Source organism: Pseudophryne corroboree, chromosome 6, assembly GCF_028390025.1.
Source record: "Pseudophryne corroboree isolate aPseCor3 chromosome 6, aPseCor3.hap2, whole genome shotgun sequence".
NCBI lineage: Eukaryota > Metazoa > Chordata > Amphibia > Anura > Myobatrachidae > Pseudophryne > Pseudophryne corroboree.
This window is the reverse complement of record NC_086449.1, coordinates 445178960-445251048: the sequence shown is the minus strand read 5'-3', so window position 1 is coordinate 445251048 and position 72089 is coordinate 445178960. Positions and strand designations below refer to the sequence as shown.

Genomic DNA, 72089 nt, shown 5'->3' with positions numbered 1-72089 from the left:
AATTTGAATGAAAATGCAAACTGAAATGAAAGGGCATGCTTTCAGCTTTAATTCAAGGCATTCAACACAAGCATTTAGGAATCATTAGGAATTGCAACCATTTTTATACACAGTTCCAGTTTTCAGGGGCTCAAGTGGCTGTGCCTTGTCCATCTAAGTGGCTGTGTGGAATCCATCTTGGTGGCTTTGCAGTGTCCATCTACTTGGCTCTGCCATGTTCATCCACGAGGCTGCACTGTGTCCACCTATGTGGCTATGCTGTGTCCATCTACAAGTGGCTGTGCTGTGTCCCTTCACAAGCTGTGCCTAGTCCCTTACTCAATCACACAGTGGTGCTGCACTGACTCTGTAGACCCAACAGACTGCGTTCACATAAGCAGTGTGACTCCATATTGTTTGTCTGTTGCAAAAAAAGTTAAAAATAATCATTTAAAAAGTTTAAAAAGTGAAAAAAAGTTTTTTAAATTGTATCATTTGTTTGTACTGTTCTGCACACAGCAAACAGTCCAGCATCAGATAACTCCCTTCTCTGAAGTTTATGCCATCACCTGCAATCCCCACTGCCAACATCTTCATCCTCAATATCTTCAGTAATGATCGGAGGTAGTCTTGCATTCATTTTCTTAAGGCTAGGTGACTCCTCCCCTATCCAGGATTCCTCAGAAGAATCCATCAGCACTAGGCCTCCTGCTGCTGCTGGGGATGGACCTTCATTCCAGAAGGGGACAAAGAAGGCTACTAATTTAAAATAACAATTGACTGTGAAACAATCCTTTCCAAAGGGAAGCAAGTATGACAGCTCAGGTATGCTAGTATTATATCTGCATCTAATATCAGCCTTAATGCAGTGGGTTTTACACAGTTAATTGAGGTCCTGTGTCCTTGATACTAAATTCCATCTTGTTCCATTTTACCTGAAAAACCATTCGTCAGCTGTTCCAGGACATTAAAAATACTTAATTGCTGGCCTACAAAATGCCACTGGACTCACTGTCCACTCTTCTACAGAAATGTGGACAAACAGTGGGCAAAATAAAGATTACATGACTGTGACAGCTCACTGGGTGGGCAAGTCGCATTTAACAGCAGCAGCATCTCACAAACAATGCCAGCTCATTAAGAGGCAAGCTACTATGTGTATCACTGGCTTCACTAAGAGGCATACCGCTGATGGGATACATATGATATTCCAGCAGATGGGATAACGGTAGTCATATGGTCGACACCGGCATCATCCCAAATCAGAGAATCCCAACAGGGGTCGGGTAAGTATGTTAACCCTCTTCCCTTACACCCTACCCTAACCCTAACCCTCCCTTCCCGCAGCCGAACCCTAACCCCCCCCCCCCCCCACAGCATGATCTTAACCCTCCCTGGTAGTGCCTAAACCTAAACCCCACTGTCTGCAGCCTAAACATAACCCTCCCACCCCTGCAGCCTAACCCTCCCTTGGAGTGCTTAACTCTTAATCCCCCTTTTTGCAGCTTAACCCTAATTCATCTAACCGGCAGCTTAAACCTTACACCCCTCCTAGGCTTTCCAAGCATGAGATGCGGCAGAGGTTATTTGAGATTCCGGCATTCAGGATCCCAGCACCAGCATTTACATCCATGTTGAGATGAAGGTGTCAGCATTCTGACTTGCGGGATGCCGAATGTCAGTATCCTGAACAGATCCCTCACTGCAAACTCTCAGAAAAATGAAGGGATGTCATAGCAAACTGCTTACCCGCTTGGACACTCCTCAGGATTTGTCATTTTTGAGAATGCCACAAATAATGTGAAAACATTACAGCTGGGTGAATTCCAACATGTACCATGTTTTACTCACAATCAACTTAATCAGTAAAAGGGTATTTTTTAAAATGACAGGAGATGTTGTCAGTGATTCCAAAACAAATTTGGGACATTTTTGGATTTCAGCCACAATATGCAGGAGATTGCAGCACCTGCAAAAACAGTTACATTTGCCTTGCAACCAACTGAAGCAAAATGAGGTAACCAAGTAAAATTCCACCCTTTACATGCTGCAGTAGATGGAGGAACAGCAAAGAACCATCCACAGCTATACAACAAGCCATGACATTGGGGGGAGTGTACCTTAGTCCAGCGCAGTGGAGACTACTTTCCATACAAGGTGCTCAAACCTTTTGAAGTTAAAATTTGGAGGCGCTTGTTCAATCTGGCTTGCATTACTTAAGCTGCCCACCATCCAATGTGTACTTAGAAAGACTATTCAGCATAGCCGGGAACCATATCAGTGATCAGCATAGGCAGCAACTTCCTTTAAATGTGGAAAGATTATGTTCATCAAAATGAGCTACAAATTCCAAAAGGAAGACCTTTATCAGCAATTACATCAAAGTAGAGAGACTTCTGTTATAGTGGATTCCAACAGGGATGAATTGATACTGTGTGAGGATGATGTACACAGTGATGAGGGTGAGGATGTTAGTAACAATGACATATTGCCACTGTAGAGCTCTTAGCTACCCTAAGCCCATTGGTAGCTTGTTTTGTGGGGTCCCAAACAAACAAAGCACTTCAGCCACAAAAGTGGCAGTCCCTGTCAATAAAGTGCTTGATTTGTTAAAGTGTGCATGTCCTTTTTAATATCCAACAGAAGAAACCAACATTCCAAAGACTCGACTTGCACCAATTTTCATTTCTGTCACTGCTGTGTGGCAATGTTTTATAGATTTGCTATAAATTACCATGTGTTTGTGCCGCTGCTCTGTCACTTAGCAACCAGCCAGCTTGCTGCAGTATATATACAGATACCAGCGCTGTTGCTCTCTCATGAATTAAACAGATATGTTTAAAAGAACATAAAATTTATTAGGACATTAATTATCACACATAGATAAAAAAAATTCCAACAGCAATATATACCACATGGACATTACAATACAAATTCATAAAGATAACATTTAATAAGCCACATGTGTAGGCTGTGTATCCATTTTATTGAAATTAATTATTTTCAGAAATATAGATTTGGATTTGAGGGTACGATTGGTTCTATTCATGCAATGATGCATTGTAAACACATTGACCAATCACACACACACACACACACACATACACATATATATATATATATATACTGGGCAAATTGTCTGGCACTCCCCCATGGGCTATCTGAGCGAAGCTCCTGCTCCGGTGCCCTCCCTCCCAAACTAGGCAGTCTGGGTATGTATGATTTGCAAAAAACGAGGCGGCACTCAGGAGACTATGGTGAACAGGTGAACTCTGTCAAATGGAACTTTATCGACGTTTCGGGGTGCAAGCCCCCGTCTTCAGGACACACAGACACTTTAGGGGTACGCACCCGGACAGAACTAACCGCAAGAGGACGAGGCCAACGCGGAGGGGGGGACAACCACAAAGAAAAGCAAAGAGGACGACCACGCAAGTACAAATAGATACCATTTTTAACTTGTCCAGCCAGGCTTTAACAGAAGCGGAACAAAGCCTTTTAGCCAAGGGATTATCCTTTATTCCCACGAATAGGGCAGACAAGTTTAAATGGAAAATGTAATCTTATAAATTAAACAGGACGCTCAAACTAAAGGAGCATTTCTCAAAACAACCAGTGAAACCCTCATCTATGCAATTGCCAGACAGGATCCAACATTTGGGCGCCTGGTCAAATTTTGACCCACAATCCTCTAACCCCACGTTAAAAACATTTCATCGTCTCTTGGAGGACAGTCTCATAACAGTGGACAAGCCTATTAGATATAATCTTTCCAGGGAAGAGAGAAGGGCGTTGAAAGGCCTACAGTCCAGGAAGGACATCATTATCCGCGCAGCGGACAAGGGGGTTGCCATTGTGGTCCAGGACACAACAGCTTATGTCCAGGAATGTGAACGGTTACTCTTGGACACCTCAACCTATGTTAAATTGGAGGGTGACCCGACTTTCACTTTCACATAGGAACTGGACAGTATTTTGAAACAGGCTTTAACACAAGGAATTTTATCACAGGTTTTAGTGGATAAATTAACCACAGCCTTTCCGGTAATTCCCATTTTTTATACTTTGCCAAAGGTCCACAAGGACGCACAGAGACCACCGGGCAGACATATTATCTCGGCCCGTGGGTCTCTGTGCGAACCAGTGTCGATTTTTCTTGATACTTTTCTTCAACCTTGTATACAAGACACGTTTTCCCACCTTAAGGACTCTAGTGCCTTACTTAGCAAATTTGCACAATTACAGTTGGTTCCGGATGGGGTGTCTCTGGTGACACTGGATGTCACCAGTTTATATACCTGCATCCCTCATGGGGCAGGTGTGGAATCTGTACGTAAGTTATTATATGGTAATGCACTTTATCAAGGGCCTGATATAGATCTGTTCTTAACACTTTTATTATTTACTTTGGAGCATAATTATTTTATGTTCAATGGTGTATTTTATAAACAGGTCACGGGCTGTGCAATGGGGTCCTCGGTGGCCCCTTCTTTTGCATATTGCTTTATGTGGGAAATTGAAAAAGGTATCTTGAGGACAAAGGTATTGCCGACTCATTGTTTATGTATTATCGCTATATTGATGATCTGCTGATTTTGTGGAAAGGGGACATTTGTGCACTAGAGGCCATTGTCGAAGCTCAAAACCTTTCCATTAGTCCCATTAAATTCACCATGGTGAGTAGTACTAGTGAAATTTGTTACCCAGATATTAATATACAGATCAGAAATAATCAGATACACACCTCGCTATACACAAAGCCCACGGATCGGAATACGATCTTACATGCGGATAGTTTCTATCCCAAAAACACCATCCGTGGGCTACCGTATTCACAATTTGTCCGTGTATGCAGGACTAACAGTGATCAAGAAATGATGTTCAAGCAACTTGATAACATGATTGAGAAATTTAGGGCAAGGGGATACTCCCTAAGTGAATTAAATAAAGCTAAGGACAAAGCGATAAGGATCACCCGACAGAATCCTAAGGGTGTTCTATCTGGTAAGAACAATAAAAAATTAACGGATACAATTGCATGGGTAAATGAATATAATGAACAAAGTCCAAGAACTTCACAGAAAGCCAAGGAATTATGGCAAATGGTGAGAACTGACCCAGAGCTAAAATGTTTTAATAAAACCAGACTCATGCCCAGCTATTCGCGAGGGAGGAATTTAAGAGATCTTCTAGTCAAAACCGATGTGACCGGTTTTCTTGAACCCACTACATCTCACAATTTCCTTAGTCGGAAAAATGGATGCTTTAAATGCCTGGGCTGTACGACATGTTCATATATGCTCACTGGGGACTCTATCCCACATCCTCATACGGGCAAACGACTTAGCATTAAATGGCCGCTCACATGCACCAGCCGTTTCGTAATCTATGTCATAGTGTGCCCTTGTGGCTTATACTATGTAGGTAAAACCGAATGTCAGCTAAAGGTGAGGCTCACCCAGCATAGATCTGCGATACGAAATGCACTTTTATCGGGTACAAGTGAGCAGCCAGTGGCACGGCACTTTGTACAAGCCCGACATAATTTATCCAGTTTAAAGTACAAAGCAATTGATTGCGTGCCAGCCTCACGGCGGGGCGGCAATCAGGGTAAAAAGCTTTTACAACTTGAATCTAGATGGATCTTTAGGCTGGATTGTCTAGCTCCTAAGGGTCTTAATGAAACTTTGGGTTTAGCTCATTTTCTGTAAGGTATATCCATTAGACTGCTCTCAAGTCAGCTGTGCGTGTATAAAATAGAGGACTGGTATCAGTATTTTAATTAAAGATGATAGATCTGGCTTTCAACCACTAGATGGCAGCAGGCCTTTGGAGCACGCTTGTCCTTAATTAATTTATAAAGCATTAACCATTTATTTATATTTATAGTTGTATGGTATTAGTGACTGTTTTAAAAAAAAAAATTGGTGATGAATTCATTATGTTTTAATGCAACTGTAACACTATAGCACTATATGTAGTTTGCACATATTCATGTTTTGATTTTACTACTTCACTATTTTTAAGGATACTTTTAAAGATTCATGTTAGGCTGCTTGTTTATACAGAGCCGTTTATGTTCAGAAGTGTTGGAATGCTGCTATAATGTTTTGTTTTTGCACTGTCACAACACGCTGTTGTTGTCTTAACAGTGTGTTCCCATGACGACTGGGCTGGGCGGGTTTCGCCACTTCCGGTGCAACGGGAGTCCCGCGACCGGAAGTGCCTCGGAGGGATGGCGGCCGGGAGCGTGGGGCGCACACTGGAGGGCACAGGAGAGTCACAGGTTTGATTGTTTGATTGTTTTGCCTATATAAGTCACTGTTTTTGATGTGTTAAATTGTCTGAGGAAGGGGAACAACACCCCGAAACGTTGGCCCTGTGGGGTCTTTTTTTGCACTTTAAACGCTGTTTGCAAGTCTCTGAGTGCCGCCCACACAAAGGATATATATATATATATATATATATATATATAAAGAGAGAGAGAGAGAGAGAGAGAGAGAGAGAGAGAGAAAGAGAAAGTGATGGTTTTCTTTCGGGGCGCCTATTCTTATATCATTCTGCAGGTTAATTCCTTTTACATTTTGCAAAACATATTCTTACAGTGAATCCTTGAGTACAACCAAAGACTTATGAATAAAAATGAATATATACTGTTTAACACATATATATTACTCAGACAGTGTGTAAGTTAAAAACCAGTAGTATCCTTTTTATTAATGGATCTGAATGATCAATCAAAAAAACACCCAATGCGTTTCGTTGTCACTGACTTCATCAGGGGTATATCAACATTTTCGATGTTCATAGATATTTGCGGTGTCAAGTGGTTCTTTTCATAGGGTTATCACTCTGTATGGTAATCAATAGTCACAACTACAAATTAGTCTACTGCACAGAATACAGTCACTGACTTATGTTCCCTCCTACTGTGGGTCCTTTGAACCTTTCTTTTTAGGTCATATAGTCATATATGAATAGGTGGACTAGAGGTCTCAGCTTTAACAGAATTAAGTTGCCAATTAGGTCCTTTTGATATCTATAAGGTCCTCAGTGGTGATCCTTCCTGTTCAACTGTCTGGCAGACAATGAGGGTTGAAAGTGGGTCCCTCGCAATCATCACGAGCTTCTAAAGAGATATACTTCAGGGTGGAAAAACTGGGTCCCTCGTGCTGATTGCAAGCCGCTGGGAGATTGAGAGCTCTGATTGGCGGCACAGATTGGCGGCACAGAAGGGGGACCAATGAGAGCCAGCCGATCAGCGTGAGGAACATAAAAGGAGGCTCTTCTGCACTGAGAGGCAGCCTGGTGATCCCTCAGAGAGAGCACGGTTCCTGGATGCATTCCCCACTACAAGAGCTGTAACATATAGTGGAGGAGGACCCCAGGGCTGTAGCCGGCACCAAGCAATGGTTGTGCAGTGGCACATAGGGCAGCGCTGTTGAAGCCACTCCCGCTACTGCCTCACCCCCCACTGTAAACATTGAGTGAGAAGGGAGAGGGCTGAGACCGCTGTCACCTTTATGCATGCCAAATGGAAGGAGTGGTACACGCTTCCCTTGCCGCCTCTCACAACAGCTGTAAACATTGAGAGGGCGGCAGGGAGGCCGACGGCGCTGCCCATATTGCACAGGTATATCATAAAGGTGTCTCCCCCTCCTGCAGTTATATGCTGTAAACATTAGCAAGGGATTAGGGAATACCTTAGCTGCTAATGCTAGAGCAGTGGAGGAAAGCAGGACTTGTGGAAGGTGTGGCTTAAAAAAAACGAGTTTTGAGCATCATTCTCACTGCATGAAGAGCCATGTTTGTTCAGCACAGAGTGTCATAGTGCCAGACAAAAATGAGAGGAAAGTTGCGGGAGAGGCAGAGGCGACTATACCAGTCCAGTGTAACAGGAGACTGACCTAGAGAGGGAGAGAGCAAAGAGCACAGCCAGCATAGTCATGGATTGGTGAGAACTGAAAATTGCACTCACTTACTACACAGTCAAACATTTGAGTTTTAATACTCAGTAAGTCTACTAAGGAGATAGACTTAGCTGCAGCTTAATAGCTGCTACAATAGAGACAGATATTCATAATTATTACAGGAACTGGATTAATTGATATAAAGTAAGACATCCAGACATTGGTTATAGTGTGCATGCAGGAAAAGCCATTATAAGTGCTGCCAGACAAACTTAACATGACTATGGCAACATTAATTGAAACAATTTCAGTCTGGCTAAACAAAGTAACTAATATACTCTGGAACCCTGCCAGACAGTCTAGTTGTTTGGATACAACAGAAAAAGGACACAACATTTTTAACAATTACAGTCTGGTCAAAAGTACTTTATTTGGTGGAAACCTCCCAGACTGCAGACAGCACACTTGTTTGTTTAAACTGACCTTAAAGCAAGTGTACAGGACACACGGATTCATGTGTTATTATACTGCATTCTAAGTGTAAATGAGCATTTAAAGTGGACATTAACTTGGCATCTGCAGCGCCTACATGAACTTGCATTTAAGTGCTAGGTAAAAGACCAGTTTTATACAAATGTTTAAGTTATGCATTAAGGGGTATATATACATATATGTATATTCTTGAGCCATAAGCTCGATTAACATATGCATATGAGAAGGTGTGTCATGCATGACATTCAATCTAACAACAAGGGGGTTCACCTTGGATTATATTTTTACAGTAAAAGGTGAACTCAAGTAGCTACCACAAAAGTAAAGGTAATTTTTATATTGCATGCTGATAAACTGCATAGGCCTTAAGGGTAGTATTAGAAGGGAATGTGTTACCTATAAACTGTATTTTCTTGTTATATAACAATTTTTGTGATATTATATTACTTTATTCTAATTAAATATTATCACAATCATTTAAAACACAAGAAAACAGAGTGTAGAGAGTTAATAATTTTATTTAACAGAGGGAATAGATCAGGTATAGTTTGCTGTCCCAAGCCAGCCCTGTAAAGTATAGTAATTTAAACTTTAAATAAAGTTTGGTGGAGGCACAGTGTACCAATAGTTTAGTAGTGCTTAACATACTATTACTATACGTAACCTAGAGTTACAATTTGCACAGGCTGAAGCAGTAACACCTGAAGTCATATTTAGAGATTTATTTAGACTTAAGAAGAAAGAGACCTATTACAATTATCACGCAATATCCCAATCCCAAGGGGATTTAGAGTGCGTAATAGTCCCACAATTGGGAGATTTGATTTGCAATTCTGCCGCAAATGGATAGCGGTCTTAAACAAATGTTCTTTGGACCTCATGTTATTAGTTATTGAACAGTCCATTAAAGCGGTATCTGTTATGCATGAAAAAATCCAGAATTTTGAGAAATTTCACTTAACCATGATGATGGCGTATGAGGAGACTGATTGGTTTGCTAAACTCAATAATCAAATATCCATTTATAAGAGAGACCTTATTAAATTTAAACGTGATAAATTACATAAAGTTGAGGCTGATTATGAACAGCACCAGGTCTATTGCTGGCTATAAGTGGGTAAAAGTGAAGATAAGCATCTGTTCTTTAGAAGACAAAGATATCAAAAGAGCAAATTTGATACCGAGACATCAGCTGAGAGCAACAGTATAGCTAGTGACAGAGAGGGGTCTTCAAGACGGGCGAGACTGAATGTCCCTTTAGGGGTGACTACGCGCAGAAAGGGGGTCCGAGGAGATGGTACACTCGCAGGAGGATAATGTAAGTGACAAGGGAAATGGAAAAAAAGCCTTGGGCGCAGCAAAGGAAGAAATAATCTTTAACCTTTCTTCACATTCACTAATGGACAGTGAAAACAGTATGTTGATGAAGGGTCTATCTTTCGTACCATCTAATGATTTTTGTGAATTGAGATGGCTGAGTGAGAGACAATTGCATCTGAAATTGAAATTACATGAATTTTTTCTTCACAAACCACCATCTGATATGGGCCATACATGTCTAATTCTGGAGAATTTAAGAAAATTGCAAAATAAATCTCATTTTGAGCCTCTATCTAATAATTTGACTATTAAGACTTTTATGCATTTTTTAGAGCAGGATACTGGCAGATTAGCCACAAATTCTACAGTGAGGTACCCTGATTTGACATCACAGGAAAGAATGGCTTTAAAATCACTATGACAGAAACAATTACTTGTGAACCGCCCTGCAGATAAGAGTGGAGCAATTGTGCTGCAGATTTGAGTGATTATAAAGTGGAAATATATAAACAACTTAATGAACCTGGTGTTTATTGTAAATTAAGAGGTGATCCTACAAAGGATTTCATGGTGGAGCTGCATGAAATTCTAACTTGGGCAGTGGATGCAAGTGTAATTAATGAGGATGTGTTTAAAATTCTATTACCTGAGTATCCTATAACACCTTTATTATATACTCTTCCTAAGATCCATAAGGGGTTAAATCCTCCCCCAAGCAGACCAATTGTATTTGCCAGGGAATCCCTCTTCCAGCCATCCTCTATTTATTTGGATTCTATTTTACAGCCGTTAATACAGGAGCATCCTCATTTCTTACTTGACACCACAACCCTATTAAAAAGTTGGGCCAGTTGGGCACTCTCCCTGACAATGCTTGGTTGGTCACGACTGATGTGACCAGCCTTTATACGATAATTCCTCATGAGGTTGGCATTCACTCTGTGAGAAAATTGTTGTTGAGTAAGAATGTTTTTGATGAAGTGCATATAGATGTTTGGGTAAAACTGTTGAAGGTGATCCTTACTAGGAATTTCTTCCTTTTTGATTCTAAATATTAGATGCAAATTAGGGGGGGTGCCATGGGATCCTTGGTGGCAACCACCTACATAAACATCTATATATTCGACATCGAGAACAATATTTTCTTTGTGAATTTGTTGATAAAGGAGAAAATATTATTTTATACCTGTTTCATTGACGATCTTTTATTTTTATGGTGTGGTAGCCAACAGGAATTGCAAAATATTTTTGAGGCATGTAATACTACTGATTGTCCAGTGAAACTTACTTTTAAGTTGAGCCAGCAGGAGATTGACTTTTTTAGATGTTAAGATTTTAGTGAAACAGAATGAAATTCGTACTATGGCCTACATGAAAGAAACAGATCTTAATACCTTCCTACATTCAAATAGCTGCCCCCCTTAGAGTCTGAAAGAGGGAGTATCCTACTCACAGATAATTAGATTAAAAATAATAAATAGCGATGACGAGGCAGCCTCTTTACAGATCAATGATCTAATTGAAATATTTATTTTATGAGGATATGACTGTAAAGCTTTGGAAAACATGAAAAGTAGGGAATGTATCTGAATCAGCAGGATCTTTTGACTAAAAAACCTGGTCCAAAAAGACAAACAAGTTACCATGGATAACTCAATTTAACACTCTGTCCCCTGAGATTAATAGAAACTCCAAGGAACTTTGGACTCTTATACAGTCAGACCATGAATTAGCGATAGAAGACACTAATTTGATGCCATGTTACTGTAATAATTTACGGGACATCTTGGTTAGGATTGATATTTCAGATGCAGGAAAGGATAAACAAACATTTCCTTTCGAAAAAAATGGTGCTGTTTCAGGTGTTCATGTGTGACATGCAAGCATCTGATCATTGGAGACACCTTTTTTTACCCTCATTCAGGCAAAAGGTTCACTATCAGACATCATTTGACATGTGACTCACAATTTGAAGTTTAACAAATCATATGCTCATGTGGCTTAACATATACTGGCAAAACTACAAGAAAAGTTAAAGAAAGGATGACTACCCATAGATCCAGTATTAAATCAGCATTAGCTACTAATGGATCGGAACAACCACTAGCATGGCATTTTTTGGCAGATGGTCATAGTTTAGTTTCCCTTAAATATAGGATGACTGGCCATATTCCCCCGTTACCTAGAGGTGGGGACAGGGGAGCTGTACTTTTGAAATGGCAAGCCACTTGGATTCACCGCTAAGATGTGGTTGCTCCAAGAGGTCTCAAAGAGATGAGGCCATTTGCTGGTTCTTAAAAATATTCTTAAAACAATAATAATTTTATATTTATGAATTTGCTCTGGTAATATCAGGGTATTGTAATTTCCATTTGGTATAAATTTTATATGCCATATGTGTTAACTGTGTATCCATTTTATTTAAATTAATTATTTCAGAAATATAGATTTGGATTTGAGGGTACGATTGATTCTATTCATGCTTTGATGCATTGTAAACACATTGACCAAGAACATATACATGTTACACACATATATATATATATATATGTATATATATATATATATATAAAATAATAGTTTTTTTCTTGTCAAAATCCTTTATTTTAATGAAATAGATTTGTCTGATCATATATAACTGCATTGTTGAGTGATTATGCAATGTAAGTACACTGTTATGCATTGTTTCAGTGTCTTCCGTATTGTGATGGGATTGGATGTGGCATGTGAATATGCGCTGATGTCATTAATATGCGCCGCTACCGGCTGGAATCTCCGGCGGGATGGCGCATTTTGATTGCTGTATGGTATGGGGTTTAAAATGTAAGATATGTACACTTTGTCTTTGTAATCCTGAAAAAAAATCAATAAGATTAAAACGTTGATTATACACGATGCAGTGTTGTTTGTCTTTCAATCCCGTAGTGCCGCACATCATGCTGTTTTATATATATATATATATATATATGTATGTATATATACCAACAAATATAAAACCACAGCACTCACCACCCCAGAAGCGGGGTGCAGTGTCTGCACTCACCACTCATAGGGTGGGGTGCATGTAGCCCATGGCCACCTACTTAAAAATATACAAACAGAAAGTTCAGCACTCACCAAAGCAAGCTCACTTATTTTCACAACATCAATAAATAAATTATGGGGGTTTAGTTAGTGAATCGGCCAATACACGGAAGCCTGCAAACCGCTCACCAAGGTACCCCATATTCATGCAGGTCCTACACTATCACAGAGTCGTTTGTCTTCCAATCCCGTAGTGCCGCACATCATGCTGTTATATATATATATATATATATATATATGCAGAAAATAGTGTTAAAAGCGCTATTACCTTAAAAATTCATAATATAAAATTATAATACATAGACAATCAGAGCTTTAATAGCACTCCAAGGTATTGTGGCAGCGTAGAGAGGTTTTCAGTTGACTTGTATTTCAGCAGGTCATAGAAAAATGTTAATCGGTGGTAAAACCTCTGCGCCTTCAGTGTTCTATTAGTGACCAATATTCCAGTGAAAAGTTTTTAGAAATGTATATGCGTACCAGATATCAGAGAGAACTCGTAGCAATGTGTTTCTCAAGGGTCCTTCCCTCTGACCTTTGTCTCTGTGGTGCATTTGTTCGAAAAGTGTAATCACATGAGCAAAGAGCAGAATATATCAATGTTGTGCACCTCTCCTTATAAAGTGACAGGTGCTAATGTGCAATATTGAAAAAAATAATGCTATGTGCAGGACGGTGAATAAAGCCACCATAAAAAACCATGTGACTTCAAATAAATCTGTGAAAAATCACTCTTGTGATACAAGGGAATACAAATAGGGGATAGCAACTCACTTTTTAAAAAAGGAGATTCTCCTGCTGTGAGGTCCTCAGTGTAAAAAACGTCACCTTAAAACAGAATTTTTCCCAGATGGGAAACGAAAGGGAGCTAATAGTGTGATAACGTTTTAACACATTTTATTTACAACAACAACATACATAAAGATGGGTTCGTACAATTTCAATAATAAAAACATGCTTATCTGATAGCAGTTATCATTGGAGAGGTAGCGGTGAATAAGCCCAAAGCGTTTCATCCCTTTGCGCCTTTTTTGGGACTTCCTCAGGGGTAGATATAAGTCACCATGCATTTTAGATGCCTTTTAAAGACTTTTCTAATTGAATAATAATTCCAAATTGTCTGAGACCGGAAATGAGGATCGTGCATGCGCCGAGCTGCCACTGTATCGTGGTAACTCGTAGAGTGGATACTTAACATTAAGTTGACATTGCGCGTGTGTGAGATTACAATTTGACCAGATGCTCTCAGGTATTCGCGGGCAGATGTTCAAAGTGCGCATGCGCCAAATGCCACGGTATCGCGATTGCTGATATCTTATCTTTCCAACATAAGGGCAAAAGTGCGCATGTGCGGGACCATGCGTGCACTCGAAGAGGTCATATAATATTCATAGCATCATTGGTAACCTAGACAATCAGCCTTATATTTGTGTGTATGGATGCTAGGGAATGAGATGTAGCGGCCATCTTTGGTTGCTTTGTCAGAATTAATATCTATGCAAAATTCAGTTAGAGGGTAATGAATCGTTTTTTAAATAATGCAAGGCGGCTTATAAATACAAACAGAAAATAGCTTATATAACAACTACACAGACTTTGATAGTGGAACAGAAGATTAATAATTACAGCAATATTATTATTAAATCAATAATATGTGGCACAAAAATCCACAGAATATGTAAAATATATATAGTATGGTTACAAGAAGGAATAGTAATAAAAAACAATAGTAATAAAAAAAACAATTATAAAACATTGTTGGGATAATACATGTGTATTAGGATATTTGTTAAGAAGGGAATACATACACTTAGTGAGTGCGGCTGAATATAGGATTTGTGTCACAGTGCACAATATACGGCAGCATTCAACAGAGTAAGATATTCAATATTTGAAGGAAATTGCAAAAACAATATTAATTTTTTAGAGGAAAGGAGCTATTTCATAGTAATCATTGAGACTTAAAGGGGTCAGTGTGTTAAGTTGATGGATCCAGTATATCTCTCTCTTTGCCAATTTGTTATCAAGATCACCCCCTCTTTCACCAATTAAAACATGTTCTATTGCCTTAAAGGTTAATTCATCTGGATTGGCATTATGGAATTTATTAAAATGGCGAGGTACTGAGTGATATTCCATTTTATTCTTTATGGTTCTAACGTGTTCCTGGATCCTAATACGTACCGTTCTCTTCATTTTCCCTATATACATATGTCCACACGTACATTCCAAAATATAAATTACATTTGTGGTGGAGCAATTCATCATTTCTTTGATTTTTAAGGATTTCAAGGAGTCAAAGTTATGGAATTGTTTAGTGTACTTATGTGTGTATTTGCAAATGCAGCAGTGATTGCACTTATGAAATCCCTTTAGTGTCATCCAACTGTCTGGCTTTCCTGTATGCAGTGGTTTCAGCATACTTGGAGCTAGCATTTCCTTAAGATTTCTTGCTTTCCAATATATTATTCTCGGGTGTGGAGGCAGTACAGTATTCAGTACTGCGTCCATTTGTGAGATGTTTCAATGTTTATTAAATGCTTTTTTAAGAGCTCATTCTCCAGCATTAAAGGTTGTTATGAAATTATAGCTTTGACTCCTGTCTTCTCCCCACTCCTTATGGGTAAGAAGGTCCGCCCTATTGACCATGTGTGTCTTTTCTTTAGCCTCTTCCACAATAGAGGGAGGATAACCCCTGTCTAAAAATGTATTAGAGTAGGTCTCTTATTGCAAGCCAAAATCGTCTTCCTTCTTGCAGTTCCACTTTAATCTGCAAAATTGATAATAAGGAATATTTGTTTTCCACTTTCTTTGATGTCCACTTTTAAAGTGGAGGTAGCTGTTTTTGTATACTTCTTTTATATCATTTTTTGTAATAACTCTACCTTCTTCTGCTAACAGCACCAAGTCCAGATATTCAATTTTCTTCTCGTGGATTTTATATGTGAAAGAGAGATTATATTCATTAATAGCAATAAAATTCATAAAATCTAAAAAAGTATTCTTGTCTCCCTTCCAAATGATGAGGATATCATCTATGTATCTGCAATACATGACAAGATTATCCTTGAACACATTGTTTTTGTAAATGTGTTGCTTCTCCCAGCTGCCCATATGTAAGTTTGCAAAACTGGGTGCAAATACTGTCCCCATCGCTGTCCCGCATATCTGTAGGTAAAAATCATTTAAAAATTTAAAATAACTGTGTGTAAGTATGAATTTTATTAAAGTGCAAATGAAGGTCTTATGTTCTTCTTTCAATTCCAAATCTTGTTGTAGGAATTCTTTACAGGAGTTGATGTCTTTATGATGTTCAATAGATGTATATAATGACTGTACATCAATTGTTACCCAGTTGTAATCATCTTGCTATTCTAGACTATCCAGTCTTTGTAAGATTGCCGTGGTATCCTTCACAAACGAACTTAATTCCATAACATATTTATGTAAAAAAAAATTCGACATATTCAGAAATATTTTCCATTACTGAATCTATTCCAGCTACTATGGGGCAGCCTGGAGGATTAATCAAGCTTTTGTGTATTTTTGGGAGGCAGTAAAATATAGGAATTACTGGGTTGTTTTTTTTATCATATATTGGTATTCATCTTTATTTAGTAAGGTCAGTCCTCAACCCTTCTAGTAGGATTGTCCTTAAATCTCATAAAATCTCCCATAGGGTCCATGCCTAGTTTTTTGTAAAACTCCTCATCGCTTAATAATCTTAGTGCTTCTTTTTCATAATCATTGCAATTCATTATCGTGAGACCACCCCCTTTCTCACCAGGTTTTAATGTTCTGGAGCTGTCTCCTTTTAAAATTTTCAATGCATGCTTCTCAAAATTGGTAAGGTTGTCTTTAATCTTAATAGGCATATTATCCTTACAGATATATTTTTTGACTAATTCATATTAAGTGTCAATTTGACTGCTTCTTGATTCTTGAGGATAGTATTTAGAACAATTTTTGAGACCCGATTTATTCTGTACTGTTTCATAGTTTTTAATCATGGCTGTATCCTTCTTCAGAAAATGTCTCTGTAGTGTGTTTTCTAACATACTTATTTAAATCTATGAATAGTTGAAAGTTGTTAGGTTTTGTAGTTGGTGCAAAGGATAACCCTTTGCTTAGGAGAGAGATTTCTGAATCTGTGAGTTCTACCCCTGATGAAGTCCCAAAGGGACTAAACGCATTGGGCATATTCACCGCTACCTCTCCAATGATAACTGCTATCAGATAAGCATGTTTTTATTATTGAAATTGTACGAACTCATCTTCATGTATGTTGTTGTAAATAAAATGTGTTAAAACGTTATTACACTATTAGCTCCCTTTCGTTTCCCATATGGGAAAAATTCTGTTTTAAGGTGACGTTTTTTACACTGAGGACCTCACAGCAGGAGAATCTCCTTTTTTAAAAAGTGAGTTGCTACCCCCTATTTGTATTCACTTGTATCACAAGGGTGATTTTTCACAGATTTGATATATTTGAAGTCACATAGTTTTTTATAGTGGCTTTATTCACCATCCTGCACTTAGCACTTTTTTGTTGTTGTTGCAATATTGCACATTAACACCTGTCACTTTAAAAGAAGAGGTGTATAACATTGATATTTTCCTCTCTTTACTCATGTGATTACACCGTTTGAACTAGTGCACCACAGAGACAAAGGACAGAGGGAAGGGCCCTTGAGAAAGACATTGCTATGAGCTCTCTCTTCTCTGATATCTGGTACGCATATACATTTCTAAAAACTTTTCACTGGAATACTAGTCACTAATAGAGCACTGAAGGCGCAGAGGTTTACCATCAATGAACATATATATATATATATATATATATATATATATATATAGAGAGAGAGAGAGAGAGAGAGAGGGAGATATGCTGGAATGCTTTCAAAAAGTATTAATAGTTTATTTTTATCAGTTAACTAAATGCAAAGCGATTGAATGGAAATCTAAATATATATCAAAATCAAATCATTTCAATAATTAAATCAAAGCACCCTTTGCCTTCAAAACAGCACCAATTCCTATTTCTGATGGTGTGGCGTGATCACTGGTGTATCTATTATGGGTGCAGTGTGCGGTGCATGCGGGCCCCTGGGTCCAGAGGGGGCCCACACTGCACCCATTTCTTCTATACTCACCTTTCTGGCATCCATCGGTGACTGTGTGTGGTTCCCCTCTACTCCCATAGCCATCAACAGCGCATGCGCAGGACTTCACAAAAATTGTGCGGTGGCCATTTTTTCAGAGTCCTGTGCATACACTGTAGACTCTGGCAGTGACCGTGGTGGTGACGACTACAGGAGAAGAGGGGGGCCCACACACGGAGTCTGCACATGGGTCCCCTGCTCTCTAGAAATGCCTGTGAGCGTTATGGCTAAGTACCTGCCTGTATTTCTCAGCATAGAGGACACCATTAATTCTGACCAAATCCCCAACTCCGAAATGCAACCCCAAACTTACAAGGAACCTCCACCATTTTTAAATCTTGTCTGTAGACACTCATTGTACCGCTCTCCAGCCCTTTCGCCAAACAAACTGCATTTTGTTGCATCTAAATATTTCAGATTTTGACTCATCAGTCCAGAGCACCTGCTGATATTTTTCTACATCCCAGATTCTAGGTTTTCAGCCATAGTTGAGTTACTTGGCCTTGTTGCAACTCAACTATGCATGAAAACATGCACCTTGGTGGAGGTCCTGTCTTGAAAAAGGTAATTGCTTTGGCTGAAATGTCGACTTGCTATGTCAAAGAGAAGTTGGGAGTAATACAAAAATTTGAATTGAAATAAGCCCTTGTGGGATGAGTTTGTCATGGGCATGTTGATGCAATTGCAGTTTTTACACAGATCTGACCAATTTAAGTCAGATTTCTTATAACTAGCATTAGTGCTGGTGAAAATGCATGCTAAATAATAGTAATAAATAGTGGCAAACTGCTCTAATCAAGCTAGTAACAATCCTCAGGTGCTGCGGGAGGGGGTTACTCTAGACTAGAAAAACAAAAGGGATTTTTCCCACGCACTCTGCTGGCTGTTTGTAAGAAGAACTATATACTATGTAATAATAGAAAATGTAGAGCTCTTCGTTTCATATGTTTTGCAAAAGATATGATAAGCCTCCAGGCCACTTCACGGCTGCTCTATTACTGGAGGTCCCTAACTAAGCATAAGTCCAGGGCTCGGACCCCACAAAGTCGGCTCAGGCCCGACCACCCTAGAGTAGCACACCATTGAGATACTAAAGTGTTAATATGTGTTAAGAAAGAAGCAGAAGCTATGGGTTAGAAAGTGCTACAAAAATAATGCTGGTGAAAATGCATGCTAAATAATAGTAATGACAGCTGATTTCATCAGCAAATGAATGAGGGTATTGGTTTGCACACAGTGCTGTTGTTTCAGGATTAAGATGAAAAGCTGTATTTATCTCCAAACATGGAGAAGTGGACACAATTGATGCCACTTTATGTTCAACTCTTAATCAGGCTCCCAGTGTACATTATATGTTTTTTGTGTGTATACTGTAATACTGTTAATGCCCTAACATTATTATTGGATTGAATTAGTACAGTGAGCCTGAATGAGAGGCGCACACAAAGTTGATATTTATGTAGTTGGACAATTTATTTGCAACTATGCATGCAGTGGCGTCTAGTGGGGGAAGGCAGGTACTAATTACCCAGGTCTGGGCTCCAGCAGCCCATGCCTGGCAAGGGCCTGGGCCCACTGCCCCCCACCTGAGTATACCTGTGGCCAGTGATATCTTTGGGAAGATGGCACCACACTTTGAAAGCAAAGACTCTTTGCTTTAGTGGCTAGCATCATCTTCCCAAATCTCACTGAGAAGATGGTGCTGATCAGGGTGGAGGGACCTGCTTCCTGATCAAGCAAGGTAGGAAGCGGGTGCCCCTCCACTGTGCCCTCCGTGTCCCCCTGTGTTAAAATGGTGCACCCTGGTGGAGCGCGTAGGACCATATTATTAACAATTTAATATTAACGGGCATTGTCACACCCACCTTTTTAAGCTACCGGGGCTTGGTGTGGCTCTCTATGCATGCACAAAAAATGTACAATCCTCCTATGGCACATACGTTTCACAAAGAGTACTGTGACAATCTGGGATATTTAGCTTGGTAGAGTGTCTTGCGGTGCAGTGTTTAGGTGAGTGAGGATCAACACACAACTTTTCAGGTCCATAAATTAATTAAGTGGTGCTTTACTGTCAGCCACAAAGCCATGCAGGGCACTACCTTACTTCTCGGCCCCTCTCTACAATTGGCAGTTGTCTGCATGCAATGTCTCACAGTGTTTTGAGCCCTGACTCTCACAGGTATGCCTTCTCAGCCTAACCTTGCTCCTGGGCTTTTGCAGCCCCACACAAACTCTGTATTCAGGGCAGCCTCACTTGACTTCAACAGCATTTGCATATAATCGCAGCTGTGATTATGGCAACAAACACAAGAGCGGATGCAGCAGCAGCGTCCACCTTTAAATCAGGCGCAGTGCGAGCAGAGTGTGTCTGTTCTCAAATACTGTACAGTAAGTGAGTTTGTTGAAATTTATGAATCGTGGCCAGATATAAAACAGTGGGCAATACATATTTCTTGATAAATTGAGCAAAGAAATCATGTTCCTTTTAACATTTATATATAAAGTACAATTACTTGCATAGGGAAATATTAGCTGCTTACCAATATAAAATACTTTACGTAAAAGGAGAATTTTGCAGCTATAAAACATTATAACAGCACTGGTCATTGTCTTATCGCACAACTTTTCCATACCCACCCCCTACACCTGACATGGATGTATTTACCTACTAATTATGTCAAGGGTTTCATCCTGGAAAATGTTCTTAGAGCTATGTTTTATGTTTGAATAAGATTTGAAAATAAAGAATCAGAATCAGCTTTATTGGCCAGGTGTACTCATGTACACTAGGGATTTTTTGCAGCACAGTACATCACCAAGCAGCAACATGAAGGGGGAATACATAGCATAAGAAGGGGGGAAAACGTAGCATACATTACACATACGAGTTCATACTGCATATTGCTACTGTAGGATAGACTCGACATATTAGACATATTATACATGTAAATACAAATAAATACTGAAACAAGTTATAGAACCTATTGGTGCTTCACAATCAATAATAAATGGTATATTAAAGGTATTGTCACATTCCTCTTTTGGCAAAAATGTATAGTGACTTCTTTATAATCTTCCATAAATCTCCTCCAAACCACAAGTCTTGCAAAGTCTTTTTTTCCAAGAAAATTAACAATCCTTCCTCTGATGAAGATTAGATACTCATTTCTCCTCTCTTTATACTTGTATTTTCATGCAGTTTCCCATAAACATGCAATTACAAGGAAAGATGGAAAAAAGTAATAGTGTAATTCTTTTTTTTTTTTTTTTAATAGTAAAAACATCATATAAACATGAAAACAATTAATCTGAATACAGGTAAAAAAATAAAAATTAAAGTGGATGTCCAAGTGTGGCAGAATTGAAACACTTACTGGCAAGGCTTTTAGAACGGTTGGTTACCAACTCTAAAAGCTCATGATGTAAGATCCAAATGGAGTCCCGAGTCTCATACTAGATCTCCAGCACACTGTTGCCAATACTATAAGTCCACAAATGCCAATTTAGGATTGCCACACCAACAATCTGACATGTTTCGAATCACAACAGGGTCTTTTTCAAGGCAGAGTGGGTTAATGAATGTGTCCTCTCACTGCCCATCCCTTAAATACCAAATCCCACCAATCAACAGTTAGGTGCTCTGCCACATGACATGACTCCATTTTGGGAATGGAGGCCATGCTGCCATGCTGCCCCCAAACTCTATCAAACTGTCAATCACTGATAGTGAGATGCTGGTCTGCGTGCTATGTCACAGACCCATACTAGAGATTGCCAGGGAGTATTGGATATGTGTAACGTTGTCTGCCACCTTGACAAATAAACAACAAGATATTTTCACTAGAAACATGTACGCATAATCTTAGAGGTGTCTGTTTCATAAGACATACATCAAATAGTGTTTTTTGTCAATAGAACCCATTCATTTTCTGCATAGCTAAACTGAACTACACAAGGAAGTTGTCACCTGGGATAACATCACAGTTCAGATTTCCTATTAGAAATATGTGGCGTAAATGAGAAAATTATCTTTTGAAGTATGATAATTGTCTAATTAATTTATTCAATTTCATGCAGTATACTATAATTGGTTTATAGCTACCAAAATGAAAACAATATAATCTTTATAGTTATTAGTATTCGTTTAAAAATGTACATTTCTGACATCTAGCGCTAATGGTGCATAATTCATTTTATGGTGAACTTTAAAAAAAATCCACTAAACCATAAACTAAAATGTCTTGCATTTATATTTCAGCAGCTATTATTTTCTGACATTTAAGAACAGTGGCCATGAACAGGTTCTGTACTGCAGATCTTTGTGCTGGACATGATTTCCAAGAGTCAGCAAATTTTCTCAAAGTCAGTAAACAGGATGTATACTGCAGGACGTTTTCGCTCTGCACGTGAACTGGGTGTAAGGGCACACAACTTGTCACCATAGGATTACAATGGTAAATAGTGATTTCTTTATTTTCTATATACACGCCCAGTGTAGGAGGGCCAAAATCTCTGTAAACATACTTGACGAACTGTAACAGAATGCAAACTGATCTTGAAAGCAGGACAATGTGGAATTATGTATTTGTTTCTGTGTGTCTGTAACACATAGGGGTAAATTTACTAAGGTGGGAGTTTTTTTTAGAACTGGTGATGTTGCCCATGGCAACCAGTCAAATTCTACTTAACATTTAATCTAGCTGCTTCTAGCAGATGATAGAATCTGATTGGTTGCCATGAGCAACATCACCAGTTCTAAAAAAAAACAAAAAAAACTCCCACCTTAGTAAATTTACCCCACAGTTGGCACATTATGGGCCAGATGGAATCAGCTACCATGGGAAGTAACTTTCTAAGTGGAAAGTATATCAGAGGGCATTTTCCCTGTGTTTGTTGGAATTCTATAGTGAGACAACATGTATCTGTGCTTAGAACTAGCGTTGGCGTCTGACCATCGATTTTTAGAGCATCATGTGTGATGAAGGATTCCCCTCAGATGAATTGAAGCTATAAAGTGCATACAGTATATAAGAACTTTTACATTTAAAGCTCAAATGCTCCTCACTTTCATTTGATTCTTGTTTAATAATTATCATTATACTGAATTGCATGCTGTTTTTATCATCATCACTTACATGCACCAATAACCTTTATTTCTATGGGGTCAATTTACTAAGCCCTGGAGAGAAATAAAGTGGATGGAGATAAAGTCCCAGCCAACCAGCTCCTAACTGCCATTTTTCAAACACAGCCTGTAACATAGTAGTTAGGAGTTGACTGGCTGGGGACTTTATCTCCATTCACGGCTTAGTAAATAGACCACCAAATCTTTATCTAATACTGATTCTCAGAGAATTTTTACTGACAGAAATAGAATCATTGTCAATTATAGTGGCAAAGAATTAACAGGGCTAAGATTAGTCAGGGCATGTCAACGTAATTGCGGGCAATGCAGAGTTATCTATAAATGTACAGTAAATATGCATGTTTTCAAATGGATTTTTTCCTCCAAAAATAGAACTGATGAAAGTGTACATTGATAAAGATAAAGGCTATGGATTGGTTGTATCTCTAACCGCAGAATGCAGATACAGGGGGACATGAACTAAGCAGTGATAAAAGTGGAGAAGTGAGCCAGTGGAGAAGTTGACCATGGCAGCCAATCAGCATTGACGTAATATTTATCATTTGCATACTATAACAGTATACAGAGCAGCTGATTGGTTGCCTTGGGTAACTTCTCCATTGGCTCACTTTTCCACTTTTATCACTGCTTAGTACATGTCCCCCAAAAGGGTGGCACTTGATATACCGGTTGCCGGGATCCCGGCGCTCACCATACTGACGCCGAAATCTCAACTGCCAGTATACCGACAAGTATTCTCCCTCTTTGGGTGTCCACCATACCCCTGGTGGGAGAATAAATAGCGTACTGTGTCTGCAGCGCAGCGAGCCCGCAAGGGGCTCTTTTGCGCTTGCCCCGCTGCCGGCATTCCAGCGGTCAGGATCCCAGTGCTGGTATGCTGGGCGCCGGGATCCCAAGCTCCGAACATACTACACACCCCCAAAGTTAAGCCCAAATTCTGCTCAGCTCTGCATTAGCCACAGGGACATAACACTGAATCATCAGGCATTATAGCAAAAGTGTTGTAATATGTGTCATCTCTCCTACAGATGCTGGGCATGTGCAATACGTCACATCAGCATTTTTACAGTTCTCTAAATGACCTCTAGTGTCAGATACCATAAAAAAAAAGTTTATTTCAGGGCTGCAGGCTAAAATTATATAATCAGGCTTAGCACACTCAAATGAAAGAAAAAACAACAACTATGCAATGCAGAGGTGGTGTAGTAAGATAAATAAAGAACATAAGTACACAATATGCAAACAAATACCAAAAATTTACATGTATATATTTAACAAGCCAGTAAAAAAACAAGATTAATACAATAAATTAACATTTCCTAAGGCTCCTTATTTTAGCTACACATTTTTCCCTTTACACATGATTTCAGCAGCAAAATCAATGAAAATAAATGAAAATGTCAGTGTCCCATCCAGTCAACAAAATGAAAAATATTAATTACTGACAACACATCAACATAATTATAAATAAATATAAAATAATAATGACATCCGCATGAAACAAATACACTTGTGACCAAATAAATAAACCACAAAAACACAAACATCACTCTTTGGACAGAACATAATAAGTCTTAATGACAAAATTACTGCAATAAACAAAATGTGCTGAGACATTAATGAATGAAAATCAATGAATAATAACCTTTGTAACAGAAACATATAAAGTTTTAGTGAAATAAATATGCTAATCGCAAACTACAATTCAATAGTACAAGGCAACATATCCAATGCAATAAAACACATAATAATTGAAACTAAATAATGCAGCTAAAAGTGCTAGACATGGATTATGTGCTAGTGAAAGTAATTATAACTGTAGTTCATTACTGTAGATTTGCTAATAATACTCATAGTACATTATTTAGATATTGGATGCTAGTTTCATTTAAAAAAAAAAACCAGTATACATAACCAGGAACTGACTTTGTAAGCAAGCCAGAGGGGTAAAACGTATTCCAGAGAGAACAGTGGTCACCAGAGAATCCTTATGCAAAATCCACTGATGGTACTTTCTCAACTTACTGTTTGTCTGTTTACCTCATAATCATTCTGGGTAACCACTCGATTGATAAACAGACACACTATTCTATTCATATAGCTGCACTGCAATATCCTACTGCTTTGTTCATGTCCACATAGCACACAAACATGTGAATCTTTTCTTATTTGCTTATCTTACACTTTGCTTTTATACTCTCGGTGTGCTGTCATCAACCAGTTAAGCAATGGTTCCCAAACTTTTTTGAATAACAGCAATTGTCTGTTCTTTTCTAACATACTGTATGTCTTCTCCATTTGCATGATGTCTTTAGTAGTATATACACACACACACACACACACATATATATATATATATATATATATATATATATATATATATATATACACACACACATATATATACAGTATATAGGAATCTGAACTTACTTTGCACTGATAAAACTAAGCTTCCCCTCTAGGAAGTACCCTCTGTTAGGCAGGGTACGGTGGGAAAAAAAAAAACAGAAAAGAGGGTTCCTAAGGGAGCTAAGGAAAATGAAACTTATCCTTTTACCATCAATGATATTCCAACATGTTCACAACAGTACAAATAATACAGATTAATTCATAAAAGACAATTTGCAGATTTGACATAAAATGACTAATAATCTCTGTTTTGACAGTGGTGTTTAAAGTCCGCAATGTACAATAATAGAGATTCTTGGCAACAAATACAGTAATAGTGTAGATATATCATTGCGTCATATGAATATTCTGTATACAATTCAATTCAGCATATAAACCCGACGCGTTTCGTCCATAGGACTTCTTGAGGGGTCTTATCAATACACAGTTAAAATGTCCATATCTGGTCATTAATTGGACACTGATTTGTTATAGTTATGTTCCAATAGAAGGTCAATGTAAGAATTTCAACAAATCATGGCATGTAAAAGTTGTTCAACAGTTTGTAGTGTGGAAAAAATAAAGCTAGTAAATACACTTCAGTGCCACAAATCATGCAAAAATCATTTGCTGCAGATTGCTGTATGCAAATAGCTTGTCAGAACCAAATGCCACAGCACTTGTCACCCCAGAAGCGGGGTGCAGTGTCTGCACTCACCACTCATAGGGTGGGGTGCATGCAGCCCATGGCCACCTACCCACCTTCCGTGCATTGGCCAATTCCCTAACTAAACCCCCATCATTTATTTATTGATGTTGTGAGGACAAGTGAGCTTGCTATGGTGAGTGCTGAATTTTCTATTTGTATGTATATATATATATATATATATATATATAACATGTACATAAAATTTGCAACATACACTACATTTGTCTCACATCGGGCTTGTAATGCCATTCTGCACCTGGAGCTGTCTCTTCATAGCAGTGTATCACTCACCTAAGCTGTCAGAACATGTTCCCAGCAATAATAATTAGTTTGACTGTTTGTTTTCTTCTTGTGGAGCCAGTGCTACTCGGAAATGGGCGCAGTCATCTTGCCTAATATCAGCTGACCACTGCTCAACCAATTGCAGTACAGATCTCCTACCTATGACTCCTTTGTCAAATCAGTAGCCAGGATTTCCTATATAAATCTCTTCCTGTCCACTACTCATTACCAATACTTCTGCCTGCTAGTTCTAGTTTGCAGTGCACAGCTTGGCTCCACAGTCCAGTGAGTTCCATCAAGCTGCTATTTCCCCTGTGTTAGCTGGTATTGCTAAGCATTATCTTGAGACTCCTACACATTACTGAATGCTCGTTCTTGTCAGTCCTGCTATACTTCATTCAGGACTTTTGAGAATTCTCGTGCGCTAGCCAGTATTGCTGAGTCCCATCCTGAGACTCCTATGCTCAGGATGCTTCAAAATTCCCGCCGGTCCTGCTACAGTATACTCTATTAAGAATCCCTGAATCAAGATATATATTTCACCAGCACTTGTCTGTCCTGCTAAGTGCTATCACACAGACTTCTGGACATTTATGCTTCAAGTTTTATTCAATTCTGCTATTTCATAGTCATGTACAGAACTGTGTTCTATCCAAGGCTATCAGCACAGCTGAGTGTGATAAACTAACTCCTGAGTGTGGTTGTATGCTGATAAAGTGTCAGACTACCCTGCTATCACTGTTTAGTCTTCTATGTGATTCTGTGTTCCTTGACCACCAGACAGTTCAGATTGAGCTACTCTAAGTTAAAAGGGAAATTATGGAATCACCAACAGCCAATATGTTCTTCTGGTCCAAATACATACTGCAGATACTTCAGAAACATTCTCAGTCTGAAAACATTTCTACTCTTCACCAGTAAATCTCTGTGGTATTTTAACCTGCCAATTCACCAACTTACACAGTCCACAGCTGGGATACTTTGTACCAGAGCGCTTCCTGTTGGTGAGCACTGACCAAAGACTCATGTATACATCCTGGTACCCTCAGCTTACTCAGTCCTACTAACACCGGCTGCTGGGAGTATTACTGCATGAACCACTACTCTCTGGCTTCTGTTATTACCGCCAAAAACTATCCATGTTATAGTTCTGGGCACTCACCACAGTTTCTTACTAGATCATATTTACCATCCCTGCTTGTAATCAGTGAATGGATATTGTGACCGTCCTATATTCTGTTTTCATTTTATGTTCAATAATACTATTTATACTATAAGAAGCTGTATTAAACCTCCCAGTTTCCTTCACATGACCCCTAATAATCTGTCTCAGGCTTTGTCACTAATCCAGATGAATCACAGACACTGACAAAATTAGTGCATTTATACATATGCACACCATGTTTTGTTTTACAATATATGTTTAAAAATGAACAAGTGTGTTGAACCAATTTAGGGAACAGACAGATTGGGTTTTAGACTGAGCAGTTACTGACATTGGGCCTGATTCAGAGATGGGTGCTACTGGATTTGCACTAGCACCCACTGGTGGAGTCTCGAGTGTGATAATATGCTAATGCTTGTTTAAGCCTTCCCACTAGTGTGCCTCTGGAAATGCAAGCCCTGAGACTCCTTGTTTTGGTGCCTCTGTATGCAGTAGCACAACCGGTGGTTCAAGACACCCCACCATTGGCACACCATCAAGACCACCATTGACACCTGCACCAGCCTATGGCAGGCACAGTGTCTCCATCTGACTATGACCTCTATGGAAGTGGCTATGCATCAGAAAACGCAGCCACTTTCACCGTCACGCTCCTATTACATGTTGGAGATAATTTATGCTCACTTCAGTTTAACTCCCAGTCACTGCACAGAAATACACATCACTTGACTACTCGTATTTGTGATGCTAGTGCTTCCATACACAACAGCACATGTCACAGCAGTAGCATCAGTATATGGGTGTTCAGTTGGATTTGGACCATGGGCCCGGTGCATTATGAACTTTTGTTCCTGCTGGTTAAGAAACAACAGTGGCTGTTTGTTCTGACTTGTATTGTACGTACTTATTATACATTCTGAGCTGTACTTGCTCTCTGCCAATTCCTGGCCACTGTGGGTATATAAGGCAGGAAGTCAATTTAAGTGGTTGTTAAATTGCCTGTCCCTGTGACTAATGCTTAGCTTGCTTTTCCTCTTTTTGTTACCTTTTTACCTGACACAAATTGATTCTAGTCTATTCTGAACACTCAAACACTGACCTCAACTAGTTGTTTTCATCTTTAATATCTGCATGCCCTGAATTTGGACTGGCTATCATCTACTCTTCCTTCTCCAAACCATAACCATGGATTAAATGTCAGAATTAGAGGAGTTTGTAGACTCTGAGTTGGTCCTGTGGGTGCAGTACAGCTGCACTCTGTATGTAGAAAGAAGGGAGGCTTTGTTAGGTATCTCCTGATGGGCACAGGAACTAAGGTGTGCTCCAGCGAAACATAGAATTTGATGGCAGATAAGAACATCTTGGCCCATTTAGTCTGACTCTTTCTTTTATCCTTTTGGTACTGTTACTGCAACCCTATTTGTTCCTTAGTGCTTTGTAAGGATAACATTATGTCTATCCCATGCATGTTTATATTGCTCTACTATCTTAGCCTCTTTCACCTATGTTGGGAGGCTATTCCACTTGTTCACTACCCTTTCTGTGAAGTCATTTTTGCTCAAATTTCCCCTGAACCTACCTCCCTCCAGTTTCAGTGCATGTTCTTGTGTTCTAATACTTCTCTTCATTTCCCTCCTTGACTTTGTTAAAACCCTTGAAATATTTGAAAGTTTCTATCATGCCCCCCCCCCCCCCTTTCCCTTCTCTGCTCCAAACTATACATAGAGATTTTTTTAGTCTTTCTGGGTATGTTTTGTGATATAGGCCATGCAACATTTTAGTTGCCCTTTTTTGTACATATATTAATATTCTTCAGAAGATATGGCCTCCAGAATTCTAGATGAGGCCGTACCAATTGACCTATACAGTGGCATTATTACTTCTTTCTGCTGCTGATTCCTCTCCCTATGCAGCCAAGCATCTGACTAGCCTTCCTTATTGCTTTGTTACATTGCTTACCTGCCTTTAAGTCACCTGAAATAGTGACTACTAGATACCTTTCCTTCTTAGTAGTTTCCAGTATAGTACCATTAATACTTTATTTAGCCTATGGATTTTTGAGACCCAAGTACATGATTTTGCATTTTTTGGCATTAAACTGTAATTTCCACATTCTTCACATTCATCTAGTCTAACTAGATCATCAATCATATGTTTAACCCCTCCTGGTGTGTCCACCCTATTGCATACCAATGTATCATCTGCAAAAAGGCATACTTTTCCTTTTATGCCATTTGCAATGTCACAAATAAAGATATTACAAAGCACTGGTCCAAGTACAGATCCCTAGGGTACTCCATTGGTAACATCCCCCTCCTGTGAATGCACTCCATTTACTACAAATTTCTGTTTTCTATCCTGCAACCAAGATCTTATCCATTTAACTATCTTAGTATCCAATCCCAAGCTTTTGAGTTTATTTAGCAGTCTGTGATGTGGGACAGTGTCAAAACCCTTACTAAAGTCTAGATATGCTATATCTATGGCCTCACTGTTATCTATTACTTTAGTCACACAGTCAAAAAAGTCAATAAGGTTTGTTTGATATGATCTCCCCCCAGTGAACTCTACTGTCATGCCATGAGTAAAGGGTAGTGAACCTGATAATGGTACTGGAATACCTGACCCAGTATACAACTCAGATGACACTAGGACCTCTACTGCTATTTGCTGCAACCTGGGCTATGGTTTCCAACAGTGGAGAGAAAGGACAAGGGTGCTGGTAACAGTGGAGTGGCAGGCTCAGAACTCATAGTTGCTGCTGAAATTGATAAACAGCAGGTGCAGGATACATAGTACATAGTAACATAGTAACTAAGGTTGAAAAAAGACATTTGTCCATCGAGTTCAACCTATTTGTGGTCTCCTATGCAGTCTTATTATAGGACTAGTTATTTTTATGTTAGGACTAGTTAAATTAACTATAATGCGCACCATAACCCTGAATATCTTTATCCAATAGGAATTTATCTAAACCATTCTTAAAGGTGTTGACTGAGTCTGCAGTTACTAATTTCTCAGGCAGTGAATTCCAAACACGTATTGTCCTTACTGTGAAAAAACCTTTTCGCCTCAATGTGCGGAAACTCCGCTCCTCTAACCTAAGCGAGTGACCACGTGTCCTCTGTGCTGATCTTATAGAAAAGAGGTCCCTCTCAAGCTCTGTGTATTGACCCCTTATATATCTGTAGATGTTTATCATGTCTCCTCTTTTTCAATGTAAACATGCCTAGCCTTGCAAGCCTTTCCTCGTATTCCAGCGTCTCCATGCCCTTGATTAGTTTGGTTGTCCGCCTCTGAACCTTTTCTAGCTCCAGGATATCCTTTTTGTAATATGGTGCCCCAAATTGCACACAGTATTCAAGATGTGGCCATACTAGTGATTTATATAATGGGAGTATAATACTCTCGTCCCTTGCATCAATTCCCTGTTTTATGCATGCTAATATCTTATTAGCCTTCTTTGCTGCACTCCTACTTTGGGTACTGCTGCTTTATTTGTTATCTATGTGAACCCCTAAGTCTTTTTCCAGTACAGAATCCCCTAATATTACCTCATTTAGTATGTAGGTGTAATTTTTGGTCTTACCCCCACAGTGCATTACCTTACACTTGTCTGTGTTGAATCTTATTCTCCATTTTGCTGGCTATGCTTCCAGTTTAGTTAAGTCATTGGGGTGTTGGTACTGATTACTTGGAGTGCACCTTCAAACAGAGGTACAGGTAAGTGAGAGCACAAATCCTGAAAACCTGAAGGACATGTGCTGGAACTTGGCGTGAAGGTGCAGGTAAGTGGCAGCACAGGTACTGAAAACCTGGAGGACATGTGCTGGAACATAAAGCAGAGGTGCAGGTACTGGGAGCTAAGGTAACTTATCAGTGCTAGAACACTAAACAGAATACTGCAGAGCCCAGAAACAACTACAAGAGCAAAGTTGTATTGGCAACCAGCATTTGTCCAGAGGGGTTTAAATAGGGAATTCTTTCTCCTGGTTGTTGAGGTCAGTTGACCGAAGGGAGCACCTCATTGGAGTAGCTGTCTGATGATAGAATCCAAAACGGTGACTCCCATGTGGGGATGGGATCTAACAAGTGCTGGAGAGGTTGAAGATGACTGCCAGGCACCAGAGGAGAGTAGCAAACAGCGGTGCCATAGTGAATAATGGGGTATTATCCTCCAGCACATGACACTAAATACTGACCATTATGGCCTGGCTTGACTTTGTTTTGTTTCCATCTGCTGCCTCCACTGTATACTATTTGTCTCACTCAACTCAGCAGTCACATCTGGTACTTAACTGGGCTTCAACCTGAGTAGCAATGAAACCCATATCTCCTTGTAGGGATCACTGGTGTATGCCTATGCTTCATTAGACTCTGCACTTTCACCAAACTGGGCTCCAACCTCTAACAAAGTTACAGGTTCATAACACAAACAGCCAAGTTCTTTGTAAAACATATTTTCAGGTTTCATGGTTGCCCAAATATGATAATATCAGTTAGTGTTGCACAGTTCCAAAAGCTTCTGAACAGCCTACTTTGAAATTTTGCAAATAAAGCTAAAATTATCTTCTGGATATTACCCGCAGACAATCTGCCAAAATGAAAGGGAGAACCAATGTATGGAGCAATATCTGTGAATTTACAGTTACTTTGGAATATCTGTCTCTTGCAGAGTTTGTATAGAATAATTCACAAAATTTTTCAGCCTTGTATAGTCCGTTTATCATATTTTCATCAACTTTTCCTGTTTCAAACAGCACCACTGAAATCTCAGCATTTCATAAATTACATAAGGAACTCAAGAGTATGAGAGAAGTATAAAATAATTCACAACATAAGGATCATGGTAAAGGAAAGCGCTTATTGGCTCCATCTTTCTCAGTTGGTGTGTGGTAGATTCATTTAAAGCAGGGTTGGCTATACTTTTGGACTTGGTGATCTACTCTAAAAGTCGAAAATCTTTTGCAATCTACCATGTAGGGGCATTTTCAAGTGCCTAAAAAAATAGGGTATGTCTCACAGCAAGAAGTGTGGGGACTGTCCCACCATGATCGGGATGGTTGGGAGGTATGCTTTTCCGGGGTCTGAGCCAATGAAGTGTAAACTAAGAAACATACTATATCAATTTTAAATTAAACCTCCAGTGCAGGTTTTTACCAGGGACTACATGTGTCTGATACAGGGGTGCAGCTATAGGACAAGTTGCTGGCATTGAACTGTTTTTTGCAGTTGCTGCTCTGTCTCTCTCTTTGGTCACCTGCTTCAAGGGGTTGAAGGTTAGACAGCTTGTAAAACATGGGCAGCTCTACTGGGGCTTGGGAGTTGTCACTGGACAGGAGCAGGGCCCACTCAGTGCTGAAACTGTCCAGAAGGAGTCGGGTACAGCTCTAGCATAACATGAAGCACAGCAAGAACCCAGCAATAAGGATTGCAGACCCAAGGACACCATACCTTACGACCATGGTCTCAGCCAATAACAATCAGTCTGATTTTTATTGGCTATTGCTGTTATAAGTGAAAGCAGACAGAGCGAGCTGTGGCTAAGGCACACAAACCAATAAGAATTGGCTGCTGCAAGATTTTGCCACAAGCCACTGGACTAGTGTCCATGGTCGACTGACTTTTTGGCAACCCAGTTGAAAGTGTTATCTCTACCATCTTCAGTGAAAGTGAAACTGCAGTTACCAAATTTATATATCCCAAATCAAATTGGCAGCCACTCATGACCTCCAAGTAAAATTCAGGGTCAATGTACTTATTAAAGCATATTTGTTTTTTTCCAGAATGAAAGTGAAACTGTCCATCTTGGTGATTGGAAGGGGTATGGATTGAAGGAAAGTTCCTGGAAACCATCAAACCAATTGAAAATGTCCATTCTGCCCGTTTAGTGAAACAATTGAAAAAAAAAAAAAAACACCCTGAAAAACATGGAGCACTTTGAAGTCACTTAAAAAATGGGACATAGTGTCATGTTCTGTGGTATGTTGTGTGACACCTGCCTACTCTTTTAAAGAGTATTTTCTTTAAGAGCGATCCCAAACATTTGACAGCAATGCCCGGAGTTGCCACAAAAGATGCAGCTCCCGCAATTATCTTTTAGGAGGGAATTCACCATGCACTATCTACTAGGTGATTATGTTCTATTTCCTGAGACTGTTCTGGACCTAGCTCCTAACAGAGAGTTCACCTACTGTATGTTCTAGCCCAGCTTGCATTTGTATACTGGGAGGACTGATTACCTGTATATTGAACTGGCTTGCATTTGGATTTAGAAAGAACGGTTCACCTGTGTACTGACCCCAGCTTGCATTTATTTATTAAGTTTCGTATATAGCGCAGCATATTTCATTGCACTTTACATTTGGAACAACAGTGATAGAATATTTCGACAGACATAGAGGTAGGAAGGCCATGCACACACGCTTAAAATCTTTTGAGGATTTTGAGAGTACTTATCACCTGTGTACTGACTTGGCTTGTATTTATATTCTGAGATAACAATTTATTGGTGTACTGGATCTGTACTGTTTATGGGACTTGCTTCCATTAATATCAGTTATTCCAGCTCTTGCTTAACCACGGGAATTCTTATATCGCCTCTGAAATAGGTGACGTATAATATTACTCTTATTGCTCACACATTGTAATATCTGATTTCTGCGGGTGGTCTTCAGGTTGCCGGCGGCCGGGCTTCCAGCAACCACCATACCGGCGCCGGAATCCCAACTGCCAGCATACCGACATCTTTTCTCCCTCTTGGGGTCCAAGACTCCCCTGGAGGGAGAATTGATAGCGTGGCGCGCATAGCACAGCGTGGTGAGCACAGCGTGGTGAGCGCAGCGAGACCACAAGGGACTCATTTGTGCTCGCCCAGCTGTCGGTATTCCGGCACCGGTATGCTGGTCGCTGGGACCCTGACCGCCGGCAAACCATACTACACCCGATTTCTGCCACTTTGACATGAACACAGTTTCTGAACCACTGTCTGTATTATTGATCACGTCCGCACTCATGATTAATAACACAAATTCACTGCTACCAGCAAGGGCTTCTTCAGTGGTCTGGCGCCTGGTAGCCCTTCGTTCCTACCTACACAATTTTTAACATACTTAATTTCACATCTCCATAACCAATTTCATAACCTCTCAGAAAGGGCTCATAAAGGTGGTCTTTTTTGGGGGATTGAGATACTCCACTGGCAGATGCCTTAAACACACCCAAGAGTAATAGTCTTTTAAGTATAACATCCAAAGGAGGTGCATGACTAGTATACCTTTCTTTAACAGTGAAATCCAGCCAGTGTATGTTTTAGTGATTACTAAAGTGTTGCACTTGCAAATCACAACCATTTATTATCTACCACACCTTGTTGCAGGTTGTTGCTTGAAAATGGCAAGCCTACTTATAATCATATTGGCTCTTTGTAAATAATTCTTAATTAGATTTGGAAACTTTTTGTTCTAAAATATGAACTATACGAATAAATAAATGTAAAAAATGTCAGGTATTCTTTTTAGAATGAAAGTATATTATACAATTTATTTCCCTTCTGACTGACTCCTATTTCACAAAATGTATTTAAAGTATTACTTACTAAAAATAATAAAACAAGGCATTATTTCACTGTTTTGGTTTTAAGAATATTGCTTTATCATTTCCATTATCTATTTCACAGCATGGTCATATTTATAAAAAATAAACCTGTCTGGAAAGTTTCTTATTCCATAGTCTATCAGTGGGAATAAGGTCTGATATAGCCTCTCTTCTAGCAATCCAAAATTCCAGAGGCTTAGCTACAATAGGATATCTTATAGTTTTACAAGGACCTGACAGAGAATGCTGCTTTTTCCAGTTTGCTCTGATAAATACCACAAACAGTAGTTCCAGACTGAGGTATCTGGGGACTGGCTGATTCTTGACAAAAGATACAGTATGCACTGATGTGGCCTAAAGGTGCATACATATGGTGAGATTCGGGCTGTGCCCGATTCTCACTATGCGACAGGGGCTAGTTCGGCATCGCAAGCACATAATGAGTGTGCTTGCGATACTGAATATTGTGTGATTTTGGCTAAGTGTCAATTTTGACTATTTCTTCTATGAGATAGTCAAAATTGACTTGCCTGCACAGTCTATCTAGGCTTGCGATGCTGACCAAGTGGGACCGCGCATCGGCATCGAATCGGGATCGCAAGGTGACTTTCATCTTACAATTTGCACTAACTTTTCTTAAGATTTTTACTATATAGTAAAAATTGTAAGAAAATATCTCACCGTGTGTACACACCATAACAATGAAAATGTGTTATTGCTGAGCAGGGAGTGGGAGGTGGTGTAAGGGAGTGGTTAGGTAAAAGAGACAACAGAAATTCAGTAAAGAAAGCAGAAAATTGTGAGTGAGGATTTAAGAGAGTTAACTGAAGGCTAGAAAAACTATTTGACCAGACTGCTGAAGATTTTCAATATTCCCACTCAACCACCACATCCAAGCGAAGCACAGAAATGTTTTAACTAACATGTTTTGTTTTCAGATGAATCCCTGAAAGGCAGAATATAGCACTGTGGTTAGCAGTCATGAGTAGTCCAATTGACTGTCATGGGGACTACAGTCTTCAATTAGAGATAAGGTGCACAGGTCATATCATGCCACCAACAGTAGTGACTAATTAAGCATTAAAGGCTCCTGTATTTATTGCATAGGAGGCACATGGAGGGCATCAACCTTTAGTGCTGCACAACCAACCAAGAGTTATTGCTAGTGTCCTGTAGCATGCTAATGAAGGACGGAACATGTTTGGTTCTGTCCTTCATTAGCATTGCCCCAGTGTGTACAAACAATCTGGGCTGAGAGGGATTCATTCCGATGTCAGAACGAATACCTATAGCTTTATTGTGTACCTCGCTTTAGGTGCTGCTTGATTGTACATGTATTGTATTCACTTTTACTTCACAGGTTTTATTAGAAATAAAGAGCACTTTGTCTTATAAATCATTTCTCTGCTCTTCTAAGAGAACGTGTGGCATTATGTCATACTTAGGACACAACAGATGGTAATTTGTGGTTTTTCTATTCTCTTGGAACAACACAAATAATAGCAACTGCAAAAAAAAAAAAAAAAGCTTTTGAGTGAACATGTCCTTGAACATGGCAATAAACAGATATGTCCAGCCTCATCTTTGCTGCGATGGGTGCACGCTTTCGTAGTTGTACATGCCATTCATTTCCATCTTTATGAAATGATAGTTGTTATTTCTTAATGAATGCGACTGGGAGACCCGACTGGCTTATTGTGAGGATATCCTTCAGAATGTCCCTGCAAACGCTGTTCTGCTCTCAAGGAACAAAGCTCAATTTCAGAAATCGACTATAAGTGTGTATAGTGACTGAAGGCTATAATCTGGATGATATATTCAAAACCAATTGTAAATAAACTATTTCATGCACTATTAGATTGTGTACGGAAATGATGAATAGCATTTACCATGCTTTTTTGTTAACTTTTAAAATCTGGGAGTTTTTTTTTTTTTTTTTTTTATTCACCCTGTACAATCAGCCATAATCACAATGGAGTAAAATCAATAACTATCATCAGAACTGTACAAGCTAGCAGTATTACATGATGTGTTTTCCTGGCTGGATTTCAATATATTATCTACCATGTTGTCCTCTCAATACCCACCCATCTTTTGTTCAGTAGTTGCACTGCCAATCTGCCTTTGGTAATTCATCTTCAATTTTCATAACAAGTTACAATATAACAATTGATCATTTTGAAAGTAGCTTATTTTTATCCAGTTTGTGGCTGGGGCAGTGCAAAACTTATTATAAACTTAATTATAAATTGCACTTTATAGCAAAATTAAAAGGAGAGTACACAACTGTATTAGTCATTAGGGATGCTGGAACCTACCATAAAGGAATCAATAGCCAGAAAAATAGATTAGTCTAAATGCGATAAAACCAACTTTAATGGAGAGTGTTGCTCACTTTCTACTTGACAAACACAATTTCCATGTGAACTATGAATATATGGAATGTGAACACATTTGTCATGTGACGCCAGGTTTGGACTGGCCACAGGGGAAACTCCCAGTAACCCCCCACCCCCGCCCCAGGGATCAGATTCCAGATTGTGCACTTGAATTATACATTGTACATATGTTATATTACATTGCACAGAACTATGGTGTATTTTCTACAATGCATTGCTGTTCTTAATCTGGTACTTTATTATCCATGTATATAGCAGTATTTGCTATATTTATCAAGTGGCCCAGTCCATGCACTAATGGTTGGCCAAGCCTCTAAATATGGGCCCCAACCACTGCATTCCCCCGGTGGGCCCTTCATGCCGCAGTCTGACACTGTGACGCAAAGATACTTGGGCAGGATGCAAGCAAAATAAACATACTGAGAAGCAAATGTAATTATACACAAGGCCCCTTAGTAACTTCATGCTTTGTTACTCTATGCAAGGTAACTGCAATTACAGTAAACATCTTTGATGGCAGCTAAATGAGCAAAGATTATGGGCTTGCATCTGAGTCACTCTTGCAAAAATGTATGCAGCAACCTCTATTTGTGGTCTCATGTGCAAAATTACCCAAATGCTCATCCACACCCCTTCTCTTGTATACATTCATTCATCAAATGTGCAAGGTCTGAGATGCCCACTTTTAGCGTTCATGGAAGTTATAATAATGAGAACCTTATCTGCTACCAATAGTCGCCCCACTGAAGTTATGTGGATGAGATTGTCATTGTTGCTGGAGCTTGGTGGCAATATTGATTTGGAGTGAGGAGATTGGAAGTGTGTTGGTTGGGTGGGAGCCTGAGCAAAGAGAGTGAGCTACTAATGGTGGGCAGGAAGAAAGTTTACTATGGCTTGGGAGGAGGTGGGGTGTGGTGAGTGGAGAGAGGAGAGGATGTAGGGTGTAGTGAAGGGAGACCAAGATCACAGATGGTGAGAAGTGACTGAAAGAAAAAGGGGGTGAGTGGAGTGGGAGAGTACCAGAGGGGATAAGGGGACATGGGAGAGAAGGAGTGAGAGAATAAAGAGGTGGGAGTGGGTAGAAGAAAGAAGTATCAGGCTGATAGGTGGGGGGGGGGGGGGGGGGATGAAGAAATGAGGGACATGGTGTGAAGTAATGAGAGAAATTATAATTAGTAGTAATAACAGTAAATATGCAAAAATAAAAAAACTATATTGTAAATCTATCATTTACTTTCTGTAAACGGTTAGTGACTGTGCGATTACAGTATTTTGTTTTAGACACCAATTATAGAATTTATTTTCATATATTTATGATCTCACTAATTACATGATTCCACGCAAAACATAAGTTTCCAGCTCTATCCATGATAACTCATGATAATAGGATGTCGCTATTTTTCAATTGCTGTCATAATTGCCTTATTGGCTATGTTGTAGGACATATCTTTCTAGTACCTCGTATTTGTTTTCAAGTTTGTACTACTACAGGGTGAAGAAACTAAGATCCACAGTGAGAACTCACAACTGAAAACCTGTACCCCCGAAATAGGAGTGGAGAAAACGCTGAACTCAATACTGAAATTCTAACAGCTATTGTTGCAGAATGTTTAGAAGAAAAAAGGGAATACGTTTAAATATAGGAGCACTCATTCCCATCCACAAAATATTGTAATTTGTACAGTGTCGCACTGGGGCATGTAGGGCCCACCATGGGAATGCAGTGGTAGGGGCCTATGTTAGGGGTGTGGCCAGTCTGCAGAGGGGGTGTGCTCTGTCACCTCATTGGTTTGACTAACCATTAGAGAGTACGTTTTCTGGGCCCCTTCAAAAATATATACAGTAAGTTCAGCTTGCTGCATGCATGATAATGTTCGAAATTAACTGCAATGCACTGTAAAAAATACACCATAGTCCAGTATAAGGTAACATATGTATAATGCAGGGTCGCAACGGGGTGTGTGTGTGGGGGGGGGCGCATGCCCCGGGCGCCGGACTCTAGGGGGCGACTTAAAGCTTAATTAAAACTTCTGCTCCACTTTCTGTCCGCCCACTGGTAATCACAGACGAGAGGAGCTGCGCACATACAAGCTACAGTTGCACACTGACAGACTACGGAGTTGTCAGCATGCCACGCCTCCCTCCACCCGCCGGGACCCTACACTTCCGGCCAGAGACCACGCTGACTACGGAGACTCCAATCCCTCCCCCCACACACACACTGGCTGGGAATCTGCACTTCAGGCTGGCTCTGCACGTACATCAGATAGGTGGTCAGTCAGTCAGCCCACACACTGCAGCCAGAAAAGGGACTTTATTATCACCTCACTGTCCCTGAGGTCAGTCAAGCATCAAGCTGCTGCCATTAACTGTTGCATTACATTTTATGGGGACACTGTGTATGGTACAAGTTGGGGACACTATGGCATAATATTGGGATGCTGTGTGGCATATGTGGGGACACTGTGTTCTATAATATGGGAATGCTGTGTGGCATTATATGTGGGGACACTGTGCAGCATTATATGTGGGGACACTGTGTGACATATGTGGGGGCACTGTGTGACATTTTATGGGGACGCTGTGTGACATAATGTGTGGACACTGTGTGGCATTATATGGGGATGCTGTGTGGCATTATATGTGGTGACACTGTGGCATTATATGGGGACGCTGTGTGACATAATTTGGGGACACTGTGGCATTATTTGGGGACGCTGTGTGCCATAAGTTGGGGATGCTGTGTGGCATAATGTAGGGACACTGTGTGGCATTGTATGGGAACGGTCTGTGCCATAATGTGGGGACACTGTGTGCCATAATGTAGGGACGCTGTGTGGTATAATGTGGGGATGTTGTGTGCTATAATGTGGGGACACTGTGTGGCATTATATGGGTACGCTATGTGCAATAATATGGGGATGCTGTGTGCCATTATATGGGGACGTTGTGTGCCATAATGTGGGGACACTGTCTGCATAATGCGGGGGGACCTTGTGTGGGATATTATGTGGGAACACTGGCCTAATATTGGGACACTATGGCATAATATAGGGACACTGTGATGTATGGGGTACCCTATGTGGCATAATGTAATATTTCATGAAAAGTCACAGTCTGTAGTAATGCAGCAGGGGGGCGCCAAGTTACTGCCTTGCCCCGGGTAACAAAAATCCTAGTTTTGGCCCTGCATGATGTATAATTCAAGTGCAGTCTGGAACCTGAGCTTTACAACAGGAGGTAGGGCCACCAGAGGTTTCCCCTGTGGGCCAGTCCAAGCCTGAATTTGTATTAGTTAAAACTTATATTTTATTTACTTTCAAGATAAAATATCTTAAGACTGTTCTACACCCATATGTAATATAAATTCTTTATTACTGTTACATATGGTGTATTATATATTTCCCTTTAATGGGGTCATAAAAAGCGAAATATAGAAAGATTCTAGAAATAGAATAATGTGTAGCAAAGGAAAACAAAATAATTTTGTGTAAATAAAGAATGTGATTTAAAAGAAAATGCCTGTGCACTGTCTTTATTCACATTGTCTTTGTCTTATAATTTATATGCCTGTGGGACATCAGATTTCTTCTGCTCCTGCTTTTATATTAGATACTTCTGGCAGTGTTCCATACTAGTGGTTACAATGATAGCAACAATGCTTGTTTGTTCTACATTCTGTGATTATAAATGTTACATCGATTTCTTTTTTCTGTTTAGTATCTATACAATAACGTTGTTACAGGCAGTGGTTTAATATCCCACCTAGAATTTATTTAAGGTGCAGGATAATTCTCGCTGTCTATCCACAAGGTAATACATTTTTAATACATAGTATCAAACGTCTTTCATTACGTTTTTATTCAGGAAAGGGATTCTAATAATATTAACTGTAAGTTCATATGGTACCTTATTGCTTCCCTCTCACAGTAAAGTGAGAGAGCACATAATGGAGTCTTATTTACATACATTTAGTTATCCATATATAGATACTGTGCTTAACAGGATATTTATCACTTCCACATCACATTGCGTTGTACAAGCATGTAACCATTATTAATATTACGTGCCACACTTGTGGAGTGTATTGACACAAATATTGTGGACGATCAGTTAAGTTATTATAGAAGACAATATCGATCCTATTGCGCCTTATCTGCATGTGACTTATATGTCCCCGTACTGCATATATTATTCTCTTGTTACTAACATTTGCTACCAACATTAATCACATCATGTCTAGGCTACCTAAACTAGATACACGTTAAACAGGAATTTAGTACATTAGTGAAATTATACAGACAGGGCACAGCGATTGCCAATGCGCATCTCGCTTGTTTGCTACATCAAAGGTATAGTGTGAGGCGCCCGCCTAACAGAACATATAAATAAGGTACTGGAGCCAATCAACAGAGGGTCAGGTTTGTTCCACCAATAGTGGGTCCGGAATGGGAGTTTGAATCTCCCGTCCGTTACTTAATTAGCGGCTTTATGCTAGCCGCCGGTTACTTATTAAATAGCGGCTTTATGCTAGCCATCAGTAATAATCAGTGTCCTCAGCGCTCCCCCTGTGATCAGACCTGCAGGTCTAACTATGATTATTTAATTGCTAAGTGCTCGTTCCAATGTATCCCTGTAATCGGCTTTATGAACTAAACTAGATGGTTTGCAGTAGGCTGTATTAAAGTATTCAGTATTCCGCCAGCACAGCATTGGTTTGATCTTTTTTTTAAATGTCACCATTGGAATTTCTAGCAGTGTGGTAGAAGTGGATTATAAATGTATGTTTATTTGATAATTACAGTTATCCAACAAAATCAACTCATTTTTTATAATGAGTGGATGGGAATAATAGGATGATTATTTTCACCGTACTCATATAGTATAATAAATGAAATGATAGTATAATAAATCAATTTATATACAGTATTTATTTCAAGATGAGCACATACACTGACAGGGTGATAGAAGTGACACGTTAATTTAATTAAAGCTAATACATATTATGTATATTTTTATAATATAATCACATTTTTGGTACAATGATAAAACAGACACATTTTATTTCACAAAGATATGATTTTATTCAGAATTTAACACAATTTATTTATCACTTAATTAAAATATAATTCAGTTTTTCACCAAGCATACACAATATATATAATTTTAAAAGAAAATATTTTAATATTTGAGCACTAATTTCCATTCGTGTAAGCATTTAATTTCACTAATATATGACATTTGGGACACATTAATGATCTATGTAGTCTATAAGAATATATAATCATTATATTCACATATATACCTTATATCCTTTATACCCTACAATATAATATACAATAGGGACTCAATATATTTGATATATTATGTAATAATTGTATTGGTATATTAGCATCTAGATACCCGTTTTTCCTGATAGTGCATATATCAAGGAACATAGTGACCCTTTACAAAAAGATAATACCACTACTGATACAGGTGAAACTCATAAAATTAGAATATCATGCAAAACTTCATTTATTTCAGTAATTCAACTTAAAAGCTAATACTAATATATAATATAGACTCATAGTACATGCAAAGTGAGATATTTAAAGCCTTTATTTGTTATAATTTTGATGATTGTGATTTACAGCTTAAGATAACCTCAAAGCCAAAATCTCACAAAATTAGAATATTACATAAAATCAATTAAAAAAGGATTTTAAATACAGAAATGTTGGCCCTCTGAAAAGCATAATCATGCATATGTACTCAGTACTTGGTTTGGGCCCCTTTTGCATGAATTACTGCCTCAATGCTGCGTTGCATGGATTCTATCAGCCTGTGGCACTGTTGAGGTGTTATGGAAGACCAGGAGACTTCAATAGTGGCATTTAGCTCTTCTGCATTGTTCAGTCTTATGTCTCTCATCTTTCTTTTGGGAATGCCCCATAGATTCTCTATGGGGCTCAGGTCAGGTGAGTTTTTCTTGCCAATCCAGTACAGTAATCCCATGGTCATTGAACCAGGTTTTGATACTTTTGGCAGTGTGGGCAGGTGCCAAGTCCTGCTGGAAAATGAAGTCAGCATCTCCATAAAGCTTGTCTGCTGAATGAAGCATGAAGTGCTCCAAAATGTCCTGGTAGACGGCTGCATTGACTCTGGACTTAATAAAGCACAGTGGACCAACACCAGCTCTTTAAAACATGCACTGAGATGCACTGATAGCTCTCTTGCGACACAGTCTCGTGATCTGGCTCAGATCCTTACAGACTTTTATTCTGATATATACACCCAACCTCCTATCAATGACTCCCACAAAACATCCTTTTGGGAATCTATGTCCCTCCCTGTGGCCCCTCCTAATCTTCCGACAATATCTGCTCTCCTGCAGTATTACTGAGGTGGAAGTTGAGAAAGCTATAACGCATCTTAAAGTATTGAAGGCCCCGGGTCACGATGGATTTTCAGGAGAATATTATAAGAGCTTGTCGAATAAATTGGTTGCTCCCCTGACTGTGATGTTTAACACCATTATGACATCTCTCACTGTACAATTATATTTTACCGATGCCCTGATTCGCTTAATCCCTAACTTGGGTAAAGAGCCGATTTGCCTGGGTTCTATCGCCCATATTTCTAGTTAACGTGGATTATAAACTGTTCACTAAAATGATTGCAGATAGAATAAAGATTCTGCTTCCCTCTATTATCCACCCAGACCAAACGGGCTTTATTACGGGTCAACACTCCACAGGGAATATCTGTAAGGTTATAGCAGTGGTGGACTGGTTATGCTCCACTGGGAGCCCTGACCTGCATTTTGTGCTGTCCCTAAATGCTAAGAAAGTATTTGACTTTGTTAGCTGGGATCACCTTTTTACCACATTGCGGAAGTTTGGTTTCCCACTGGAGCTGGCTACAATTCTACAGACTCTGTACTCCTCCTATACCTCCCGCATTCTTTGTAATGGCTTTCTCTGTGACCCCATTCTATTACAGAGAGGGACTAGATAAGGGTGCCCATTGTCGACTTTATTGTTTGTCATTGCCATCGAACCTTTAGCCATTGCTCTTACGCCATCGTACTGCATACACGGAAATGAAGATTCGGGATAATAAATTGAAAGTTAGCCTCTTTGCGGATGACATGTTGCTCTTTATTTCTAACCCCAAAGCTTCCATCCCTATTATAAAGAAGGAAATTCAAGATTTTAGTTCTTTTCCAGGCTACCAGGTAAATCCATCTAAGTCTGAACTCTACCCACTTACTCCAGCGGCTCTCTCCCACTCTTCCTCCCCTGCCCTCTCTCAATTCCAGTTGAACACTACCAAACTGAAATATCTGGGAGTGTATTTTCTAGTTTGTTTTTCTGACTTATATTCTATTAATTACACACCGGTCCTGTCTAATATTGCTAAGCTCCTCACAAATTGGTCCTTGCTCCCCCTCTCCCTATTAGGCAGGGTTGCAGTTTTGAAGAGTATTGTTTTCCCTAAGATTTCTTATCTCCTCCAAATGTAGCCTCTAAAACCTTCCAAGTCTGATCTCACCCTGTGTGATAGTCTCTTTACTAAATTCCTGTGGAATAATAAAAAACCTAGAAACTCCTTTGCCAAATTTAGACTGCCTCGTAAAGATGGTGGATTAGCTCTCCCTGATCTCCTAGCCTTCTTTAGGGCTGTGTCCTTTCCATACATTTCGATTGGCTATTGACTGCCTCCTCCTATGTTAATTATGATTTAGAACAGGCTCTAGTCCATTCTTACGACCTCCGGGCATTGCTCTACTCCCCTAAGTCCTTGCTCCCCTCTCCCCTCTGTGCTAATATATTATTTTGGGACTCATATGTCTCATGGTGGGCTATTTGTAAGGTTGTGGGTAGCAACCCCGAGTACTCCCCATTTATCCCTTTCTGTGGCAACCCATGTTTTACCCCGTCTCTTGATAATGTGAAGTACTTCCTCTGGAAAGCAAAGGGGATTTCTATTATTAGAGGCGTCTTTGACCCTGGAGGGATTTTACTGTGATTTCAAGATTTAATGAATAGACATGGTGTACCCTCATCTGATTTCTATATATATCTCCAGTTATGCCACTATGTGCAATCTCTTCCCCTTTCTCCTGTGCATGAGCAGAGCAGTCCCGCTTTATTGTCTCTCTTACTGAGACTAAAAACATTCTCCTACAAAACCTATTTCCAAGTAACCCTGACGCCGTCTGGCCTGCAGCAATATATAAATGGTCTTCTGATTGGGCCTGGGCCCCAAATCCAAAATACTTTTTTTCCCCCTTGCTGCAAATTCTTAAAGCCCTGCATTGATCACAACTTCAGGAAATTCATATTAGATTTTTACACCGTGGGGTAAATTTACTAAGATGAGAGTTCTATTTAAGATGGGATGTTGCTCATAGCAACCAATCAGATTCCAGGTATTATCTTCTAGAAGGTGCTAAATAAATATGAAGTAGAATCTGATTGGTTGCTATGGGCAACATCCCATCTTAAATAGAACTCCCATCTTAGTAAATTTACTCCCGTGTGTATGTTGCTCCAGACCAGAGGAATCACATGGTTTCCACTGAATCTGGACACTGCCTTAAATGTAAAGCACCCAATGCTCTTCTAATGCATAATTTCTAGCATTGTCCCAAGGTTAATACGTTTTGGCACAAAGTTTTATGATATCTCGCTTCTACCTTCCATGTGCATCTCCCTTTGGACCCGGTTGCTATTCTAGGCCTACACACCTCCAGATGGAATTTACCCTTATCCCAGATACCTCTCATCCCCTTTTTATATGTGTTACTAACCCTGGGGAAAAAAACTCATCCTTAACCACTGGATTCTCCGAACTGCCCCTAGACTTGAAAATCTCAAATCCTTGCTTACCGTCACATTGTATATGGAACGTCAATCTGCTCTCCCTGATCTAGAACATAATGCCCTTCAATTTTATAAGAAATGGAGTCCCTACATTGATTCACTGAGCCCTAACTAACAACAGCATGTCCTAAAATTGTTTGATTCTCTTAGCTGGGAATCCTACAGGAAACTTTGCCCGCTTGGTTAATAAGTACAGCTCTATCGCATATTCTCTGTGTGTATGCATCTTGCACCACCTTTTACTATACCTTTTTTCTTTTGTTAATTTTTCATTTTTGTAAAGATAGCACAGCTCACTAGGTGCTGTATTCTCTTCTGTAATCCCCCCTCCCCCCACCCTACTTCTCATATCCCTGTCTTTATCTCCTTTGTATCTGTCTCTTCCTTTTGATATTGTATGTATTTTTTTATGTCTCTATTTAAACTCTTTATTTTTGAAAAAAAAGTGGTAAACAGTACAACCTGACCTAGATATATACAGATCAATATACATGTAGAACTACAGTTCAATAAATACCCTGATGTAGAATGAAGCACATTGAAATACAAAATATCCAAGGTTACCACTTAGTTTTCGTGGTTTTTTTTTTTAAATTCAAACAAATTGCATTTAGAATAAAATTGCAACAAAAAATACCATTGTGGAGGGGGGGGGGGGTGGAGGGGGAGAGAAAGAAAAAAAAAGGGGGGGGCAAAGAGAAATAAAAAAGAAACACACACACATATATATATATATATATATATATATAGGGTGAGCGGTCTTTAGTATTCTCAGGACAGAGTAAAATATACAGTTTAATAGAATAAAAGTTTATCTCAACACAAAGCTGAGCGTAATTGTCTACATCCGACCAGGCAGTTGTCTCTGAAAATAAGAATAACATGGGTTCCATGTATCTAAAAATTTCCCCACAGAATCATGAAGCAAAGCTGTGATATATTCCATTGAAGCTGCGAACCAAACTTTATTGATTGCAGCCTGAATGGACGGAGCATTGGGTTGTTTCCAATTTGCAGCAATTAGCAATTTGGTGGAGCCTACTATATGATTACATAATTTACTTTTACAGTTTGAAGGCCCTTCCACTGGTTTACACAGTAGGGCTTGTAGAGGGCATTTCGGAATGGTAGAATTGTAAATGTTACCCAGAAGAGAGAAAATGGCCTCCCAGTAAGGGCTAATCAGAGGGCTTTCCCACCAAACATGTATGAATGGACCCCGATGACCGCAATTTCTCCAGCGTTGATCCAAACTGGGAGGAAAAATACGATGTATAACCGTAGGGACCTTATACCACCTTGAATAAACCTTAAAAGCATTCTCTTTAAAATTTGAGTTTAAAGATGTTTTTGCTACTAATTCCTTTATTTCTGACCATTCCTCCTCAGCCAACGTTAATTCTAGATCTCATTCCCAGGCTAAGTCAAATGATTCTTTGGTTGGTGGTGAGCCGGCCAAAAGAGAGTACAGAGTTGATATAACCCCTCTACGCTCAGGATTATGCATACACAGCCGTTCAAAGGGATGTGGGATTTTAGCTTTAACAGATTTGCTGAGGGATAGCACAAAACTAAGTATCTGTAGGTAATCAAAGTGTCCATAGACAGGGTTGTGACTCCGCACCAGTCCTCAAAATTTCAAAGGATAATTTATTGAACCAGAATTATGTTCATATGTATGGTAGGTATACCAACAAATAATTGTACCTGGTGGTGCACCCAGAGTCAGGGAAAAACTAGAGAAAAAACAACTTTGCAGAAGACTCTTGTGTGGGTGCACTCTTGTTTTTGTTATATGACTATTTATTAAAACATAACTTTTATTAATTCATTTAAAATAAATCCTCACTCTTATACTCCACCATGTTTGGTTAATAGGATATATTTATATCTATATACACAAAAAGTGCTTCAAAAATTGGAAATGTTCTGGTTAGTCTATCACCAAAAGACTTGTAGGGGGATGTAGACACTATAGTTCTACATCCAATCCTAACCAACCAGCACAAGCGAAGCTTGTTTTAATGAGACCTCAATGGGTCATAATTGACCGGACAAGTCTTATCAGGAGTATGTGTCGTATCAAAAATATATGCACATATAGGGGTTGCCTGCTAGATGCCCCCGTATAAGTTTAGCTAATTTTTAGCTTTAGATATCTAGCAGAAAAAAGAAAACAGAAGAGAAGAGGGAAAAGAAAGGGGGGAGAGAAAAAGTGGTGATCCTGCTGTTGGTATCCGGTCGGAGGGGGTCATTAATTACAACACCGGGTATTCTCTGGGGGTCTCCCTCACAGGTACTGACCCAGCCCGCCACCGTTTTGCTTCCAAGATCGGACGAGATCGGGCTCTGTCGGTGGGGTATGGTAGTAACTTTTTGACGCAATTGGTCGACCCACCAATGAGAGTGCACCGATTAAAGATTTCAGAAAAAAGGCAAACTGCGGATCTGCTGTCTACGTTAGACGCAGGTTTTCACCTGTGAATCATAGATGAGAGTCCGCTGATATAAAGAAATTTTGGGCTAAGGATGAAGATAAAGGTAGGATAAGGGTAAAGGTACACGATCAGTATATGCTAAATATAGCCTATGTTAAATTGACACCAGTTGATCCCACCTATAAACGCAATATATTGTACCGCTAGGCAGGGAACATTAAGGAATCAATATCACAGAGATCAGGTGTTATTTTCAATAGGTACTGACAATTTGTTTGATAGCTTAGACATACATATGTTATATCTAGAATCCCTGCTGTGGGCTAGATTGGACTGGAAATGCTATAGCACATATACCAAAAGACTCCCCCAAGAAAAATTTATGATTGTAAATGCAACCCAAAATATGGGACTGTTGCACTAGGAAAGACAACTATTGGAGAGGGGTGTGTCCAAACAAACAAAATTATCACCTGCTCTCAGTTATCTATACGGTAACAGATAATAATAAAAAATGTAAGCAGAATATGAAAAAGACAGGTACGTTTATCATGTCCCATCTATAGCAGGCAAAAATTGACACTGTATCTATCTGAAAAAAACCAGGGTAGGTTTTGGTGTTGCTAAATGATATTGGTTAAAACAAGTTGAACAAAATTTCTATGTGGAAAGATACAGAAAATACCAGTCCCTGCCCAGGTCCCTGGGTCAGTCTGGAGTTAGGAAGTTCTGCATCATACTCCTGATGTCCGTGGTCAGAAGAGGAAAAAGAGGAAAACGCGTTTCACCCGTCCTGCGGGCTTGTTCACTTCCAATGCTGCTAATTAGGGTGATAAGTCAGGTTTAAATACCTGTTACTGAGAGCCCAGCCAATCACTGGGATCCGAGATTATCCACCTGATTGGTTACTGGCAAAATGCTCTGGCCAGCGGAAGTGACGTTCTTCCACTGGTTGCTAGGTTACCTTAAACAATTTATGTGTTGCTGGAGTGGAAAGAGGGAATCCCCGTGTATAAATATGAACTATTATATCCAGGCTGTTTCGCACTTCGCCTCTAGGCTATCCGATGGCCGCATCGCTGGTGCCCCTTAGCACCTCCCCGGCAACCCGGGCAGAGATGGCACATACCATTGGATAAATGCCTGAGCGTCCCGTTGCTAGGCATTACCACGTCTCCCCGGCTTCATAAGGTGACGTCATCACGTCTCCCCGGCTTTCGGGCAGAGACTATACGTCACATCCGGTGGTGCCTGAGCGTCTAATTGCCTGGCGACCGGGAGGTGGGAGTTTCCATATATGTGGAGGCGGATAAGTATAGGGCACTTCATTGCACTGTGCCCATGGTTAAGAGGTCCTAGTGTTGGTGGAAAGAGGGAAAAAAAGGGAAAAAAGAGACAAAAAAGGAAACGATACATGGGAAAAGAAATGTGTATAAAAGTACAGAAAAATATATATCCGTACTTAGTGTGATAACGCCTTCTGTACATTAAAAACGGTAATGTCCATTGGTATCAGGTCTCTTATTCCTGAGTGGATAGGGGAGGATTATTCCTAGGTCTATTTAAGAAAGATGGACATCCTATTATAGGATTTACTGTGCCCCGGTAGCCCCCGTTGTTGGCTTATAGTGTATTCTTTAACGAGCAGGGTGGGGCCATGTACAGACATGGCGTGTTATATAGAACTTGTTCCGTGGTATTCGGCCCAGATCAGGGTATAGGGCTATTATCCCTGTTCTAGCCGCCTATGTAGAGATATTAGGTCTTTTTGTGTAAGACATATATAGTGATTGGCTTTTACAATTATTTATTTTAATAGGGGTTGTCAAAAAACAATCCACCTGGGTAGTGGTAATATACCTCGTTGGTTAACCTTTATCTTATGATTGCTAAATTACTTAGTATGGCAATTGTGCTGTCCTGAATGAAACCTTTGAGTGATTTATATAAGGATGAAAACTGACTAGGGCGTGCACATTGAGTGACCTTGTTGTGTTTGTGAGTGGGGCTGATGAGAAAGGTAATAATATTATAATAGGATTAGTTAAATTTGAGACAGTGACTTTAGTGGCATAGTGGTTTGTTTGACTCTACTAGTTCGGTGTTGGGTATGTAAAGTGTGTGGGCCTATCGGGAAATGGGTCCAGGGTTAACTAGTGTGCCTCTTGTGTGTGTCCTTTTAGGTTATTGGGGACTTGGGATTGGTGTAAACCGTGAAAGGTGAGAAAGCAAAAATTAGTAGAAAAACGTGTGTGCTAAAACGAGGAAAAGGCAATTGATTGTGACAAGGTGCCCAAAACGTGTGTGGAATGTGTATGCACATCCAACTAATGCTGTTGGATGGTGTGGTAAATAGTGTATCTGAGTGAGGTGAATGATAGGACAAACAGGATTTCACCCAGGGCAACATCTTCAGATGGAACATACGACCCCAAAGAAATAGAGATACGAGACAACAGGAAGATCCCACCTTCTCGGAATTCGAGTCCTCTATGAGTGACGATTCAGCCAATGAACTAACAGGAGACACACGGATATCATACGATACTGGAGACCGTGAAGATTCACCCTATTTTTTAGGCCGAGGTCAGAGAAACAGAGGCAGAAATCGATACACAGGCCAACAAGAAGGGGGGGGCAAGAAGAGACAGGGGAAGGATCAACAAATGGGACACATACTCAAAGTATCCGGAACGACAGAGAAAAGTACGATAAACTCACTCTCCTCAGAACATCTTCAAATAATTAACTTATCAGACAGAACAATATCCCCGGTACAAAGGAAAGTGCTCAGCAAAGGTTTATCCTTCTCTCCCACCAAACCATTTGACCGTTTTATGTGGGAAAAAGATCTGCGCCTATTTGGGAGGAAATTGCTTCTTAAGAAATTCTTCAGTAAACAGAACTCAAGAAAAGAGGGAGCCACGGGAGACCCCCCTTGGAGTCCGGAGGATTTGGAGATGGTGGAAATCTTGGAAGACCTTCAATCAGAATCAAGACATGAAATAGGGACAAGAGATCGCCCTAAATGTAGAGCCAAGTCAACCTTTTTCCCACCAGATAACAACAGTCCGGAAATCAGGGTTTTCTTGGACATGGTATCAAAAGAATTTGATCTGATTAAACATCGCAGAGAAAGTAAATACTACTACTTTCCTCAGAATCTGTCCTATGATGAAAGAGAAGCCCTGAGAGAGCTGAGAACCTGGAAGGATGTGGTAATTAAGCCACCCGACAAGGGGGGCAATATAGTGCTGTGGCCGATAGATATGTATGTGACAGAAGCTTTGAGACAATTGAAACAAACTACATGTTACAAAAAGCTGCTAAACAATCCAACGATCCGTTTTCATACAGAATACATCAGTCTGATTGGAGAAGCCTGGTCAACAGGTGTCATTACAAAACAGGAACACACATATCTTTCAATTAAAAATCCTAAAACACCCACATTTTATCTCCTCCCAAAAACACACAAAGATTTGAACAAACCCCCGGGGAGACCTATCATGTCGGGCAATGGAGGCTTACTTGAACAGCCGAGTCGTTTCCTGGACTTACATCTCCGGGAATATGTCTTACAATTACCTTCTTATTTGAAAGACACCTCGGACCTGCTACAAAAGATTAGTGACATCATATTTGAAGATAATTTCCTATTGGTGACCCTTGATGTTGAAGCGCTGTATACCAGTATTGATCATCAGGCCGGACTAAGGGCGACACGGTTCTTCCTTGATAATGATGAAAAGGGTGATTTTGGCAACTTTCTATACAACCTATTGGCATTCATACTAGAGAAGAAATACTTCACTTTTCAGGAACAGTTTTACCTCCAGGTCAGGGGTACAGCCATGGGGGCAGCTTGTGCGCCTACCTATGCAAATTTGTTTCTGGGCTGGTGGGAGAAGAAATATGTCTTCACGGACACTAATTATTATTATTATTACATTTTTTTTATAGGGCGCCACAAGTGTTTCGCAGCGCCGTACAAAGGACAGTACAGGGAGACAAAACTTAGCATAACAGTAAATAAAGAATAGAAATGGAGTGCAGGTAACAAAGAGCAACACAATTCTCAAAACATAATACAGCTTAGATGTAAGTAGCGAAGGAGTAATCATTGTACTACTTGGGGCTGGCGGCCATAGATAGAGATGAGCCTTAACCAGCAGGAGAGAAAGCAGGTAAAGATGGTCGCTGAGTGAAATGTGTCAAGAAGAGGGTTTAGACAAGAGGAAAGAGGGCCCTGCTCTGAAGAGCTAACAATCTAGTGGGGAGGGGCAACAGAAAGATGACATGAGGTGCAAGCAGGTAGAAGCCTGATGGTGGTATGCGAGCAAAGCAGAGATGTCCAGGGCAGGGGGATAGAGGAGCAGCCTAAGGACTAGGTTATGCATTGGAGGGGTACGCTTTGATGAATAGGTGGGTTTTCAATGCCCGTTTGAAGCTTTGCAAGGTCGGGGAGAGTCTAATGGAGCGGGGGAGCGCATTCCACTGAAGGGGTGCAGCACGGGCAAAATCCTGAACTCGTGCATGGGAAGCAGTGACCAAGGCAGAGGAGAGGCGACGGTCATCAGCCGACCGTAGTGGGCGGGAGGGAGTATGAAGGAAGAGGAGGTTGGAGATGTAGGGAGCAGTGGAATTAGAGATGGCCTTGTATATGAGAGTGAGGAGTTTGAAGAGGATTCTGTAGGGGAATGGGAGCCAGTGTAGATTTTATTGAAGGGGAGTGGCAGAAGTGGAGTGGCGGGAGAGGAAGATGAGCCTAGCTGCAGAGTTGAGGACAGATTGGAGGGGAGCGATGTGGGAGCAAGTGAGGCCAGTGAGGAGCACATTGCAGTAGTCAAGTCGTGAGATGACCAGTGAGTGGATGATAAGTTTAGTTGCACTCTGGGAGAGAAATGGCCTGATGCGAGCAATGTTGCGTAGCTGGAACCGACAAGATTGCGCCAGAGCTTGGATGTAGGGTGCAAAGGAGAGGGAGGAGTCAAGAGTGACGCCCAGGCAGCGGAGTTGGGGAACGGGGGAGATGATAGTGTTGTCAACAGTGATAGAGATGTTTGTAGGGGGTGTTGCTCTGGCTGGGGGAAAGATAATAAGTTCAGTTTTATCCACGTTGAGCTTCAGAGAGCGCTCAGACATCCAGGAGGAGATGGCAGAGAGGCAGCTGGAGACCTGAGAGAGGACAGAGGGGGACAGATCAGGAGAGGAGAGGTAGAGTTGTGTGTCATCAGCATAGAGGTGGTATTAAAGGCCAAAGGAGTTAATGAGCGCACCCAGGGAAGAGGTGTAGAGGGAGAACAGAAGGGGGCCTAGGACAGAACCCTGAGGGACACCAACAGGAAGGATGGAAGGGTGTGAGGTGGTTCCGGAGGCAGACACAGAGAAGGAGCGGTTAGTGAGGTATGAGGTAAACCAGTCAAGGATGGTGCTAGAGAGGCCAACATTTTGGAGTGTGCGGAGGAGGAGAGGGTGATCCACGGTGTCAAAGGCAGCAGAGAGGTCCAGAAGGATGAGCAAAGAGAAGTGGCCTTTGGATTTGGCCGAAAGCAGGTCACTGGTGACTTTCACCAGGGCAGTCTCGGTGGAGTGGAGTGGGCGAAAGCCAGATTGTAGTGGATCAAGGATGGAGTGGTCAGAGAGGTAGCTTGTGAGACTGCTGTAGACCAGTCGTTCAAGTAGTTTGGAGGCGAAAGGGAGAAGAGAGATGGGGCGGTAGCTAGTGAGTGATGAAGGGTCGAGGCTGGCTTTTTTGAGAATAGGGGACACCAGAGCATGTTTGAATGGTGAGGGAAAGATGCCAGTAGAGAGCGATAGGTTAAAAAGGTGAGCAAGGTGGGAGCATGCAGAGGGGGGAGGGAGCGGAGAAGACGGGAGGTGAGGGGGTCCAAGTGGCAGGTTGTGGGGGGAGAGGATAGGATGAGGGAGTGGACTTCCTTGTCTGAGGTGGGACGGAAGCAGGACAGAGTGGGATAGATGGACGGGAGGGATGGTGGGAGCAGGGGGGCAGCAGAGGGGTGACGGGAGGAGATGTAATTTTGAATATCCTCAATTTTGGAGATGAAGAAGGAGGCAAAGTCAGTGGGAGTGAGGGAAGAGGGGAGGGGAGGAGGAGGGGGGCGAAGGAGAGTGTTGAAAGTTTCAAAGAGTCGGCGTGGACTGGAGGACTGAGAAGAGATGAGTGTTTGGAAAAAGGATTGCTTGGCGAGAGAAAGAGCAGAGCTATAGGAAGAGAGGATAAACTTGAAATGGAGAAAGTCCGCCAGAGAGTGGGATCTCCTCCAGGAGCGTTCTGCAGACCGTGTAATGATCTATATACAGAACATGTAATGTTATGGCTAAGATATATAGATGACATCTTTGTCATATGGGATGGTGACCAAGATCTCCTGATGGAATTCATTAAACTTTTGAACAATAACGACTTGAACATAAAGCTGACACATACCATTGACCAGAAGACAATATCCTTCCTCGACATCAACATCTACAAATCCAGTACAGGCAATCTATCAACCGAACTCTATCGAAAAGAAACCTCAACCAATAGCCTTTTGTTCCAAACTAGTGCGCATTTCCCACCGACAGTAGAGAACATACCCAAGGGAGAATATCTGAGACTTCGGAGAAATTGCTCAGAAGATACGGTTTTCAAAAGTAAAAGCCAGGAACTCTCTCATCGGTTACATGAGAGAGGCTACAGCAAAAGATCTTTGAAACGGGCATATAAAGAAGCAATCAAGATACCTAGGGATACTCTGATTTTTCCAACTAAAATTCCCAGGCAAACTGATGACAAGATCAGATTCATCGGGACTTTCTGCCCGGAATGGAGACAGATCAAGAAGGCTATTGAGAAACATCTTCCGATACTTCAATTGGATAAGACCCTGGCACCATTGATAGACACCAACATACAAATGAGTTGGAGGAGATCGAGTAACATCAAGGACCTCCTAGTACGGAGCCATTTCCAATCAAGGACTACGAAATCAAACAATCTGAAAGGCACCTTCCCATGCGGACACTGTAAAGCTTGCCCACACATGTTGAAAGTAAATACTATATCTGATCGTTATGGTAAACCCATACCTATCAGGCAATTTTTCAACTGCAGTACTCAAGGCCTGATCTACTGCATTGAATGCAGCTGTAATTTGAGATATGTAGGGATGACGACCCGCAAATTTAAGGAGCGAATCTTAGAACATGTGGGAACTTGCCGCAATGCCGCCAGTGATTTCATACGAATGAGAAAACTGACCTCGGTGGCGAGACACTTTCATCTGTGTCACACAGATTTCATGAAAGATCTCAAGGTTTATGGCCTGGAAAAAGTTCAGCTGGGCATCAGAGGAGGAGATCTGAGCAAAGAAATTCTGAAGAAAGAAACGGAATGGATTTTCAAACTTAATACTTACAAACCAATGGGTCTCAATGAAAGCATAAATTAAAGTGCTTTTCTTTAACTAATCTGATGATATGCCATCATCCTTTCCACCCAGTATGCTCAATAATTCAACAACTCGCCATTTCCTTCCCCTTCTCATAACAGGCCCTCCCCCCTCTTTCTTCCCCTATGACCACCCTACACCAACTAACCCGCTTAATTTAGCCACATCCTTGGAATACATTATGATCCTGAACTAGACCTATTAACAGGGTTCTTCAGCCCTACAATCAGGACAATTATGGCACCTTTTACATGGGGCCTAAGCAATCCTTCCCTTTATCTATCAGCTCAATCACTAGACTAGGCACACATTCATAACTTCCCTGGGGAGGCTTTTGAGATCAACTAACCCTATAATTCTCAACCCAATATAACAAAATTCAGCAAAACCAACAATTCAACAACTAACATCACACCCCCTGATTTATTTACTCCATATTTATCACCAATTCAGTGGTCCCTACAGCAATCACTGCACCTTCGTCTATACCCTACACATACACCGATTATCATTCACCTCACTCAGATACACTATTTACCACACCATCCAACAGCATTAGTTGGATGTGCATACACATTCCACACACGTTTTGGGCACCTTTTCACAATAAATTGCCTTTTCCTCGTTTTAGCACACACGTTTTTCTACTAATTTTTGCTTTCTCACCTTTCACGGTTTACACCAATCCCAAGTCCCCAATAACCTAAAAGGACACCCACAAAAGGCACACTAGTTAACCCTGGACCCATTTCCCGATAGGCCCACACACTTTACATACCCAACACCGAACTAGTAGAGTCAAACAAACCACTATGCCACTAAATTCACTGTCTCAAATTTAACTAATCCTATTATAATATTATTACCTTTCTCATCAGCCCCACTCACAAACACAACAAGGTCACTCAATGTGCACGCCCTAGTCAGTTTTCATCCGTATATAAATCACTCAAAGGTTTCATTCAGGACAGCACAATTGCCATACTAAGTAATTTAGCAATCATAAGATAAAGGTTAACCAACGAGGTATATTACCACTACCCAGGTGGTTTGTTTTTTGACAACCCCTATTAAAATAAATAATTGTAAAAGCCAATCACTATATATGTCTTACACAAAAAGACCTAATATCTCTACATAGGCGGCTAGAACAGGGATAATAGCCCTATACCCTGATCTGGGCCGAATACCACGGAACAAGTTCTATATAACACGCCATGTCTGTACATGGCCCCACCCTGCTTGTTAAAGAATACACTATAAGCCAACAACGGGGGCTACCGGGGCACAGTAAATCCTATAATAGGATGTCCATCTTTCTTAAATAGACCTAGGAATAATCCTCCCCTATCCACTCAGGAATAAGAGACCTGATACCAATGGACATTACCGTTTTTAATGTACAGAAGGCGTTATCACACTAAGTACGGATATATATTTTTCTGTACTTTTATACACATTTCTTTTCCCATGTATCATTTCCTTTTTTGTCTCTTTTTTCCCTTTTTTTCCCTCTTTCCACCAACACTAGGACCTCTGAACCATGGGCACAGTGCAATGAAGTGCCCTATACTTTTCCGCCTCCACATATATGGAAACTCCCACCTCCCGGTCGCCAGGCAACTAGACGCTCAGGCACCACCGGATGTGACGTATAGTCTCTGCCCGAAAGCCGGGGAGACGTGATGACGTCACCTTATGAAGCCGGGGAGATGTGGTAATGCCTAGCAACGGGACGCTCAGGCATTTATCCAATGGTATGTGCCGTCTCTGCCCGGGTTGCCGGGGAGGTGCTAAGGGGCACCAGCGATGCGGCCATCGGATAGCCTAGAGGCGCAGTGCGAAACAGCCTGGATATAATAGTTCATATTTATACACGGGGATTCCCTCTTTCCACTCCAGCAACACATAAATTGTTTAAGGTAACCTAGCAACCAGTGGAAGAACGTCACTTCCGCTGGCCAGAGCATTTTGCCAGTAACCAATCAGGCGGATAATCTCAGATCCCAGTGATTGGCTGGGCTCTCAGTAACAGGTATTTAAACCTGACTTATAACCCTAATTAGCAGCATTGGAAGTGAACAAGCCCGCAGGACGCACAAGAATATAAGGGATCCCTTCTGCGCTCATCCAACAACAATAAACAGTAATGCAATAAATGATAGGTTCCCAATGGATAAGTCTATGACTAAATTATAGTCTCTTTTAGTTCTTATACAAAGCGGAAGTGCTGGATGTAGGGAGACTCAATGCATACCGTACTCACAAGGAGTCGTGGTATGTCCCGCATGTAGAGGTGTCTTAAGTCGCTTGGTTCTTCTTTACCTTCTCCGAGGTGGAAAGTTCTTATCCTCGTAGTTGGATGACCTTAAATGCAGAGATCTGACCCATCTGGCTCCGCTACCGGTTCGCCCTCCCTGCCGTCCCCGGCTGCTGCTGCTGCGGGCGGTGGCACTGACTGGACGGGTCGCTGTATCTCCGAACTTGTTACAGCGACCCGTCCAGTCAGTGCCACCGCCCGCAGCAGCAGCAGCCGGGGACGGCAGGGAGGGCGAACCGGTAGCGGAGCCAGATGGGTCAGATCTCTGCATTTAAGGTCATCCAACTACGAGGATAAGAACTTTCCACCTCGGAGAAGGTAAAGAAGAACCAAGCGACTTAAGACACCTCTACATGCGGGACATACCACGACTCCTTGTGAGTACGGTATGCATTGAGTCTCCCTACATCCAGCACTTCCGCTTTGTATAAGAACTAAAAGAGACTATAATTTAGTCATAGACTTATCCATTGGGAACCTATCATTTATTGCATTACTGTTTATTGTTGTTGGATGAGCGCAGAAGGGATCCCTTATTTTCTTGTGCATTGTGTTCCAGGGTGATTGAGTGATCATCTGTTGGTATCCCTACTGCAGCTCTCTGAGGCACAGCAGTCCTCTACCTCCCCTTTTTTAGATAAGCCCGCAGGACGGGTGAAACGCGTTTTCCTCTTTTTCCTCTTCTGACCACGGACATCAGGAGTATGATGCAGATCTTCCTAACTCCAGACTGACCCAGGGACCTGGGCAGGGACTGGTATTTTCTGTATCATTCCACATAGAAATTTTGTTCAACTTGTTATAACCAATATCATTTAGCAACACCAAAACCTACCCTGGTTTTTTTCAGATAGATACAGTGTCAATTTTTGCCTGCTATAGACGGGACATGATAAACGTACCTGTCTTTTTCATATTCTGCTTACATTTTTTATTATTATCTGTTACCGTATAGATAACTGAGAGCAGGTGATAATTTTGTTTGATTGGACACACCCCTCTCCAATAGTTGTCTTTCCTAGTGCAACAGTCCCATATTTTGGGTTGCATTTACAATCATAAATTTTTCTTGGGGGAGTCTTTTGGTATATGTGCTATAGCCTTTCCAGTCCAATCTAGACCACAGCAGGGATTCTAGATATAACATATGTATGTCTAAGCTATCAAACAAATTGTCAGTACCTATTGAAAATAACACCTGATCTCTGTGATATTGATTCCTTAATGTTCCCTGCCTAGCGGTACAATATATTGCGTTTATAGGTGGGATCAACTGGTGTCAATTTAACATAGGCTATATTTAGCATATACTGATCGTGTACCTTTACCCTTATCCTACCTTTATCTTCATCCTTAGCCCAAAATTTCTTTATATCAGTGGACTTTCATCTATGATTCACGGGTGAAAACCTGCGTCTAACATAGACAGCAGATCCGCAGTTTGCCTTTTTTCTGAAATCTTTAATCGGTGCACTCTCATTGGTGGGTCGACCAATTGCGTCAAAAAGTTACTACCATACCCCACCGACAGAGCCCGATCTTGTCCGATCTTGGAAGCAAAACGGTGGCGGGCTGGGTCAGTACCTGTGAGGGAGACCCCCAGAGAATACCCGGTGTTGTAATTAATGACCCCCTCCGACCGGATACCAACAGCAGGATCACCACTTTTTCTCTCCCCCCTTTCTTTTCCCTCTTCTCTTCTGTTTTCTTTTTTCTGCTAGATATCTAAAGCTAAAAATTAGCTAAACTTATACGGGGGCATCTAGCAGGCAACCCCTATATGTGCATATATTTTTGTTACGACACATACTCCTGATAAGACTGGTCCGGTCAATTATGACCCATTGAGGTCTCATTAAAACAAGCTTCGCTTGTGCTGGTTGGTTAGGATTGGATGTAGAACTATAGTGTCTACATCCCCCTACAAGTCTTTTGGTGATAGACTAACCAGAACATTTCCAATTTTTGAAGCACTTTTTGTGTATATAGATATAAATATATCCTATTAACCAAACATGGTGGAGTATAAGAGTGAGGATTTATTTTAAATTAATTAATAAAAGTTATGTTTTAATAAATAGTCATATAACAAAAACAAGAGTGCACCCACACAAGAGTCTTTTGTTTTTTTCTCTAGGTAATCAAAGTGTCTAAGGTTCTTGTTATCAGATTTCTCACATAGCGCCGCAAAGTTTTGTGGAGCATTGTCCCCAGAAACATGTAATATTCTATTAATACCTAACGAAGCCCATGGCCTTAGATAGGGTATCATGCACCTCAGAGGCAAATTAGGATGGCGCCAGAGAGGGGTCAGTGGAGATGGGTAGGGAGCTAATTGAAGTTTCTTATACAGGAAGTCCCAGGTTTTCAGTACTGAAGAAACAAATGGGGTTACTGCTACCGAGGCTGGTCTCAATCTTGACGGTAACCATGGAAGAAAGCTGACCAATTGATGGTTAAACAATTCGCTTTCCAGAGACACCCACTTTTTATCCGCTTCCTTTGTGTGCCAGGCTACTACATGGCTCAGTGCATTGCTTAAAAATAGCGTTCAAAAATAGGGAGGCCTAAGTCGCCGTTAATAGAAGATTTTGCCAAACATGACCAACCAAGTCTAGGGGTTTTGTTCGCCCAAATAAATTTGCCACATAGAGATTTAATGGTGTGGCAAAATGAGGCTGGCACAGCTATGGGTATAGTTTGAAACAAATAAATCAGCCATGGTAGAATATTAATTTTAACCAAATTTATTCTTCATGTCCAGGAGATGTACAGAGGGGCCCATTTGGTTAAATCTATCTTAATGGCATTCATAATCGGAATATAGTTTGCTTTAAACAATTTATCATAGTGTTTTGTAATCTGGATCCCCAGATATGTAATAGATTTGGGCCGCCAAATGTAATCAAAATTTGATTCTAGCAGTTTCACAGAGGCAGTGGGGAGGTGGAAAGCTAACGCTTCCGATTTAGTAGTGTTCACTTTGTGACCTGATAGACTGCCATACAATGAGAGTTCGGCCTTTAAATTCGGAAGTGAAGTTAGAGGGGAGGATAATGAGAGCAGGACGTTGTCAGCAAAAAGTGATATTTTATATTGGGATCCTTGGACAGCGATTCCTTTTATATCGGGGTTCCCCCTAATATGAGCTGCCAGAGGTTCAATACTAAGTGCATATAATAAGGGAGATAAATGACAATGCCATTAGTAGTCACTGCTGTAAATGGGTTATAATATAGAGCTTGGACTGTAGACAAAAAGCTACCACAGAAGCCATGATATTGTGTGTATTTTTGATTGTATGTAAGCCATGATATGTATGCCTTATGATCCGGCTGCCTCTGTTATATCTCTCCTATATTTCCCTGGTCTGTGTTCCAGGATGTCCGTGCTTCCAATGTGTTGATGATGTACTATGATTATGGGTCTCCTTCCTATATATTGGATGCTTCCTTCCATTATTCGAACCCACAAGCATTTATGTCATGGTGTTTGTATTTTGTCTTTTCTCTTTCTTGTTATTCAAAAAATTTCCAATAAAGATACTTTAAAAAAAATGGAATAAAATTACCTAAGTATATTAAATGGATATAAATGTTTCCACATTTTCCTCAGTAGGTACCCATGATTAGTTACAAAAATTGTTGTTAAATGATAGGTTAAATAGATGTAGACGTGTTAAATAAATAGACGTGTTAAATAGATGTAGTTTTACAATTACCTTATTTACAGAGTTACTGTACATACTGATTATGTTCTAGAATGAATATTTTATGGTATTTTCATTTCACAAATGTGTACAATGTGACTGATCACTAATCAGCCTATGTCCCTATCAAGAAGCCACTGCACTGAAACACCAAATCAATTAGTGGAAATATTGTTGGGTAGACTTATCCACCAGATCTATTGAGTCATTCATATTATTCCAGTTACTAATAAATATATCCAAAGTAAGGATAATCCACAACATCTACCTACTGTTATGATTCCAGCACTCTGGTCAGAGGAGATCTTATGGCAAGGACCGGAGCACTGGAACGGAATGCTGGGGAAGGGAGCAGGACAGGAAAATAGCCCCTGGTACCCTAACTCTGTTGTCTCACCCGTGTTGTCAGAAATCCCCTGCGAGACTATGGTTTCTTGAGCCCTTGGCAGCCGCGTTTGAAGGGCGGATTATGTCTGCCCAACTTCGATGCCCCCCGGTCTTAATGAGAGACAAAGGGAAACCCGAGACAGGGTGATAACAAGAGGCCCTCTAACTAAACAACCAGGCCAGGGGCTAAGCAAACTCAAAACTATAATATGTGCGGAGAAACCGCCAGGGAAAAGGACAACCAAAATATCCACTTGTCCAATTCTCCTACCCGGCACCGCCAAGTACCAGAGAGGACTTGTGGAAGCGGAACCCTCCGCAAATGCTCCAAACACAAAATATAAAAGGTAAGCGGCTAAGCCGCAACACACGACAGAGCCGCAACTCACGAACACCACTGGATATAAAACGGTGATCAGTCAGGACTCCAGGGAACCAAACGACCTCTTGGGATGAGATGACAACTCCCGAATACCGGACTTCTGAGGACTGGAATGACCGGATACAGCAGGACTGGAAACAGACTCTCAGCAAACAAAGGCAGCATGCAGGAAGCTATTACCGGCGTCTGTGAGAAGCCCTGGGAGTGTATTTAACAAGGAGTCCTCCAATCAGCTGCTAAAGGCTGATTAGAATAAATGCCGTGCAGCTGCCTTGCTGCACGGCCAGAAAGCAGGTGAATATCTAATTTCCTAAAGCCTAGCAACGGGGAACGCGGTCCGCCAGTGGTGTCCCCGTTGCTAGGGTCCGTGCGGCTCAGCGCGCCCGGTGTCTAGCGTTGCTAGGGAGCCGGCGGCTGTACGTGCACGGCATCTCTAGTTGCTAGGCGCCGGGCCGCGCAGACCATCAAGCGGACCCCGGCGCCTAACAGTACCCCCCCTTGAGGAGGGGTCAAGGAACCCCTAAAGCCAGGTTTCTGAGGAAATTCCCAAAAAAATGCCCTCTTGAGCCTCGGGGCATGAAGATCCTTATCCAGGACCCAAGACCTTTCCTCCGGACCATAGTCTTTCCAGTGAACCAGAAAATACAGCCGATCCCAGGACAATTTGGAATCGAGAACCTTCTCTACCAAGAACTCCTGTTGTCCCTGTACATCCACTGGAGATCTACCCTGAGAGATCTTCCGAGGAAATCTACTGGAAGAAACGTATTGTTTCAACAGGGAACAATGAAACGTATTTCCAATCCTGAGAGATCTTGGTAAACGTAACCGAAAGGCAACTGGGTTGACTCTTTTAATAATAAGAAATGGCCCAATAAATTTGGGTCCCAGTCTAGCCGAGGATTGTCGAAGCCTGATGTTGCGAGTCGACAACCACACCCTATCTCCCACCTTAAAAGTGCAAGGACGTCGGAGCCTGTCAGAAAATTTCTTCTCTCGAAAGGCCGCTTTTCTGAGAGCAAGGTGCACCTTTTTCCAAATGGCTCTGAGATGGGAGGTTAAGGTAAGCGAGGAGACTGAGGAATGATGAAAAAAAGAATTAGCTCTGGGGTGAAAACCAAAAACTGAAAAGAATGGAGACTCTTTAGTGGAGGAATGACAAGAATTATTGTAAGCAAATTCAGCCAACGGAAGAAACTCGGACCAATCATTCTGGAGTTTGGCTGAATACAAGCGCAAATATTGTTTCAATGATTGGTTAACTCGTTCGGTTTGCCCGTTCGATTGTGGGTGGTAACCGGATGTTAACGACAATTTCATCTTCAATGAGGCACAAAAACATTTCCAGAATTGTGCGATGAATTGTGGACCCCGATCAGAAACAATATCAGTAGGCAACCCATGAAGCCTGAATACATGGCGGAGAAACAAAACTGCCAACCCTTGGGCAGAAGGCAATCGGGGAAGAGCAATAAAATGAGCCATTTTACTAAAACGGTCCACTACCACCCATATGACTCGGAATCCGGCTGAAAGGGGAAGGTCAACCACAAAATCCATGGAAATATGAGACCACGGCCTGAGAGGAACATTTAAGGGCATAAGTTGCCCGATGGGCAAGGAACGGGGAACCTTATGCTATGCACTAACCTGACATGAATAAACAAATTCCTTGACGTCTTTAGAAAGACCAGGCCACCATACTGAGCGAGAGACTAACTCCAATGTCTTAGAGACTCCTGGATGCCCTGAAACTTTGTTATCATGGAATTCCGTTAAAACAGTAGCTCTCAAAAACTCAGGGACGTAAAGGCGACCAGCAGGAGTAATTCTAGGAGCTTGGTGTTGAAGCTGTTTTAACTGGGTAAATAAATCTTGTGTGAGGCCCGCCCAGATGACCGAAGATGGAAGTATGGGGGTAACAGGATTGTTATTGTGAACCGGAAGAAAGCTACGTGACAGGGCATCAGCCTTAGTATTCTTGGAACCAGGCCTGAAAGTGATTATAAATTTGAAACGCGTAAAAAATAATGCCCAACGTGCCTGCCGGGCATTAAGCCGCTTAGCCGATTCAATGTATTGCAGGTTCTTATGGTCAGTCAATACCGAAATAGTATGTTTTGCTCCCTCCAGCCAATGCCTCCACTCCTCGAAAGCCCACTTTACCGCCAGTAACTCCCGATTACCAACGTCATAGTTGGATTCAGCGGAGGAGAATTTCCTGGACATAAAGGCACAAGGATGTAACTCCAGAGACTCCGGATCCTTTTGAGAAAGGATAGCCCCCACTCCAACCTCCGAGGCATCAACCTCCACCACAAAGGGCAATTCCGGATTAGGATGTCTGAGGACTGGAGCCGAGACAAAGGCTTGTTTCAAGGCCCGGAAGGACAACTCAGCTTCACGCGACCAGTTGGTAGGATCCGCTCCTTTCTTTGTCAGAGCTACAATGGGAGCAACCAGGTCAGAAAAAGAATGAATGAACCTCCTATAATAATTTGCAAACCCTAAAAAGTGCTGAATTGCTTTTAAATTGGTGGGTTGCGCCCAACTAAGGATGGCCTGGAGTTTCTTTGGTTCCATGGAAAATCCCTGAAGGGGAAATTATGTACCCTAAAAAAGATACTTCCGTGACATGAAACTCACACTTCTCCAGCTTGGCATATAAATGATTCTCACGTAACTTTTGAAGAACCAGACGCACCTGGGTAACATGTTGTTCCATTGATTCAGAAAAAATCAGGATGTCGTCTAAGTAAACGACCACGAATTTCCCTAGGAAGTCACGGAGCACATCGTTAATGAGGTCTTGAAAAACTGCCGGAGCATTGGACAGGCCGAACGGCATCACCAGGTATTCGTAGTGACCCGACTGAGTACTGAAGGCCGTTTTCCACTCATCTCCAGATTTAATTCGGATGAGGTTGTACGCTCCTCGAAGGTCAATTTTAGAAAAAATCACTGCAGAACGTAACTGATCAAAGAGTACAGAAATCAACGGCAAAGGATAGGTGTTTTTAACTGAGATCTTATTCAGGGCTCTAAAATCAATACAAGGTCTAAGCGAGCCATCCTTTTTCTCCACAAAGAAGAAGCCTGCACTTAAAGGAGATTTTGATGGTCTAATAAATCCTTTCTCAAGGCTCTCCTTTACATAATCATTCATAGCCGCAGTTTCTGGCCCGGATAATGCATATAATCTTCCCTTTGGCAATGCGGCACCAGGAATTAACTCAATAGCACAATCATAAGGCCGATGGGGAGGCAGAATGTCCGCATTGCCTTTGGAGAAAACATCAGCAAACTCTTGGTATTCCACCGGAATGAGTTCTGGAATGATAGCTGCTACTCTGACTGGAAACGTGATACATTCCTTATCACAAAAAGTACCCCAATGTGAAATCTCCCCCGACCGCCAATCAATGGTGGGATTATGAAAGTCCAGCCAAGGGTGACCCAGAACAACTGGAACTGCTGGGCAATGTGTAAGAAAGAACTCGATTTTCTCGGAATGTAGAGCTCCTACTGTAAGTAGTACAGGGGGTGTACGGAGAGAAATAATCCCATTAGACAGCGGACTCCCATCTAAGCCATGCATGGTGACACACCTACCCAAAGGTAACTGAGGAATGCCTAAGGCCTTAGCCCAAGTTAAATCCATAAAGTTTCCTGCAGCTCCACTGTCAACAAAAGCCGACACCGAAGAACTGAGGCTGCCAAAGGAAACTTTAACTGGGACTAAAAGGGAGTTATTCGAGGAGATAAGCTGCAGACCTAGGTGAACCCCCTCACAATTCACCTGGTCAAAGCGTTTCCCGACTTGTTCGGACCATTACGAGCAAAATGTCCCTTACCCCCACAGTACAGACAAAGACCAGAATTTTGCCTTCTGGCTCTTTCTTCAGGAGACAGCCGGGAGAGACCCATCTGCATGGGCTCCTCTACGTCTTCAGGAATGGAATATACACACGGACTTGACCTTACAGGTGCTCCTTTTTCAGCCCTCCGCTCTCTGAGACGACGATCAATCTTAATAGAAAGCTCCATGAGTTTATCGAGAGGCTCAGGAGCGGGGTACTGAAGGAGACTGTCTTTTATAGACTCTGATAAGCCGAGGCGAAACTGACTGCGCAGGGCTGGGTAATTCCAGCCACAGTCGTTCGACCAACGGCGAAACTCCGTACAATAAACCTCCGCAGGATTTCTACCCTGTCTGAGAGCGCGCAACTGACTTTCAGCGGATGCCTCTCTATCAGGGTCATCATACAAGAGCCCTAAAGACTCAAAAAAAGCGTCAACAGACAACAATGCCGGATCCTCTGCTCTTAAACCAAATGCCCAGGTCTGAGGATCCCCCTGGAGCAAAGAAATAATAAACCCGACCCGCTGAGATTCAGTACCCGAGGAAGTCAGTCTTAAACGAAAATAAAGTTTACAGGATTCTTTAAAATTAAAAAACTCTTTTCTATCACCAGAAAAACGGTCAGGCAAATGCATCTTTGGTTCAGGGACTACCCTTGGGGAAGTTCGCAAAAGATCTTCCTGCGACTTCACCCGAAGAGAAAGATCCTGAACCATCTGAGTAAGTTCTTGAATCTGGCTGACTAAGAGCTGACCAGGATTTGGCCCTAAACCTGTTGGATTCATGAGGCCGATAAACTCTCACAAAACTGAATGAGAAAAAATTAAACCCCGTTTAATTTTAAGTTTTGGTATGGCCGGTAATAATGTTATGATTCCAGCACTCTGGTCAGAGGAGATCTTATGGCAAGGACCGGAGCACTGGAACGGAATGCTGGGGAAGGGAGCAGGACAGGAAAATAGCCCCTGGCACCCTAACTCTGTTGTCTCACCCGTGTTGTCAGAAATCCCCTGCGAGACTATGGTTTCTTGAGCCCTTGGCAGCCGCGTTTGAAGGGCGGATTATGTCTGCCCAACTTCGATGCCCCCCGGTCTTAATGAGAGACAAAGGGAAACCCGAGACAGGGTGATAACAAGAGGCCCTCTAACTAAACAACCAGGCCAGGGGCTAAGCAAACTCAAAACTATAATATGTGCGGAGAAACCGCCAGGGAAAAGGACAACCAAAATATCCACTTGTCCAATTCTCCTACCCGGCACCGCCGAGTACCAGAGAGGACTTGTGGAAGCGGAACCCTCCGCAAATGCTCCAAACACAAAATATAAAAGGTAAGCGGCTAAGCCGCAACACACGGCAGAGCCGCAACTCACGAACACCACTGGATATAAAACGGTGATCAGTCAAGACTCCAGGGAACCAAACGACCTCTTGGGATGAGATGACAACTCCCGAATACCGGACTTCTGAGGACTGGAATGACCGGATACAGCAGGACTGGAAACAGACTCTCAGCAAACAAAGGCAGCATGCAGGAAGCTATTACCGGCGTCTGTGAGAAGCCCTGGGAGTGTATTTAACAAGGAGTCCTCCAATCAGCTGCTAAAGGCTGATTAGAATAAATGCCGTGCAGCTGCCTTGCTGCACGGCCAGAAAGCAGGTGAATATCTAATTTCCTAAAGCCTAGCAACGGGGAACGCGGTCCGCCAGTGGCGTCCCCGTTGCTAGGGTCCGTGCGGCTCAGCGCGCCCGGCGTCTAGCGTTGCTAGGGAGCCGGCGGCTGTACGTGCACGGCGTCTCTAGTTGCTAGGCGCCGGGCCGCGCAGACCATCAAGCGGACCCCGGCGCCTAACACCTACACAAACTGTATACAGCAATTGGATATATATATTTCATAAGTATGCCAACATCATGCAGGATTAGTCCACAAGAAACTTGGAGGGGTGGGAGAGGACTTCCTTTTTCCAGTAAAAAATGTTATACATTATTTATTGGAATCCTGGGGGAGATGAATGGTATCTCTCATCATTCCTGATTTGGATGAGATTAGGATAAATTGAAAATTGCTTAAATAATTAACAGAGAAAGAAGGGGGGGGAGACTCTTTTGTTTGGGGGCGCTCTTTGGTTCATTTAAAATTTAACTTTTATTACATCCTTTCATAAAAATACCTTTAAGTCATAATGAGAAAAAATAGTAATAATTCCACTCAATCGAAAATAAGAAATCCAACTAAATTTGCCCTTCATTACTTGTATTATATAATTTTTTTTATTTATTTGACAGTTGATTAAAGATGGTAGTATATTTATTTAGTACCTCACTCACCTGTTAACTTTCTGCTTATATATGTATTAGAAAATAGAACAACATGAATGATCCGATACATCTGATGGATCCAAAGACTGAAGTATATCTATTTAGTACCTTACTTACCTGTTAATCCTGGAATGGAGTATCATTATTTTGGAGTGTTACTAGCTATATATGTATTTTAATAATAGGGAATTTTATAATAGCAACCCAGCCAGCAAATATATATGAAGACCGCATATATTTAAAAATATGAGTACAACTAATAGATCTAGGAATAAAACCAATTTAAATGATTATATTTAAATAACATATACTTACCTTTTAATAATTTAGAAAAAAGGAAAGAGTTGGTCTATGCACTGGTATATCCACCTAAAATTGTTGTGGAGAAAAAATGTATGACCAGAAATTTTTAATGGTATATACAATCGGCCTAATTGATACTAGATCTTCCACGGGTGATGTTCAAGTATTCTTGTCTGGTGGTGCTCCCCTAGAGTCATAACATATCATAGAGAAAGAAGGGGGGGAAAAGAAGACTCTTTTGTTTGGGGGCACGCTTTGGTTCATTTAAAATTTTACTTTTATTACATCCTTTCATAAAAACCTTTAAGTCATAATGAGAAAAAATAGTAATAATAAAACAAAACATTATGAAAAATTATAAAATAATTCCCAGTAACACATAAAGAGTCCAATGATAATTTGCTGGAATTAGTGAGCACTAATGTTAGGCTCCTCTATACATCACGTCCATCACTTGGTACCACAATAGATGTAAGAGGACGAAAAAACAATCAAACAAAATATCAAACAGAAAACCAGTGTATCAATAAGTCAAACTGGCAGCACATGAATCCCAAAATACCTGAGATTTGAGGAGTAATTGTTTTATGTACACAGCTTTCCGTGATACCATACCCCTCCTACAAATGTTTGTAATAACATGCCCTCTATACTAGCAGAATCGGCAAAACATGTGATCATAGGTAGTGAGAGCAAGAAGACATTAATATGTAAATCAACAATCAGGGATGTGAGGTCAGTAAAGTAGTTAGATTGTTACATATTAACGACTCAAATGTATTGATATTATGAATTTACTTCTCTAAAGAAAGAGAAGGCATATTGCCACAGGGATAGTAATAGCACAGAAAAGCACGTGCATTTGAGTCTGAGTGCAGATCTACTTTTGACCATGTGCTCGTCAGCAGAGAATGGCCAATGAGAGTACGTTAAACCAATACACAAATTGGTCCTTGCTCCCCCTCTCCCTATTAGGCAGGGTTGCAGTTTTGAAGAGTATTGTTTTCCCTAAGATTTCCTATCTCCTCCAAATGTAGCCTCTAAAACCTTCCAATGTCACCCTGTGTGACAGTCTCTTTACTAAATTCCTGTGGAATTATAAAAAACCTAGAATTTCCTTTGCCAAACTTAGATTGCCTCGTAAAGATGGTGGATTAGCTCTCCCTGATCTCCTAGCCTTCTTTAGGGCTGTGTCCTTTTGATACATTTTCGATTGGCTATTGACTGCCTCCTCCTATGTTAGTTATGATTTAGAACAGGCTCTAGTCCACCCTTACAACCTCCGGGCATTGCTCCACACCCCTAAGTCCTTGCTCCCCTCTCCTCTCTGTGCTAATATATTATTTTGGGACTCATATGTCTCATGGTGGGCTATTTGTAAGGTTGTGGGTAGCAACCCCGAGTACTCCCCATTTATCCCTTTCTGTGGCAACCCATGTTTTACCCCGTCTCTTGATAATGTGAAGTACTTCCTCTGGAAAGCAAAGGGGATTTCTATTATTAGAGACATCTTTGACCCTGGAGGGATTTTACTGTGATTTCAAGATTTAATGAATAGACATTGCGTACCCTCATCTGATTTCTATATATATCTCCAGTTATGCCACTATGTGCAATCTCTTCCCCTTTCTCCTGTGCATGAGCAGAGCAGTCCCCGTTTATTGTCTCTCTTACTGAGACTAAAAACATTCTCCTACAAAACCTATTTCCAAGTAAACCTGACGCCCACTGGCCTGCAGCAATATATAAATGGTCTTCTGATTGGGCCTGGGCCCCAAATCCAAAAGACTTTGTTTCCCCCTTACTGCAAATTCTTAAAGCCCTGCATTCATCACAACTTCAGGAAATTCATATTAGATTTTTACACCGTGTGTATGTTGCTCCAGACCAGAGGAAGCACATGGTTTCCACTGATTCTGGACACTGCCTTAAATGTAAAGCACCCAATGCTCTTCTAATGCATAATTTCTAGCATTGTCCCAAGGTTAATACGTTTTGGCACAAAGTTTTATGATATCTCACTTCTACCTTTCATGTGCATCTCCCTTTGGACCCGGTTGCTATTCTAGGCCTACACACCTCCAGATGGAATTTACCCTTATCCTAGATACCTCTCATCCCCTTTTTATATGTGTTACTAACCCTGGGAAAAAAACCTCATCCTTAACCACTGGATTCTCCGAACTGGCCCTAGACTTGAAAATCTCAAATCCTTGCTTACCGTCACATTGTATATGGAACGTCAATCTGCTCTCCCTGATCTAGAACATAATGCCCTTCAATTTTATAAGAAATGGAGTCCCTACATTGATTCACTGAGCCCTAACCAACAACAGCATGTCCTAAAATTGTTTGATTCTCTTAGCTGGGAATCCTACAGGAAACTTTGCCCGCTTGGTTAATAAGTACAGCT

General features: G+C 40.9%; 1 pseudogene; it reads right to left on the bottom strand.

The window, feature by feature from the left end:
• Positions 1-48757: 48757 nt before the first annotated feature.
• On the bottom strand, positions 48758-48876 carry LOC134937561 (5S ribosomal RNA; annotated as a pseudogene).
• Positions 48877-72089: the final 23213 nt, after the last annotated feature.